The sequence below is a fragment of the Synchiropus splendidus genome, chromosome 3, assembly GCF_027744825.2.
Source record: "Synchiropus splendidus isolate RoL2022-P1 chromosome 3, RoL_Sspl_1.0, whole genome shotgun sequence".
Classification (NCBI taxonomy): domain Eukaryota; kingdom Metazoa; phylum Chordata; class Actinopteri; order Syngnathiformes; family Callionymidae; genus Synchiropus; species Synchiropus splendidus.
The window spans coordinates 29,406,205-29,478,293 of record NC_071336.1 but is presented as its reverse complement, the minus strand read 5'-3'; the positions used below and the strand labels follow the sequence as shown (position 1 = coordinate 29,478,293).

The 72,089-nt window shown below is 42.9% G+C and overlaps 1 protein-coding gene across 5 annotated transcripts; it reads left to right on the top strand.

The window, feature by feature from the left end:
* The first annotated feature begins 17,972 nt into the window (after positions 1-17,972).
* Positions 17,973-61,797, top strand: eya1 (EYA transcriptional coactivator and phosphatase 1). 5 transcript variants are annotated; one of them, XM_053860528.1, is made up of 18 exons: positions 22,659-23,057; positions 24,030-24,157; positions 25,246-25,311; positions 26,570-26,647; positions 28,193-28,259; positions 28,570-28,715; positions 30,200-30,322; positions 34,491-34,573; positions 34,964-35,150; positions 36,749-36,891; positions 37,514-37,597; positions 42,713-42,802; positions 54,708-54,766; positions 54,828-54,988; positions 55,148-55,262; positions 56,269-56,390; positions 56,976-57,076; positions 60,182-61,797. In XM_053860528.1, the coding sequence occupies exons 2-18, from the start codon at positions 24,034-24,036 to the stop codon at positions 60,260-60,262; spliced, it is 1,830 nt and encodes a 609-aa protein (XP_053716503.1). In that variant the 5' UTR covers positions 22,659-23,057; positions 24,030-24,033; the 3' UTR covers positions 60,263-61,797. The 5 variants fall into 5 exon arrangements, with proteins under 5 accessions (XP_053716507.1, XP_053716503.1, XP_053716504.1 ...); XM_053860529.1 differs by having other exon boundaries at positions 30,212-30,322; positions 60,182-61,796; XM_053860530.1 differs by lacking the exon at positions 25,246-25,311 and having other exon boundaries at positions 30,185-30,322; positions 60,182-61,796.
* Positions 61,798-72,089: the final 10,292 nt, after the last annotated feature.

Here is a 72,089-nt window from a genome sequence, read left to right as displayed (position 1 = left end):
TTTGTTTTATTTTTATTTTACAGGAGATATTCTGATTTATGGTTTATGGTTTTGCACAGTTGTCACTACTTCAACGTTTAGTATATTATTATATAGAAAACCCTCATCATCCCAGCCTTTGTCATGAAGGCACCAAAATAGATGGTCAAGACTCCACCGCTAAATCGTAAATGAAGACTTAACTCGACTGTTTTTGAATGAAAAATTAAGAAAATGTTGGGAAATGCTGGTCTGGCCTGGTCTGAAGTAATACAGACAAAGGCCAGCGAAGTGCCGGCCTCTTAGCACGACTCAGTCCCGGAAAAAGAGATGCAAAAAAGGAAGGATTTCAAAAAGGACGTTTTTGACAGCTTTGATGCTTATGTGCTTCACTTCTGCCTTTAAGAGCAAGATGTGTGATATAAGGCATATGTCATAGGCCTTTAAAGGCAGAAGTGAAAGACATAAGCATCAGAATACTACAAGATTCCCTGCAATTTTTATAGGTGGCAGTTGCGAAATAATTTCTCAGACCTGTCGCACAACTCAGCAGTTTGAGTTTTTCGTTGACACTGAGGACTGAAAAAAAAAATCTACCGGACAATGAATATGTTGGCCTCATGGCGCGAAGAGTCCCAGAAAAAGAGCTCCACGGCCCGAATAAACCCTGAATAATAAGGAAGGGGAGTCTGCGATACTGGCATCTACGATCTGAACCAACAACTGTAGAACTGGAGAAATTGATAGAATCAGAAATGAATGATAAAAGGAAGGATTTCAACATGCAATACTTTTTTTTATTAACATTGCAGAACTTGAAAGCTAGAGTGAAAGAAAACACAGTAAAATGGGGCAGATATACGCATCAGATTCTATCGTCTCCCTCCCTTCCCTTCCAGTCCCTGATATGGCATGAAAACTGAGTTCATGTGTCTATGCTATAAACTGGGATTGAAATGAACTACCCCCACCAAAACCCCAGCACACAGCATAAACACTGAGGTCTGCTTTTGCACAATTGTACTTCAATGTTTTTGTAGTTATGTTACGACTTCAATGTTTTGTAGGTACATATATAGTTAGTAACATAACTATATATATATATATATATATATATATATATATATATATATATATATATATATATATATATATATATATATATATATATATATATATATATATATATGAATCTAAGAATCCAGTTTCATGAAGTCTATTAACTGACTGACTGACGTGTGCCTTTATTTAGTGTCGACCAAGCTGCACCATAAATCCATGCACCATCACTTGACTCCTCCTTGCTGCGGTAAAACTGCCTAATGTGATCAAGTCTTTAAGGTGCAACACTTTCCACTCTCTTGCTGAAACTTTCAATGTCCTGGTCGACTTCCGTCTCCGAGTCCCAAACCTACCGAGATCTCGAATGAAGGCTTTACCTTGCAGGCAAGTAGATTTCTCCAAATGACAGTAATTTACATATGATGCATTTAGAGGAGAGGGGGGCAGGCTAATTCCATTTGGAGATTTCCCTTTGTTTTAGGAGTCATTAGCAGCTGGCGCAAATCTAATTTTACAATTTCATCAGGCCATCTTGGAGAGCCTCTGTGAGCTCATCAGAGAGGAGCATTTATTGCTAAGTGTTCTCTATTGCATTAGCACACAATAAAGTGGCCGGGGACTGCTACAGACGTTTATGTGGAATCTAGTTAACACTCCGCCAATTCCTTTTTTATTGGGACACAATCAATTTTTATTCATTTTAAAGCCAGAATGCGTTCTTTCATTGTGTGCCCACTCCAGCTTATTATGCCCTAAACTAATTACTCGGTTGTTTGCACAAAATGCAAATGTTTATGTTGGAGCTGTCCTTATTGAAATGCAGTGCGAGGTGTGCGGGAGGCGCTGCACTCAAGTGTCAAGGTGGATGTTGTTTATGATACCGATGGTTGATGCTTTTATCTTGTATCAAACAGTTTTGATGCTTATGTGTTTCACTTCTGCCTTTGAGGGCAAAACATGTGTGATATAAGGCATATGTCATGGACCTATAAAGGCAGAAATGAAAGACATAAGCATCAGAATACAACAATGTTCCCTTCCCTTTTTGTAGGTGGCAGCTATGTAATAATGTCTCAGACCTGTCGCACAACACAGCGGTTTGATTTTGAGGGACACTGAGGACTGAAAAAAACCTGTTTACAATGAATATGTTGGACAAAGAATGTTATGGGCAAAAGGAGAGGAAGACAACCAGAGAGGTGAAGATGGTTGTGATGTGGGAGGACACACAAGATGGGCAAACTACATTTTTAAGTGAATAGTCCAACCCCCTTTCCCAGAAGATAGAACATGACAGTGAGCTTCAACAACGAATATGATTGTTTCAAGTTATATTTACGCCAAAACTGGACTCTTCATTTCTTATTTTGATACCTGTTCTAAGTAGATTGGGCTGAACTGGGAGAGCAGAGAGACATGGAGAGACATGGCGGGGCAGATTGTTCCTGACTTCAATAAACACATCACCATCCATTTATTTTGATGGTCCAATGAAATTATATTGAAGTGTTTTTTTTATTATTTTTAATTCTCTCCATTCCACTGTGACTTATTATTTTGAGTTAGAGTGGTTGCAACCTGGGTGTGACGGCACTGTCTTTAACTGTTGCAGTGCTTTTTAATTTTTGGTTGGTATATTGCTTGCTTTGCGTATGTAAAACACCCACAAGTTCGACATGCCAGTGCAGAAGGTTTAAGTTAGAAGACTGGTTCAGTATGGTCCAGTATGGCTGCTGAACACCATGAGATTATGAAAGTAAGAGTCACCTAGTGTCGACTGCATCAATGCGCAGCCCTGGAGAGAGTAAACTCAAAAGCAACTTTCAAGCTTTAGACTCCTGAAACAAACAAAACGTCCAAAATACACCTTACAGTTTGATGACACATTAAAATGGGAACATTTCATTTAAAACAACTTGTCCTTCTATGGTATTGTGATGAAGCTGTTTAACTTTATCAGTGTCACAATATTCGTCCTGAGCACGTGAGTGAAAACTTTTTGACTCTGGAGCGACCAGCCGAAGCAGATCTGTGCGGAAGCTTCTCCGTGTCAACTCGATGGGCGCCTCTTCAATGTGCCGCGACAAATGCAGCGCTTAAGTGCTCCTGGATTCAAGACAAGCCCAGATACCCTCTTTCCTCTTCCTCTCCACCTCTAAGTAGCGCTTTAATGGCTCCTATTTAAATGTGATATCATGCATTGTTTGGTGTCAGTTCACCTGGTACCCTTCAGAATTTTGCACCAGCAGCCACAGACCTGTTGTGCTGCTTAACCTCCAAATCTTTGTCAGTCAAAGACAGTGTCAGGTTTCGCCAACACGCAATCGATAATTTTGAATGTTCTATTGGTGACATGGATAATCTCCATCTCAGCGCAGATGTATTTCTCCTCCGGCTTCTGACTTCCACCGCCTCGGATCCTCTCAAGTCCTTGACAAGATGACAAGTTAGCATTGATCCATCTTTACTTAGTGGGATGCTTTCAATAATATATGGGCCTCGGTGCATTAACAGTGCACTCCGCTGTCCTCTGCCTATTAGAGGTGGAGGGCATTGGGCCCCTGTGGCTCCGGGCCCTCTGAGCTCCTCTGGGTTTCAATTAATTAAATTATCCCATAATGAAAACGCCATAATGGGATTAATTTTAATTATTAACCAGCGGCCGATTTGAGATGGAGACAGCGTGCATTATGTATAACCAGGGCGGAGCATTTTTCACTTTTCCTTAGGGTGCAATTTCCTCCAGGCAGCACTAAATAGACAACAAGACGCGGCATTGACAAATGCAGTTTTAAAAAAAAGTGCGTGATCATTTAAGGTTGACTCAAACAATTGTTTTAATGTGTGACTCTTGACCTCCACAGAACTGCCTTTTAAGAGCATCTCGCAAACGTGTGTTCTGCTCTCCCGTATTAGCAGACAGACACAGCGCATCGATAGTTCAGTACTGTTCACTTCCAAGTCAGACATGAGACAATGTGAACGGTTGATCTCAACCTTCATTCCTCACCAAGTTTGTTGCCACATTTCTCCATTTTAATACAGAACCGTTTTAGTTTGCTGTGAAACCGAGTGATAGAAATCTGCTCGGAGGTGACGTCCCACCAAAACATTCTCTAAACTAGAAAAATGTTTTTCCTGATTGATTTTATATTTATATCTACAGGCGCAGCCCTAATCAGGTTTAGCTGCTAATTCTCCTCTGATGTTTGCGTATCTGCAGCAGGTTGGCACCTTCATTCCTCTTGTGTGTTTCCATTAGAAGCGTTTGGTTGCAGGCCAGTAGAATCGGGGAGGATTGTCGGCGCAGCATGCCGACGTAACTAGCTGGAGTTCATCCAAGTGTTTGTTCAAAATGATCATTGTTTTTTTTTATGTTTACTGAGGTCAGGGTTATAGCAAAATGGAAGTGGTCAGGGGGCGAGAATGTCACCGCGATGGTGAGCAGAGTACATTTATCTGGCTTCATCAATAGACGATTAATAATTCAGGCCCAGTCTGGGGCTTCTTTGGGGCAGGGTTTCAGCAAGCTTGTAATTTTGTAAATTGCATTGTCATCATGCGATGGATGGGCTGCACTCCTTCGGAGTCATGGCTATTTTCATTCGGTCTCTGGGGTAATAATGCAGTTTGCTGCGAGGAACACAGTGTAGGAACGTGTCGTTTTAACTGTCATCTGCACAAACCGTCCCTCATTGTTGTAGTCGGTCCAATTCTGGCTTTAAAAAAAGCAAGAGCTGTGCGGTTATTGTTCAATATTGTAATAAAGCTTGCCCCAAACTTTTAGCAAACATTCAGTCTACATCAGAGGTGGGCAGTTGAATTTTCTAAGGGGCCAAGTTGTATGTTGTGACCATTGAGTGGGGCCACACATCATGTGTGACTATGAAATTACACTTTGGAAATGCACAGAAAATGGTGGTTTGTTGTGTTTCATTTAATTGAAACCACATTTCCATTTAAAGATTCTCAATGTGTCTCATACATTTCGAAATCTACTTTCAATTCTCATGCATTCTAAGGGACAAGAAATACTAAAATGACAGCGGAAAAGACGAACAACTAAGAAAAATGATCAAACAAGAAAGTTATGTTTCAGTTGCATCATAATGAACAAAAGAACAATGCACAAGACAAAAATGTCAGAGACAACAACTATGTCAGGTTTATAGTTTTGGTATGACTCCAGACACATACATACATTTGATTCTTTGAAATTCATTCAGATGTTTTAAGTTGTTCATAAGTTCATAAGTTAAGTTGTCTCTTTGAATTAAAAAAAACACACAAAAAAACAAGTCACCAAATCGCAGACAGCGACTCACATTCACCCCCTTGTTTTCCACAGGATGCTAATGTCAGATCTGACTGCTTTTATTGCATGATGATAATACTCTTCGACAGGCTCGCAGAACTTTTAGTATTTCACAGTATATTCCACAGTATATGCAGTGTTGAATAATAATGGTAATGGTAATATGGTACATTTCACTCTTTTCTATTTAGGGCCCCATCATGTAGTGTTTTTTTTTTTTTTTGACTCCTACAGTATTCAAATCTCACGTTTTGACATAATAACCTGGCTTAAAATAAAAATTGAACCGTTTACAAAATGGCCGCCTCACATGAAACAGGACGATTTACGTCGACTGTGCGAGAAAGACTACAAAAATGGCCAGTGAGCGACTCTGTTCCGGTTTCAACTGATCAAATACAGTAGATTCACCTCTAAAGCACTGAAACAAACCCGTTCGTAATAAGAAAATTGACTCACGTGTCATCTTAGCAGTTGGAAACTGATCCAAAGTGGCTGTTTTGGGGCTGCTGAGGTACATTACAGAAAGAGAGCAGAAACTGTAGTCTTCTATGAGGGGTTACCACAGCAAGTCAGCGTGTGCCACCTCAACCTCGCTTGAGCATCCGCCCCAGTCAAACCTGCATGTCCTGCTTTATCATGTATCACATAAACCTGAAAGGCTGTTGCCAAGACAAAAACTTAAGCTGAGCATTTCACACAGTGCTTTACCATCCAAAATTGTTCACAATTCAGTACATTTTTTCTCGTCTCTGTGTCTTCACCAAATGTCACAACGGCTGGAAAATGGGAAAAAAAAGGACTTGGCATAAGTGAGTCACTCAGAAGAGACAAAGAGGGATTCACCCCGGCTCTTGTTTTCCCACTGTCTTCTCCCTCTCTCCACGCAGGAGCGGATCCTTGTAACAAAGTGTTTATTTTGGATTCAGAGGCGATGCCCTGGATGACTGGAATTTCTTTGTTGTGGTTTCCTGTCCGTTTTCTGCAAAGATGAGCAGAGCTGCTGGTATTGATGAATCATATGTTCATCATCAGAGGTCCTCCGCGGTTCACCGCCTCGACTTTCACAGCCGTTTCCTTTATCTGAGGGGTTAATCACCGCATCTTCTTCAGCTCGGTGATCATTTATCTCAGAGGTGAGAAAATGTATTATTCATCAAGAAGTGTCAGGAGGAGTTCACAAGGAAATTTCCCTTCAGGCATTTGGCAGAAGGTACAAAGGCTTAAAGACAAAGTCAAAATTCTTTTTATCTTCAGAATATCTCTTAAAGAAAACTCTTCTATATTAAACACTGAACTTTCTTGTCTGATGAACCAGTATTTTTTCCCCCGTTTCTATATGTCAATATCTGTGTAGGGACTTGCTGAACAAAACAATATTTTCTTTGAACCTCAAGTTCAGTTTAGCCTACTGAACTAAACTTACTTTTGTTTGCTTCTTGTTTGCATTAATACGTAGCCAGTTTTGGATTTTCTTTGGATGTGACATGCAGATAACTGTTATCTCAGATAACTGTTATAAGAAAAATAAACACATGCATGTCACTTCCAGGGTTCCGTACATTAAGGCCACATAGTTTTGGTTAAACTTAGGAATGAAACATCTTAGAGATAAACCTTTTAATATATCTAAACAAAATCTGTCTGTTCATGACTGGGTTAAAGATGTATTCATTTCTTTATTATTTTATTTATTAAAGTATGTTTATATAGTGCAGTATGTTAGTCTTTTTTTATACGTTGATTTTACTGAGTGAGCTGTGAGCTATGTTATTTGGTACAAGTCGACATTCTTGATGTCAAAGGTCTAACTCTGTAAATAGGAGTTTTGTTTTGTTTTGTTTTTTGCACTGAACTGATGTATATTGTTTTATTAAAATCTTGAACTTCATGGTATTGAGATTTTTTTTTCTTTAATATGTGTGTGGTAAAAACCCACCAGATTCAAAAAGTTTAAAGCCAAGGCAAAAACAAACGCCTTGAGGGAGAGACAGTGGTTTGATGCCAGGAGTTAGACCAGAATCAAGACTGGCTCGACCAAAACTAAACTAAAACTAAAACTAAAACAAGACCAGCTGATCAGTCAATGGAGACCAAAGCTCAGACTATGATGACACCACAATTTGACTAATAAAGCGAAGAATTCTGCCACTATTTATCAAGTATTATGGAGGAGCCTATGGTGTAGAACGCGATGAAACTATTGTCCTTCAACAAAATACAGTGCTTTTCTTGTTTGTTTCTCAGACAACATAAAATAGGACATTCAAAATAAGTGTTCTCCACGCGTCTGTGGTCTGGGCCTGTGGTGAAATGTGGTTCTTGTCCACCGCCTCTGACACAAGTCCATGACAAGTCTCAGAGTGTTAATGGTTTCGAGAGCTTTTTTGGACTTTCTCAAGACCTCCAGCGACAGTTCAGCAAATATGGCTTCAATCAAATTACACACTGTCAATGGCATGAAATGAAAATGTCTTTGTCAAAGATAGAATTGAAGAAGCCACTAGACGAGTTTCTTTTTTACACAGGTACAAAGAAGAAGTCAGAAAAAAGGGTTTGGAACTCATTCCAAATTCCACTTCCTCAGTGAGGAAGTCAATTTTCTCAGTTTCCCCGCTGCTCTGAAAACATGGCACATATATATGAACATGAACGTTCATCACTCACTTGGGTTATTGTGCTTGCTAATGTTTTTTCATTTAAGGCTGCGACGTTTTCGATTCCAATCACAGCTGTTTGCAAATAATGGTTTCAGGTTCACATCCAGCCAATTACCTTCATATTACGGGCTTCCTCCTGATCACTCGGCGACTTCTGTCTTTGCTTGTTATTACGCATTCTTTGCTTTCGTAGCATGAAGAATCAATTAGACAGCTCTTCCTGTGCAGCAGTATTGTCCTAGTAAAACAATAAACTGAGCGCTGTCTCCTTCCTACAGGCTGAGCTCAGTGACAAACACCAGACTCCTGTTGAAGTCACCACACATTATAATGCGAGATGTGACTGCCCTCAGCTGAGAGTGCTGCACTCAGATTATCCTGCTGGCTATTTTGGAGGCGTCTCAAGTCCCCGTGCCACCAGCAGTGTTTCGCAGGCCGTGGCTAGTTCTCCACGCTTTGAAGGCCGAATTGAAATCTTGTGTGTTTGCTGTAAAGTTATGATTTAAAAAAAGAGGGGCAGAAAACTGAATTTGATGACAGAATAGTTGAGTTATCGTTGGCTGACTCACTAGAGATCATAATACCTTTTAGCAGCACAAGCGGTGCGTCCAACAGTGTTAAATAAGGGATCTAGTACAAGGTTTGAAAAGTCTACCGTCACTGTAAATATGTATAGCATCAGTTTGAGTAGACATTTACTAAATATTATCTTGACTTTCAACCCTCTGAGAGTTTTATTCACTGCCCTCTTGAGCCATTTAAGATGAGACCAACCACTTCATATGGCATGTAAATAGCCACTTTATTTCCCCATTTTAAAAATGATAATTCCTCTTGTGCTAGTTTGAGGATTTAAGCCCTGAAATGACCATACAATTCCATACCATATATATTAATAAAGCACTTAAAAAGCAAAACAAGATCATCACTGAGTGCTGTACAATTGTAAAATCTGGATAAAACAAACATAGAGAACAGTAAATGCATACAATTAAAACATGGCAGATACACCAAGAATTACGAAAAAGATCAGTTGTGCGGTTGAATAAAAGCCAAAGAGTAAAAGTGTTTTAAGAAGTGTTTTAAAAGTTGTCAAATGTGTTTCCAAAAAAACATTCCTAAGAGACTTTCCAACCTATTGAATTTATTTTTTGATATAATATCACTCTCATGTTAATAACTACTGTATTTGCTCCATTAACAGCAAAATAAACATATTAAAAAGCTCCCCCTAATGTTCATTTATTTACTTAGTATATGTTAGAATCACTTGACTGACTGACCATAGTGAAATGTACAAAACCCTTGAATAGTCTGTTTTTAATTGTTATTATTAAAAGTGGCGTTTTTGTTTGTGTGTACACATCTCTCTTAGATCCTTAAGGACTCAAAAGGCTCCACATGACTGTAAAAATCTAAATATTTCCTGTGTTAATCTTTGCATCAACCCCGATCCATATTATACTGTAATTATTCAGTCATAATTAAGTTACTCAAGAGTTTGGCATGGTTACTTTGTTATTATTGTAAGAAAGAACAATAAAAAACATACAAAAAACAAGTTTTTCCCCACAAAGCAACATTTGATGGGCAGAAGGATTGTACCCCACCCCAAAAATGTTTATTTTTTTAAATGGGACTATGCCACTTAATTTTTCTGAAGCCTCAGATTCAACCAAAATCCCGACTCAAACTTCATCAGCGGAACAAAACGTCCCCTCCCCTCAACTGTACTTCTTCACTAGGCAGAATGGCACTGACCCAAACTAAGTGGCTTTCATCCGGCCAACTCAAACAGACGTTTGACCCCAGACATTTGCCTAATGTGTTTTTCTTGCGTAGACTGCCGGCTTCACAAATGTCTCCGTGGCTGGCATTGTGGGGGTTTAGGCACTGCAGTGTGGATGATCGGGATACAGAAGGCGGACGGAGGGGGGTAGGTGGTCGATGCACTGGGGCCGCCGAGCCCCCACGGCTCTTCTGACCTGGACCCAACTGGACGGGCAGCTGTGTGCGAGACAGGGAGTGCCACATTTCTGACCGCCTGTCTTGCACAAATCAGAGGCCGGACTCAGACAGTTGGAGCAGTCCGGACAAATGCTGCCATTAGAGCAGTGCTGACAATTTATTACCAAACATATAGGTATTTTAGGGTGCAGCTGATTTAGATTTAGGGGCGAAGCTTGTTGAGACTCCGTTATTAGACCTGGATTCCAAACCGTGCGTACTTTGACGCTTACAGTGTCACCCTGTCCCTGCTCGGCCAACAAACGTCACGCAGGAGTCGTAAATTCACCGTAACGTTACGAGGAACGCTACATGAAACTTCTGGATGACAGATTGGAAATGGCGTTTGCATCGTGTTAAACTGAAATGGGCAAAGAGAGAGCGCATTATGGGACATGACCTGAACCTGCGGGAAGACTTGTAGTCCTGAACTAAATTCAAAAGAGACGTATGCATATTCAGTCCAACTCCATAATGTTTTTATTCGTATAAATCAAGTGGACTTTAAAGATCCTGACTGAGCATGTTTGTTCTTCTCTTTTAACAGGCCATATATCCTCAGTATAATGCCCGCACTGGTACGTCCAGTCGCACAGATGTCTCATTCTGACTAATAGGTCTCTTAAGTGTGCTTGTTTAGCCTCCGCGGGGCCAATGGAGAGCTGTAAAGCACCAGGATGTTTTGGGTCTTCCCCAGGTGCGCCTTGCTGGTCATAAATTGAAACTTGTCCCATAGTAGTGTGGCCCGCCAGTGACATCATGTTAGCATACGGAGCTGACCAAATGAAAACACAAGATGGATATATTCAGTTTGGATCTTTCTGTTTGTTTGGAACATTGTTTGGTTTGGGCTGTGGGACTTCCACTTAACCCGGTGCTCAGCTGCACACTGGCCGCAGAGGAACAGCTCTGGCGTTTGTTTGGTAGCGTTGAGCGTAGCTCGTGTGTTTACTGTGATCGCTGCTCGCTGTCAGGACGGCCGACTGATGTTTACCTTCTGTCTTCACTCAGAACTTTCATTCACCACTTGAAAGCTCTTGACTTGCTACTAATTTACCTTCAGCGACTTTAAAATGATCTGTCTGCACTGTCGGAGGCTTTGTGTGTGTGTGTGGGTGTGTGTGTGCGCGTGGTGGAAGCTATTCATTAAATATCCTCATTGAACTTTAATGACAGAATAGACGAGCGAATGTTATGCTGCATTCCTCAGCAGCTGCTGATGAGGCATCACTGTCGTCAGTGTGGATCCCTGCTCATGAGGTACGAAATCCACACACAGGCCCGATGGATATAAGACTTTAAAAATGTCCTGAGTGTCTCACAGTTGCAGTCCACATGAATTCTAGTGACGTAAATAAAGCTGTAAAGTCTAGAAGTCAATGTCGATAAAACAGGCTTCCTAAGTGTTTGTTGTTCTCAAATTTAGCTAAGAATTCATTGGCCAGGCGCCTGTCCCAGCTACAAAGGGCGACATGCTGGAGACACCCAGGACAGGTTGGTCAATTCAGACTGAGTCTTATGCCAAATTATATCAGCATGTTCCCGCACTGTAGGAGGAAATTGGAGTGCCACATACAGGATGACTCAACGTAAAATAAACACACGCTGCCTCAAGTTTGATTCACACCTGTGTGAGCTCCTCACTAATACACCACTGAATGGATCGATTCGGTTTCCTTCTTGTTGTCGTCACTCCTCAGGACAGAAATAAACAAATAATCTTCCTTTGTGATTCACTGGTCAGGGTCAGTACTTGTTCGCATACTTCTCAGTTGATTTTAAAAAAAAGTACACTCTCAAAGCAGCAGGCCGCACAAAACATTTATAAATATAAAAGCTATTTTAAGTATATACTGTAAGTTATTCATATTATTGATGTAAAACGGTTTATATATCACTTACAACAGGAATGAGTCTGGACCCAATGCGATATCAGATCCTGCTCACAGTAATGGAGTCTAATTTTGGCACACATCGCCTCTGCTGTTGACCTATAGGTCTCAAACCCGCGGCCCGTGGGCCCTTTGCAGCCTTCGGGATGCAGTTCTGTGGCCCGTCACTGTGTTGTAGCATCGGTGTGACCCTCACGGGGCAACTCCTCTTTGTCCAATGTGATACTGAAAACACTGTGTAGATGAGTTTTACCTTGATAAAAGAAGTTTGGGGATGTAGCTCACTGATCCAACACACTATAACCCAATACACTGTGACACCATGTGAAAACTTGTGTGGATGAGTTGTTGTCATGCAACACGTGGTATTTGAAGCAACTCTTGATGTTATGCATAATCTGGAGCTGGTGATCTTTCCTCCAGGAGCTTCGTCTATTGGTCCCCAAATGGCTCAATGAATACATGCTGCCTCTACAAGCCAGTCTCTCCAAGACTTTGCTTTTAGTGGCCCCTAGGAAAATTGCGTTTGGGACACCTGCAGTAGACAGAATAGTCATCCCACTTTCTTTCAACCACATTATCATAGTTGACACTTAGAATCTTAACTCTTGAACTCTGCTTTGTACCTGATCAAGCATACTACAAATTTAATCAGATTTTTTGTTGCATATGCTTTTTAACGGTACAGTGGGCCACGAAAATGGCTTGGTGGGCTAGATTCGGCCCCGGGGCCTTGAGTTTGACCCATGTGTACAGCAATTATGTTCAGCGAAAGTGAAGTGAGCGGCAGGGACGTTTGTATTTTCCTCCCCAGTTAAGAGGCGTCTACTTCACCTACTAACGCCTGTGAAAATATATAAAAACTGTTATTGTACCCCAAGTTGTCCCAGGTTAGGTTTCCTCAAGTCAAACAAGAAACTTGCCCCCACCTCCTGCCCCACCCCCGATGTGTGACACTGTATAAACATGGTTGTAGTTTAAACCAAACAAATTTGCAGCATATACATAAGAAAACATTGCAACTGTGTCACCAGGGTGTGAGCGTTTCGTTTCATCTCCCCCCTCTTGATCCCCCACCGTCACACCATCTCAGCTCCTTTCTCACGTGTTTATGTGATCTGTCAAGATAAGCAAACTCTGGATTGTCTGTGCGGAACAACAGGCGCGGAGTTTATGATTTAAAAGTTTCCACATACTAAGATTCCAGTTCGATGTAGACCGGCCCTTGTTATCTTAAACTGGAATGAGCCATTTAGGAGCGGGTCTATTTTCATGTGTGCGAGAGTCCGAGCGGATAACCTGTTGGCAGCGGAGGACGCGGCAGATCTCTCCTCACTCTAAATTGCAGGCAGGCATCCCTGCCACCCCACATGGAGAGCATCGAGTCCCATCAAGATAATCCTTAATAAAGAACGGCTTCGCAGTTAATCTTAGCTCTCTTCTCAAATTTCTCACTTGATATAGTTTTTGGCAAGTGCCATTTTAGCGCTGATGTCAGTTGCACAGTATCAGTGTATCTTTTGTTGCGCTTCCATTTGGCACTTGGCGTTGCTGTAAAAGCTTGAGTTTTATTAGGCGGAGTTGATTATTTTTAGACAAATTTGTTGTTTTCGCGACAGTGTTTCAGAGCCATTGACGATTTATGACAAACACGGAGCTAACAGACAAATATTCAACCGATAAACAATGTCTAAAGGTGAAAGATTCCTCAGCAATATGCCAGAATACATGAACAAAATAAGTATTTTCAAATATTACACCATCATAGAAGAAAAAGTGAGAGGTTGTAAGAGAGAAAAAAGCGTATCACTGCAAAAACTTTTGAACATACTGTAATATAAAACAGAGGAATTCAAGACATTTTATCGCAACGCCCGAACACAGTCTTGTCCATTTGGCGAGAAGCTAACTGGGTCTGCTCCATGGTACACAGGTAATTACACTGCAATTGAGAAAGAGGCTTTGCTCTATCTGTCACTTGTGAGTCATCTCTTAGTGACTGGCTTCACGAGGGCCCATTTATTGTGGCGAGTATGTCAGGGCCAGATACTGAAACCCGAGCTCACAGCTTTACCTGCAAGCGCTGAATCATAAACACTTGTATTTCCAGGCTGCTGGCATCATCGCTTAAGTTCAGCCGAGGCTGAGCAGCTCCGCTCCTCGCGGGTCGCGTCCCTTCACTTTCACTTGCTAACTGGCTCCAACTGAAAAAAATGCATTTCACTCATCTCATGCCATGAGAAACAACAATGAAAATTCTATTAGGTTTGATAAAGAAAATGCCTTTTTATCAGAATTCGTCACTTACTGGCGACACATGGGCAGCGTCTTCTGTTTCATGTCCATTGTCTTTGGGCTGTCAGCGGCTCTTCACAGCCTGTCTGTTTTGTTTTGACAGTTCATATGGAGACTATTCTGTGTTGCTTAGTTCCACGCATTGGACTTTCAATTTTGCATAGGAAAGTCATGGAAAGGAGTTTTCATTTCATGCATACTTTTTTTTTATTCAGGAAAAATTAAAGATCAAGAAGTGTTGATAATGTACCTTTTGCACAAAAGATGAAAGAGAGGTAAATATATCGCGACTGGTGGACGGAGAAATTCCGCTTTATGTTACGTCTTCTACGTGTCTCTTGAGAGCTACATATGAAGTAGTAGCAGCAACACTGAACCCAAGGTTTCTGGTGGTATTGCTCTTGGTCTCTAAACTTTGTGGAAATACGGACGAAATGAATGCGGACAGAAAGCTCCATCCATATCTGGATTGGTATGTAACGTAAAACATTAGATGGCCTTTATTGGTCCCACAGTTGCCTTAAAGAGCATCCAGGCAGCTCCACGAGGTTGTTGTCATCTGCTCAGTTTTCAGGTGCAAAGGCCACTGTCCGTTCCACATGAAACAATCATTAAAGTCGCAACACACATAATGATAATGATATTTTGCTCCATCCCAACCAAGGATGGTAAACACCCAATTTTTCTCGCTCATATCTTCACATAGGAGAATCCTTGTCTGGGAAAAGTAAAGCGTGAATGTGGCCATGTATTTGGATCTGAAAATGGTCTTGGGCGACAGTCATGATTGTTGAACATGTTCAATGTATACAATCCAAAACATTTATGTTTGGGCAGCGCCGATCGCTCCCAACTTGAACTGTGATGTAGAACGGAATGTAGCGTGACATTTATTGAATTCATGACAATGAAGATGCTAGCTACCTATCACGAGAAGCAGATCTCACTCCGATCTGTAGCCATCCTCACCCAGTACTTCAGGTGTTCGTGCGCCAAACTTTGGTTCCACGAGCAGCAGATGTTGCACCATAACCACGTCCACTTCCATGTTGCAAGAGCTTCTTGAGCAGTGTATCAGGCACAGACGTAATGTAACGTAATAGCAGATTTCTTTTCATGCAAGGGGGTCGCTGAGATTTTGAAAATCCTTATGTGTGTGACCATGTCCCAATGTCCCAAAAGCCTTAAAACCACGGGCGAACGAGTGCTACGACCTGCTGAGTCTGTACTCGCCGCCATGTTGAACAAAGACAGTGTGTTTACATGTTCTACGCTTGCACTTTCTCTGTTTTTAAGCCCATCTTTGTCATCTGGCAGCCAAGAGGGAAACAAAACCTTATCGAGGCTCCAAGACTTTTGGAATCCAAAGTGAGTCAACCTGCTGCACAGTGTGACCAAGACTTCAACCCTCATGTCATTTTTAGAAACTTCACCAACGATCAGCTCATTCTCAACCAACGCAGTTGTGCTGGATGAAAAAGCCGGCTCCTTTCCACTCGCGAGGCTTCTACAACGTCTGCAACAAAGTACCGACCCAACGTCTGCAGCTGAAAAGCTGATGAGCATTAATGATCTCATCAATCAGGAGGATCTTGTTCAGCTGATTTTAATAACTCTCATCAGCTTCAAATCCGTCCGCCGTGTGCAGGCGTGCGTCCGCTTGATAAAACTCCCTGCAGTTTTGGGCTGCGAGAGTTTTGGCAATGTTGTTACGGTCAAGGTCCAGAAGTCACGAAAAGATAGTGTTTCTTCAGAGCCAGGACAAGGACGACCAAAGCTCTCTTTACTTCAGTGTTTTCTTTGTTTGGATGCCCACATTGTCTTGTCTTTTGGAATGTTCCCGCAACATCACATGTCTCTAATACACGCAACACAGCTAATACACAGTGTAGCTCATCGTTCTTTTTATTTACACACTGCATCACCATTTTTTAAAACTTTTGATCTCAGAGGTTTTGACAAGTTCTGGCCGATGGATATAATCAGAGATGTTTCTCAGCTGAGTGTTGTTGGACTCTTCCTTGGAGTCTTGGCACACTCGTACGGTATAAAGTACTTTTCTGAAGTACATAAATGGAAGACAATACTTTAGAATGTGTAGGTAGTTAAGAGGACTGTTCTTAGCAGGTTTGAATTGAAAATCCTGGAGGTATCTGCCAATGTTGTCTGCAGGAGGAATGGAGCTATAAAATATCTCGTGTTAAGACAGAGCTGGGCACTGTGATGGGGCCACGTGAGGGTGTTTGGTCGCCTCAGTCCAGCCCCTATGAGCGCAGTGCTGAAATGAGAATGATATTAACTACGTACAGCGATGAGTTTTCATGTAATACTGGTAAAAAAAAAAAAGTTCTCAAGAGTTTGTCATGCATTCCTTTGGACTGACTCCTTGAACTTTTTAAAATACATCATTTAGATGTTTCTATCATTAAAAAACAGGGATGGAACCATACTGGTATCAGTCTGATACTGGGATTGAGTACTTATACTTGTACTCATAGAATACCTTTTGAATGTCAGTTTATGACATTTTACAAAACACACATTTTGTAAAATGTGTGTTTGTACTGCGGTGAAACTTGTGACGTCACCCGTATTCAAGAAAAACATTCTGAGCATTGTTGTTCAAATAACCATAAGTATGGGAAAAAAAGTAACTTTTTTGTATAATGTCGTAAGTATTCAGTATCGGAATTGGTGAGTACTCAGATTCAAAGTAATCATACACTACTTGTTTTTGGGGGAAAAAAACAACTGGTGTTGGTGATTCCCTAATAAAAAATGATCGTTTTTACCTTGCGTTTTTCAACTTGTGCTTTAGTTTGGTTGTTAATCATGTTGAATATTTTGTGTATCTACTGTGCATTCATAGCCAAACAAAACTACATATTGATGCTCATTAAACTGTTTTGTCTTGTCGCTTGTCGTGTCAAGCTTTACTCCTGTATATCTCTTGTTGTTGCTGCTGTTGGTCAACACTGGTCAGGGAGCCAGTCCAGCACATGGCGCATGCAAAGTGATTGTTTATTTCCATCCTTCTTTCTTGTTTGAGTAGCTAGTGTTCACCAACATGTGAACTGAGACCACCTCCTTATTGTTTATATATCTATGCCTGTCTGTGCTACCTGTCTATGTTTGTGGCTGTTGAGAGATGCCACCAGCTTCATGCCTTCAACAGCAGCGATGCTTCATGTAGCGGCGCCTCACAGTTGAAATAATGACATGGAGCCGACAGAAGTCAGTCATTAACGTGCACACAGACGCGGTGCGTGTGTGTTGACAGAAGACTTCCACGATGACTTCAGTCGCTCTGCCCTTGCAGGCCGTCCATCAGCCGTCGAGAAGTTCAACTCTTCTTTACCTCCCTCAGTCACTCTCTTTGACCCGCAGTCACACAAGGGAAGCACAAGATGTGGTTTGTGGTGAAAAAGTTTCGAGCACAAAAACAAGAAAGCAGAGGGTCGAAGGCCCTGAGGGCGTCTTGGTTGTGTGATCTGCTGCTTCATTGTCTCTGCTGATACAATCTGTTGCCAGGATTGTTTAAAGCTGTGACTGAAGGACACATCAGAAAGCAGTGTGAAGCACTGCCTCCTCCAGAACCAAAACCCTTCCTGTGAGAGCAACTTTTCTGCTTTTTCAAACCGTCTCCCTCTCCCTCCCTCAGTCAGTCACTGACTTTCCCTCCCTCGCTCCCTCCCTCGCTCCGGCTCTCTCACTCTCTCTCCTTTTTTTCCCTCTTCCTCAGACACACACTGGTCACAGCCTGAAGCAGTAACCGGACAACTCTCTTTCTCACTCGGACCGGGGTCTCTTGAGATAGCGTGCCCGGCTCAATGGGTTCCACCACATAAAATGAAAAAGAAGAATAGTTTTGGTTGGCTGTGCGAAAGAGTCTTCCACCCGTGAAGACGACTTTGAGAGAGTTTGCTGTCCACTTGGTTGGGCTGCATCTGTGTGAAGAAGACACTTTTTTTAGAAGATAAAAGCCGGGATAAACACAAGGGAATTCAACCGTTATTGTAGTGAGTATGACTTTTTATTTTTGAATGGGATGTTTGCTGTGTGAAAATGCATCTTGTGTTTTAGCGTGTGTGTCTTTGCAATTGTAAAAGTGAAAACAACTTTATGATAATAATGTCATAGTACATGCATATTAGGAATATTCTTTCAAAAAGTGTATGAAGCAAAATAATAGTTATTTTGCTTCATACACTTTCATTCTGTTGAAAGTGTAATTTCTTAACATCTTACCTTAATCGCTAGCCAAATGTAGAGAAATATAGTCATCACCGTATAATATTTCTAAAGCTTGTAACACTGTAAAAACATATAATTATTTGTATGAAAACATTTATTTTCCTTATTTTACGTGTGTATATACATACATATAATATATATATATATATATATATATATATATATATATATATATATATATATATATATATATATATATATATATATATATTTCTAGTTGCTAAAAACTGATTCCACTATTATTCTGTTTGCCGATTTAAAGTGTAATTATATTTTCTAACATTGACGTCTTCTTAATTTTATATATATATATTATTTTTTTTTACTTTTCACTATAAGAAATAAGTAAAAGCCTACAAATGAAAATTATACTGTGTCTGTAATTGCTAAAAGACAGCTAAGCGTTTCCTTTTATTTTGCCATCACTTTCATTTAATTCATCTATTTCATTTTACTAATTTGTACTTACAATATACGGGAATTAACTTTATTTTAAATGGATATGAATGAATAATTAAATGCATGAGAAATTTTTGTTGAAATTTAAATAAAAATAAATAAGAAATTTAAAAAAAGGTACAAAGCTACAGACATCACAGTTGTTTAAATGTCAATGTTGAATAAGTAAAAAACATGGTTCATTCATTCAGACTTTCAGAAGGTTATTGACTTGATAGTTGCAGGAGCTGCTCTTCTACTGACAGAACAAACAAAAACAGTTAAAGCAGTTGACGTCTCGTGCCATCTGCTGCGGTCAGGAATGCTGCGAGCAGACTTGAGACTCCCTGGCTGAGACGACAGGCCGTGCTGCCGGACCCTGAGCGTCTCCACCGCTTCACATGCGGCGAAGATGAACGGCTCCCTGTAATTCGGTCCTCTTTAATATCCCCCGGTGTGATGCATGCAGACGGGCATCACACCTGCGAGGGACAAGTATTTCATCCTGCTGTCGCTGTCCATTCCAAACACGGTTGTCTTGGTTCACAGCGGAGATAAAAGCCAGGGAATAAAGAGGGGAAAGGCAGAGCAGCCTCGGCTCCGTGGACAAACACCGGAGTGTGTGTGATCGCCTGCTGCAACTATTCACTCACACAATAACCGTATTTATCCAATTAACAGATAATGCAGAGCCATTTGAGGTTGTTTGCCTGCTTTATTTGCCTGGCGCAGGGAGAAAAACCCTCTTTGGCCGCAGTGTACAAGGAGCGATGGCTGCATTGTTTGCCTAAGGCCTGACGCCTGGTGTGAGGATGTGAGCCTCTTCTCTTCTGGCGGAAAGACACACTGCTAACTGATCCAGCCTCAGTCAGCTATTTGTTCAGCAAAATAGGGAGACGGAAACGGGGGACCCGCGCTGAAGTGGGCCGGGGGTGTTTACTAAATACCACCGGCTGTTATTTTGTTAACACATCAGTGTTAGTGGTAGATTTGTGACTGAGGGAGCAGGAAATGAGCTTTCTTCAGATTGTCATCACGATCTCTGTTTGTTTGTAAATAGGAGCGTGCAGAGACGTACGTTCGAACGCAGTCACATCTCAGATAAATTCAATTTTTAAAATCAATTTTTTTTTAAAAGGACTCGGTTTGATCTTGGTGACCTACGAGCCTGTGTGGTGGTCACGGCGGGTGGCAGGTCGTGGTTAAACCTGCTCCTTAAATCTCGCGCGACGCTTCCTCCTCGAGCGGCCGAGGCTTCTGGGAATAATTGTGGAGGTTGAAGAGCACCGTATTAACAGATTTAATGTAGCTGTTGAGTGACTCGCTGGATTATCATGTCAGTGGGAGCAAAACCTGGGAGACAAATTGCACTTTGACAAACATCTGTTCATGATGAAACTTTTAATTGCAGATCAATGTAGGAGGCTTCTGCAACAGTCAGATTTCATTGGTGGCAATTTTAATATCGTTTTATATGCTGTAAACATCAGAATCATCAGTATCATTCAGAAGAATGAAGGCAGCAGCATGTTCTGCAGAGTCACTCGCGTCCATCGCCGCCTTCTCTGCGAGCATGTCGTCGGACACAAGTGGAGTATTTTGTAAACTCTTCCTAATTCCACTCACATCTGCGTCCAATTGTTGTCTGTATCTGCATTCTTTAGGAGTGGATTTATTTTTCCTGGGCCACCATGTGGATTCAGCTGACCAGTTTGGGTGAGGATCAGTTATTTTAAAGTTAAATTGTAATTAAGACATACTGCTTTCTGACAAAGCAAGGAGGATATATATATATATATATTGGAACACTGTTCTCAATGATTATTTGAGTGTATTTCTAAAGTAAAATAAACTATCAGTTTACTTTTGACAGTTAAAAACTTGAGTCACAAAAAGCTAAAAGCGCCTCTTCACCTCAGAGTCTGACTTCAAACGTGTGATGTGTTGCCTTAAAACACATTTTAAAGCAGCTTAAAAGGGAAATATTTGCTCTCAAACCCCCCCTCCTTTCTCCACCTGGTTGGTTTCACCTGCTGGCGATGGCGGTGTTGTTTGTGGTTTCAGGGAGAACGGCTACCTAAAACACCCCTCCATTCTCACCATGGCAGGGAAACAGAACAATGATGAATTAAATAATGCTGAAGCAGCAAAGCAATGCACGACGGTGAAGAAATAAAATGACTTTTAAATGGGAGTGTAATTTGAGTCGCCACCGCTTTGGCCACCAGATAACTGGACATTTGTGTAATATGGAGCTTAACTGTGATATTTAATCCCTCACCATCACTGACATAAGAGCGGGCTAAATTTAGCACCTCCAGTGGCTTTTCGAATAAGCAGAGCGCAAAAATGACTTCCACGTCATATTTTTTGTTGTGTATTTCAGCCACAGTCTTTCACTGTGCAGCCACACAAGGAATGATGAAAATATTGACAAAAAAACATCTGTATTTTTCTATTTTTTTCTGAAAAGGCGCCCATTAAAGCTTCTATACTCGGTAAGTTTCACTAATGTTCTTGCAAATGGAATATATTTTTAATTAAATTATTAATTCTATTATTTTTTTTAACAGAATTTTGAATGGTATATTCCATATTAAAGGGGTAAAAGCAGCTAGAAGAAAAAAAGAGGGGAAGGACATCACTTTTTTTTTTTCTTGTTTCACTCACTCAATTGTACTTCATTTGTTTGGAAAAAAAATACGGCATTAGCAAGTGAGCTACCGCTATCACCCAACACATTACAAGTAGACTCACACGCACACACTGCCACACTAGCATCGCATCTACGTTCTTAAATTAATTCCACCACAAACCCTGACTTACTCTTCTGTCTCCTCATGCATTTCTGTTCATTGTTGGTAACGCGCAGTGCTGGTCGGCTGTGTACGTTGGCAGCCGTGCTGTTTTGTTTTGGTGCGAAGAGCAAAGCCTTCTGCAGCAGCTCAGGTTACCGTGCTCCATGTAAACAGTCGGCCATTAAAGGACAGCGTCTTGCTGATATTCAAATGCTGCTCAGATATGCTCCCTCCATGACTTTATAGTAGAGGATAGTTGCTGGTGTCGTGGTGGTGAGATGTGCAGAGCAGAGTACGACGGTCAGCTACAGAGAGTAATAGAGGCATTCGCAGCGTCATAGGAAACATATGTGGCTCCATATGCTCTCTGTGTTCTTGTTCCTTCATTGTCTCCGATGCACCACTGATCTGGGGGCCTCTATAGTGCCCCGTCTGCGTGTGTGTGTGTGTGAGTGCTTTTGCGCCGCAGATCTAGGGGCCTCTGAAAAGGCCTCCGTGTGCAGCTATACACGCATGACTTATATGTGCTGCAGAAAGAGTTTGTGATGCCTCAGAGGAGGAACATTTCCGTGTGTGGGTGTGTGTGTGTTGTTCTCCCTCCGAGTCCTTGCTACACTGTGTTTGGCTTTGAAGTCCTGCGTCTGTGTGCCGCGCCGCGGCCTCAGGCTGGGGCAGGCCCGCGGGAAGCTGCCCTGGCGGTCATTAGGAGCTGTCAGTGGGTCGAGCAGGGGAGTGCTGATAAATTTCAGATAGTGTCAATTGCACATGAAAGATCTACTGAAGATGCTAGGGGTGTCACGCTTGACTCGCTGCCACTCAACAAGTCCCATCTTCCTTCCAGCAGCAGGCTCCCTCAAGCAGGAAGAGTGGTGGATGGCGTTCCCACCCTTCACTGCCCCCCTCACACCCCACAAAGACCCAACCCCTCTGCCTACCTTGGCTCCTGCACCCCCTCCACAACCCCCATTCCTGCTTACCTTGGCTAAACAGCTTTGCATGTTGATTGGGGGAGGGCTAATCCAGTTTGCAGCTGTCGTAGACCAATGATGAATCACCTTTCCGTCATTTGGCAGCGGCTCCTCTTAGCTCTGGCAGGAGGGAGGACCTGGAGGAGAAAACAACGGCGGAGCGCAGCGGCAACTGGGACAGAGACAATGTGGACCTCTGTTCGCTTTTTGCGATCCCACTCTTCCCATTCTGCTCCAGAAAAACAATAATGTTGTGTGGTGGATGGCTCCGGACTGTGGCGGCCAGCGGCAATAACAAGGAGTGACATTGTTTTCTCGTGGGGCAGGTGGAGGCAGAATAACGGAGGGAGTGTGAGAGTTTGAGAGGACTGAGAGCCAGACAGGTTCAGGTAAGAGCCGACTTGTTGCACCTCTTCTTACCTAGAAGAGCCATGCTTCCTGCACGCATGTTAGGTTTTCCAATCTCTTAGTCGTAGTGGTTGCATGTGCACTTTTGTTTTCTTGAAATAGACCTTTCATGCAAAAGTGAAACCCGAATAATAACATTTCCCTGTTTTATTTGAGAGGCCTTTTTAAAGATTATTTTCAGAGACAACAGAAATAACCTTAAAAAGTAAGGGAGTTTAAAAAAAAACGTGAGTGCCGAAAAATAGATAAAATATAGATATGGAAAATCAAAGCTTTTAAGAGGTTAGATTGGGTGATATTGTTTATGTTCTGTCTCGTGTGGAAAGGCATCGATAAAAAGGGCTGCAGTGTTATGTAAAAACTTCAGCTCGGATAGCAAATAGATGCGTCTGGTGAACTGGTTTGTGTGATGCACGACCCTTTGTTTGTGTATTCTGACTTGAGTCTCCACACTCGGATCAAATCCCTCTGAGCGACTCCAATGAGCAGCAAGAATAATGTTTTCAGTGGCTTGGTCTTTTTGTATAAACACAGAAACAATTAAGGAGCCTGCCAGAGCAAACACATGCCTCGTGAGCTTCTCATCTGCCCGTCACCGAGCCATAATCAAGCCGAGCGCTGCACTTTTAACAGACACATTAACTGTTGCCTCAAACCAGCGCACACATCTGCTAACAGTCTTGGATGCTGCGCCGCTCGATATACACTTCAGGCCATTTATCCTCCAAGATACAGCAGAGCAAATTGGCAGTAAAAGTTTGTGTAAATTATGGAGTAAGATGGTGGGAATAATTGAAGGCGGAATTGTATCAACGTGATGTTTACACTAACTTTACTGCTGTTTATCTGCAGAGATACAAGCATGTTTAAGAAAGTCAGTCAGGCGTCACTCTGATTCACTGTTTAGTTGTGTACATCGCGCCACAGACACGTGATTTTTGGTCTCTCCTCAGGTCTATGGAAATGCAGGATCTAGCGAGTCCTCACAGCCGAGTTAGTGGAAGCAGTGAATCTCCGAATGGTCCCAGCCTTGACAACTCTCACATCAATAACAATTCCATGACACCCAATGGCACTGAAGGTATGTGCGTGCTGTTTTCCTGCTGCTTGCTCCGTCCTGTAAGTTCCAGGAAACTTGAGAAATAAATTTATGGGGCTGAAGGAACAACATGTTATTGCTATTTAACTTGGAAGATGTGTCGTACAGGTGGTCCTCACCAATGACCAACACCTTAAGGCTGTAGATCAACGGCAAAGTGATTCAGGGCTGCATCAGTAGCTCTTTAACACACAATGGCAAAGATAGGCGGTAAAACAAGAGTGCTCGCTCTGATGGAAGCAACGTCACTTTAAAGCAGGAAGATGTTTCTTTTAATATAATATAATATTCTTTGAAAATACTGCCTTTCTTCTTCCAGCAAGCTCCGTTTTTATTGAGTTGTCGAAGTTAAAGTTAGTAATCACTTATGAGTTTCTATATATCCTGCACGTCTATTTTGGTTGAACAATAAATTGTTTGATACAAGTATAGCCTCATAGACAAATCAGTTCCGCTGACACTGATGGTGAGTTTTTATGAATAACCATTTCACCAAAACCCACATCCATTATGACATGAAAAAGTACAGAGCTCCATATATGGGGTGTGAGGCTTCTCCTTCACACATGATTTGAGCAAGTTTAATTCCGGTTTTTAAATAAAGCTTTCAATAACACAGCTTGTTTAAGTGATGCCAAGCCGTTTTCACCAGATTTAGCTGGCACAACTTAGCGTTCGCATTATTTCTAACTCAACATAAACGGTAAACAACTTCCCGCCACCTTTGCTTCCTTCAAATTCTTCTGAACCTTGTACTTTCCGCTGAAGTCAGAGCTTTGAGTGAGCTATTAGCTGTTTATTCAACAAGCCATGTAATTATTCAAAACCCACGACATGGAAATGACTTTGTTTTGCATGATGTTTCTACAGTGCGTTGTTATTTACTCAGGTGATTCACCTGCCAGTGCAGTGCACCTTTGTTTGGTGAAGCAACCCTGCAGGAGTTATTAAAACAATCATCCATTCACACTCAATCTTTCAGTTGATCTGCGCACAGCCCTTTATTTTCTTTGGACCGGCCTGGCACTGACTGAGACTCTCTTTTTGTAATGGTTCTCTCTCCCTCGTAGGTGATAACATCACAATGCTTACCACTGCAGACTGGTTGTTAGGTTCTAACTCACAGTCGGCTGCAGGTTTGTTGTTTATCTTGGTGACACAATGAAAGGACAATACTTGGCGTTCTTGTTCTACTTGAGGAAATGTTGTTGGCAAATGTTGCCAAGGCAACACAAATACCAGCCTCTGTTGCTTCAACTATTGTGCCTTTCATTCACTCTCATGTTAGTGTTGTGGTGTGCTACGCATGGTTTGACAGTGAATGAAGATTTGTCTTCTGTTGCTCAGACTATTGTGCGATCTTTTTTGGTTCCATTTTTAAAAGCATCGAGTATTGTGCGTACCGTGCTTAAGTGTGTGCTTGTTTGTGCATGCACCTACCGAGTGTTTCGCGTGTGTGTTGGTCGGCGGATTTGCCCCCATGTCAGCATATGTTTCAGCGCTGGCTGAGAGCAGCGGAAACATGTAAAACATGACAGCGAATGGCTTCTTTAAACCGTGCAGGACTCCACTGAGCATGACTCCCTTTGCCCACATTGTCATTTTGCCTTGCCAAAAAGAAGAAAAAGTGTATGCCTGAAGTGAAGTGGATTGATTTCAAAGACCCAGAGCTGTCAGAAAGCTGTGAAATTGTCTTTGTGGATCTCTTGTTGAGCTACATGATGGAGGCAGGGTCAAACAGCGTTCGCTACTCTCCACCACTATTTTGTCAGCAGATGCTTCTCTAGCTTCTCAGCTATCATAATGCAAAATGATACGCTGATTTAAATATTACAGTGTTGATGACGTTTAACTTAATTTTACTACCATGTTCTTTTACTTATTGAGTGTTAAAACGGTCCTAAAATTAGCATTTGCTGAATGTCTGAAAGCTGGTTGACCTCTCCACTGGCATCCATCATTTGTTCATTCAGTACTTCATCCATAAACTTGGTCAGAAATCTTCCTTTGTTTGACATTTAAAATCTTAAAAATTCAATCAGAAATGGTTTTAAATTTAGATGCTAATTTTGAGTTGAAACTTTCCAGTTGTGCTATAAATGCTAATGCTAATGTTGGTAACAACTTTGCAGAGGGATAAAATCATTTTTAAATTAATCCCACAACTAAAATATGCATTCAGTCATGTAGTTTCACTAGTCACCAGATGCCAAGCCACTGAAGTATGTTTTGTTTAAAATAGCAAAATGAAATATAAAAATTGGTATACAGGTTTACAAAATATCTTGGACACCAACATGAAATGGAATGAACAAATGACCCATTCTTGCCCTGCGACCATTAAAAATATGTGTACTTTTTTCTGAATTTCTGAAGGGTTTTTTTTTTCCACAGTTAAAACCGAGCCAATGAGCAGCAGCGAAATCATCTCCTCAGTTGCAGACACTTCTCTAGATAGCTTCACAGGATCAGGTAAGGTGGGAGGACTGGTTTTATTGACTCACACACACACGCAGATGAGCCCAGACTGATAAACTCAGGACCTGCAGCTAAAACACCAGAGCTGTGTAATATGTGTGTGTGTGTGTGTGTGAGTTTATGTGTGTGAAACTGGCTGCACCTCACCTTTGTCAGCATGTCCATATGCTGTGGATGCTGACGTGTGTGTATATGTGCGTGTTTACTCGGCTGGTTCCCATGCCAGTGAGCTATGACCCGTACTTGCTCTAAGCCTGTCGGCCCACTGGAATGACAAGGTGTCCCGGTGCCCCCTCCCCAGCCGCCCTGTCACCCTGTCAGGGCCATGCTTTTCACACCGCCGTTCAGACTTAGCATCACACACACACACAGAGAGAGTAAATATAACCACAAAGTCTTGAGCGCATGAAGTCAAAATAACGTGATAATTATTATCTCATTCCTCTTCAATTTCCCACAAGCTCATTGTTTATCACCACGTGATTCTACTACGCATGGAATTACCCCGCCATTATTTCCTTAACGGCGTATATGATACTTCAACGCGAGAAGCTCACAAATCACTCCGGTAACTTTTGTGTCTGACAGCATTAATGAAATGTAGTAATTGTACACCCCACATCCTCCGCGGGGGAAACCCGGAGGAGCAGCTTTTGTTCGGTGGCAGTTGCTGCCGATGTGGGAAAAAAGTCTTCAATATTAATAACGTGTGCGCGAGACGGAGAGTTCATGGCGTTTGGTTACATACAGTTGTCGGTGCTCCGCCATTTTTTTAACGTCTCAAACAATTAGGCAGATGTTGCTAAAACAGTGGCACTCACGCCGGGGCAACAGTGCTCAGGACAGTTGTTACTTTTATCACCTATAAAAATGTTTACTGGTAGTTTTCGGATGATTGAACATTATTTTTATTGAGCACTGATGCAATATGTCCAGTGTGTTCCGTTACCTGTGATCTAAAAACCATGACTCAGCATTACAGTGATTCAGTGACATGTTTGTGATGAACTTACAGTTAGAAAGAAGTTAGCTACACGCTAAATAATTCAATATGCAATATGTGAGCAAAGATGGAGGACGGACAATGCAAGCACTCGACTTATTTTTAAATGATTTTTTAACTTAAACCACGATAAGCATTTCTTTCTTTTGCAACATTCATTCAAAACACTTGCTGTACAATTTAGCCTTTACTTTGATGTTACACTGTGGAAGACGTGGATGTAAATGTGACGTGAAGGCAAAGGTCCAATTTAACAGGGAAACAAAATGAGTCAGCAGAGTTTCGTTGGCTCGGCATCCCATAATTACCTGAAAGGCACCAACATGTGAGTCAGCCGTAAAACACAATGTTCTCACCTGATTATTGACTTCCATTACGGCTCTCGGCATGAATTAAAGTTGGCGAAATAAATAGAGTATCGCGATGTAATGACTGTCTCCTTGGACTCCAGCAGGTCTGTTGGCAAAAGATAATATTGACCTTACTTCTTAGTGTTTAACTATGTGCTTGCCTCTTTTCTTCTTAACTCTCCTCAGCTATTGGAACCAGTGGCTTCAGCCCAAGACAAACTCACCAGTTCTCTCCACAGATTTACCCTTCCAAGTAAGGCTTCTTTTATTTTTCTTTGAAAAATAAGCAGCATCCAACTTCATTCTGTCCTTTTAATGAGATCCGTCTGCCAGATTGCGAGTGGCTTTGTTTGCTTGAATGTCTGCAGCTTGTGTACTCTGAAATCTGTTGTCATTATCATCTCTGCCATTTATTGTTCTTCCACCGCGTATATGAGCCGTGATGTTATCTCCAGAGCAGCTTGGCTCTGAAATGAAGCAGCACTGTCAGAGACGTGTCTCGTGGTCTTCGCTCTTCCTGTTCGGCTTTCTCACTCGTGCCTTTTGTCTTGTTTCCCCAACAGCAGAACATATCCGCATATCCTCCCTACCCCTTCATCCCAAAATATGGCTGCCTATGGGCAGACGCAGTACACCACAGGAATGCAGCAGGCCGCAGCTTATGCCAGCTACCCCCAGCCTGGACAGCCCTACGGCATCCCAGCATACGGTACGTTCTTTTCTCCCCGGATGACCAGTCATTCATCAGCACGTGTGCATTAGCTGAAAACCAGGATGTTCCACGAAAATGTTGGCTACTTTAAAATCATTTTGTTGTCAAACCTCAGCCCCACAAACCCGCCTCCAAAACAAGAGCAGATTTGCTGTGTTATTATTTAGTGGTAGCATTTATTCCTGCTCACAGTCAAACGTTCTTGATGTGTCTCATACATTTCAAAATCTTCTTTCAATTCTCATGTATTTTAAAGGACAAAAATACTGTTAAAATAGACAGAAAAGATGAATAATTGAGAAAAATAGTCAAAAGAGAAAGTTGTGTTTCAGTTGCATCATAATGAAGAAAAACAACGCACAAGACAAAAATGTTACAACAATGTGAGTTTTATAGTTTTACTCTGACTCCAGGAGGGCCACATAAATACTGTCAATCGGCCGCATTTGGCCCCAGGCCGCACTTTGACCAGGTCTATGGCATCAGTATTTGCCGCAGAAGGCGGAACGTGCTTCAATTTAAAGGGTGAGGCATCAACGTGCAACAATGACGGCTGCCTTTGACATCAAAATGTAACGCAAAGGTCCACTTTCAATATTCCATATATTACAGCATAGAAGAGAGGATGTGTTGCAACAGCACACAGAGAGCACAGACAGCTTATGTCAGTTATGATATCATCCAACGATAGTCGTTTCATCCACATAATTCAATGTGTTTTTTAGCTCATGAAACATAAATCATATCATCAACAGTTGTATTTGAAAAAGTCGATCGGGACAACGGGTGGCGGGAGGGATTCCAGAACTCACACAAGTTGGAGCTTTTGTTGGAAAAGATTTTTTTCTAATTAATCCTGGACTCAGATGGGAATCCAAAACGCCACAGAACTTTAATCTTCTGTGACAACAATCAACACTTCCTGAGAACAGATGAAATCTATTCATCCATGTCCGAGTTGGTTTGCTGACAGATAAACATCATTACCAAACCTCAGTAGAGTTAAAACATTTTACTTTGCGGTACTTTTGGTTACTCAGCATTTATTTTCCGCACACAGGGAATATGTTTTATTTTGTCTTGGTGAGCATGTAATGATCATTCAAGACTGTTGTAAGTTCCATTGTGTCCAGACAAATGGCAAACTTCATGTTACAAACTATCCGTCCTTCATTCCATTTTCTTCCATTGTGTAATGACACTACAGCGGCATAAAAGTTGGGAAATGGTTCGAGATACAAGAGGGTGAAAGTTGCATGACACTTCGGTGGGACAGCTTTTGTTATACAGGTTTTTAGCAGAATGAAGAAAACTTTTCAACCTCTCTGATGATAGGAAATCTTTGCTAGCAGTAAAAAACTGATTGGGTTTAGTCCTTTCTTGCAGAGTATTCAGGTCCTTGTTTCAACTTGTGTTCTGGCTGCAGTTTGTGCATCAAACCGATCTGGTGTCACTAACTGATTTAGGTCCATTGTGGGCAGGCATCAAGACAGAAGGGGGCCTGAGTCAGTCCCAGTCTCCGGGACAGACGGGCTTCTTGAGCTACAGCTCTGGCTTCACCACGCCGCAGACGGGCCAAGCTCCATACAGCTACCAGATGCAGGGTGAGAATGCCTTCCTCATTCAGCAGCTCTGAATCTATCGCCCGACATGTTGAGATGGTTAGAGCTGAAGAGCAACACTGAAAGGTTTTTTCAAGGTTTTTCTTCATACAACAGACAAGTGTCCATCCGCCCTTCTCCATGGAGTCTATTTGATTTCTGAACTTGGAGGTGGGGCGTCTACTTTTCTGACTTAGGCCCCAAGTTTGTCGTTTGAAAAGCCTCAAGATTGGACTCAAGAATATCCACTGAGCTCTGTTTCACTAGCACCCAAACAAAGTGCAGCGTCAGGTCACATGCTTGCCTGACAATTCAGCACCTCCAAAGACTTCTCTCTATATTTAATCCAGGATTAGTCGCCACATAAACTTGACAAACTTTCTCAAACCGTTAGCTTCAGTCACATTAGTTCAAATAAATCTCCACATAAAATGTGGCTGCAAATAACCACTGTCATCCCACGAAATAGTGCCAATAGTACCGATCAAATTCAGGTTAGCATCACGAGCTACTATGGTCCTGCTGCAAATCCAAAGGGTTACAGTGTGTTGGTACATTGTGAATTAAATGTTTGACTGTCTTTTTGAAGTGCCCGATTTGGACTTTTTTTCCGCTGATACAAGCAATGTGTGGACGTAGCTCGAGTACAGATGCAGCCTGCTACACTGATTATGTAGCCGAAATCACTCATCACATTCTCATCTGTTCCCAGTATTTTAGCCACATGTTCTCAATACTTGCCTGACCTAATTGAGGTTAATTTACTCTATTTAAGGTCCCTGGTTTAATACCAAGCCAAACCGACTCACAACACGGCTCCAGATGAGCAGGCATTTGTTCGGTAAAAAAAAAAAATGGCACCTTGGAGGCAGCAGTTTTGTCGCTCCCAACTCCCCAGTCTTTGTTTTCTCTCTCCCTGTGATCATATTTGCGTTAGTTTAAGGGGCTGGAACCGCAGAGATTTACGGCCTCGAAGGCGATAAAGATGAGTTGCTGTGCCTTCACTCGCTCCTTTTTTTTGTTGCCCAGTCATCGCGGCGGTTTCAAAGTAGCTCCTTTTGAATGTTTCTATTACCCGTCCTTTTGAAAAATTCTCTGCATCACCTATGGACATGAGGCTGTAATGTATGACAGTGGAAACATCTCCACATGTTGCCGAAAAGCCTCCAGAACATTTCACAATAAATAACAGCAGCTCAGCGGCAGATGTGGCACGAGGAAGCCCCTTTTCCACGGCTCTTAACCAAATACAGAGTTCTGCAGCATGCGGCCGTAGTTTAGTCAGCGAGAACAAGGGGGGTGGTGGAAGAAAGAGGCCGAGACCATGAGAAGCCGAGTGCTGCTATCCTGCCCTCTGTGGTTTAACTCATGATGACAGTATTATGTGCCCATTCATCTTCAGAGTATTACGCTTTTACAGTGTTTTTCGCTTTACCTCTGTTGGGTTCTGCGGCTCGCACCGGTCGGTGGATTCCACCCAACGCTCCACGAGCCTTGGTCGATGGCAGACTGACCTCCATTCGAGCCTCTGGTGCGCTGGCTCTTAGCCACGCCCACTGCCATTAGAATTATTGATTTGCCCGTGTGAGATGCCTCAGGCCGGAGTGTCCCGACTAGACTTTTTCTTCTTAAACTGATACCCCCTCCTCGACGGTGGAAGTCAGCGCCACCAGCTTGTGTCCAGCTGCCAGCGGATGATTCCTTTAATGTTTTTAGCCTCCCGCTTTCATGCAATCCTTCGCGATAGGCTAAGAGTTTACAAGAACAGTTGCGTCCTTTTACCTGATACACAACTGGGAGACGGCGGGACAAACCGGGAGACAGCGCTCGGAGCAGGACGGAGCAGATGCCAATTAGCTGAATAATTGGATTCCAGCGTTCTGTCTCAGAGGTTGCGTGAGCCACAGGCTGAAGCCTCCGTTGGCTTTTAAAAAGTGGAGCCCATCTGGACTTGATAGCCTATTCCCATGTGGGGCATCCAAACTTCTGCTACAAATATTGTGCACTGATGATAGACATAGCCCATGGCGGGTGGACTGATCAAGCAAAGCAAATGGACTTCCAATTGTGGAGCCAGAAGGCATGAGGGACCGTGGGGAGGCAGGAGGGCTGATGTCTGGTCTTGAGTGAGTGAACTAACTGGGGCAAAACAGGGGGAGGGAGAGAAAACATGCCCCTCAGGGAACCACAGGTTGACCCCCCCCCCTCCACCGTCCCCTTTTTCGCCCTTCTCCAGACCAGCTCCGGCACAGCTAACATTGCGGCCAGCGTCTCATTCCGCTAGCGGGGAGCCTGAAGCTTTTATGTGGCCTGCTCTCCACAGAGAAACCCTCAACTGTGTCAGCGAGAACTTTTATGACGGCTTGAACTCCATTTTCGGGTAATTTGTTGTGCTTTACTGGCGTGCTCATCCTTTTGAGCCTCATTGTTCTGTCAGGCTTTACCTCTGAACGCAACAGTCGCTCGGCTCCCTCCACGTATTGACACGTCATTCAAAAACGGTTGAAATATGCGGTGCCTGCGCTGCTGCATGCAACTGCTGGAAACAGATGGCGAGGAACTGAGTGGATCCCAGTGATCTTTGAGGCATTTGTTTCTCCTCTTCAGCCACAGTCCCGCGCACTTATCTAGCTGACAAACCCAAACAGTCAAGTAAGTCGTCTCTGCTCCCCGCGCCCCTCCGTCAACGGCCCACCGCTTCCCCTTTTTGAGCAAAACCTGCTTCAAGTTTGTCACGGTGTGGGAGGGCCCTCCTGAAGGGGCCGACGGCCGGAGGATGAAAGAAACCTGCTGTTTGTCTTTCAGAACAAAGGTGTAATTAGGCCTCCATTTAGAAACACGACATTTGTCTTTCTTTCATTTCTCTCTGGAGTTTGTGGCTTTCGAAGAATTACCTTGGACGCATGTTATAAAGATAGAACTGTATGAAAAGGAGAGTGTCAACATTTTAAATTAGAGGCATTTCAAAAAGTACAATTCATTCATTACAATGAATCCTATTCATTTTTTTCAGATTATTTTACCACTTAAAACTCAAGTTATGATAAAACAAAATACACTAACTAATAATGACTGAGTTATGGTCTAATTTAAAAAAAACTAAAAACAAAATACTAGAATACAGCTATACTATAGACTACTATAAATACTACCAATAGTTTCTGTCACAGGTCAATGCACAGATAATAACTCAAAATGAGTGTTTTTCTTTCCCCTACACATTTATGGTGACATTTTTCTTTATATTCTTCATTGATCATTATTAAAAGGAATCAACAGAGTATATCACTGTGTCCATCTTAATATGACAAAAAAACTTTTTGCACTATAATAGAAAAAGATAAGGGATGAATTGGAAACAGACAAATTATTTTTTTTAAATCTATTTTATCAAAGTTGATATTTTGCCAGCAAAAACTGAAATGTCAATATGATATGCCAAAATAAGGATGAACACTTTTTTTCATTAACATTTTTTTATAATGTGTGTGTCAAACTATAAGTATAAGGGAGCTCACAATGTCTGAGTCTTCATAGTATAAAAAGTCATTCATGAAATAAAGTCAAAATCATCTTCAGCTTTTGCTCAGTTTCTGTTTAAAGTCAGGCTATTTCCTCTCCAGCCAAGGGTGAGGCACAGTGGGATTGGGGCTGAGGACAGAAGCCATGTGCCCCGTCGCGGCCCTCGGCTGTTCTCCTCAATAACTCATGTCATGTATATTATTAAGCCATTAGATGCTATCAGTCCCACTGAATGACTAAATTACCCAGGAGGAAGAGGCCGTGAGCAAGTGAAAAGAGCAGTATACATATTCATTCAGCCTGTTGGGGAGAGGCACCCAGGCCTCCCCTCCTCCTCCCCCTCCCCACCCCACTTCAGCGGCCCTCACACAACAGCCTCTTGTGTTGTTGTGTAACTTTGGTTCTGCCTTTGTTGCCTCGCTCCCTCGCTCCTACCTGCTTGTCACTCACCGAGCCTGATCCAATCACAGATAAGGGAGGAAGAGGAGAGAGATAAGGTCACTGATGGGGGGGCTTTCCCTCAGGCCTCACCTCTAATTGTTGCTCCACAAAAGGACTAATCTTGATCTCATCTGAGTAATGCCAAATGCGTTGTCGAAAATTCCAGGTGAAATATCCAACGACAACGTTCGATTATTCTCTCTTCAAGGTGGAAGTTTCACGACAACGTCCGGTTTGTACGCTGGCAACAACTCGCTGACCAACTCCACGGGGTTCAACAGCACACAGCAGGTACGGTCACACCAGCTCCTCCCGTCTCTTATCGGCCCATTTCATCAAAGGCTGGAAACCCTTAAGAAGCATGTCTATCCAATATGTTACATTTCATCCATGACACATCCCGGCATAAATCAGGCGGGATGTTAAACGCTGTGTACGCACTGTATCTCCCCCAACACTTTTATATATTTTGCCATGGAGGGAAGAGGAGGACGTGGGAGGGGCTCCAGATGGAGAACAGAAAGGACATATGTTTGCATTTACATTTTGGAATCTGTACTGTAAAGTAGCAACACTGGTGAAGGCTGTATCTCACATTTCTGCGTGCCAAAGCAGACATCTCTTTTATCTATAACGCTGCTTATTTCTGACCCTCAAAAGTAACCCCCATTCTCCTAACAGGAGTACCCCAGTTATCCAGCCTTTGGCCAGGGTCAGTATGCGCAGTATTACAACAGTTCACCCTATACGTCACCCTACATGACAAGTAACAACACCAGCCCCAGCACGCCGTCCACCACCACCACCTACACCCTCCAGGAGCCACCTGCTGCCATCACTAGCCAGGCGCTCACAGAAAACCCCGCAGGTAGGAACCGAGCCCAGCACAGTCGGACTTTCCTTCGAGCGATGTTAATCTCCGGCGCTTGCACTGAAACAGCCGCTGCTCATTATACACACATGCGCTACTAAAGAATCAATCACGTTTACGATGTAGGAAGAACTGCAATCTTATTTTCTGCTCCATCTCACAAATATTTAATACCTGTGCTTTAAAGAGCCGTTCTTTCATTCAGCGTTTTCTTTGCCCAGAAGCGTAAATGTTTGAAATTCAGCTGTCGTAAATCTGAATCGGTTGTTTCTACTAAAGAAAATGTGTTGCATTTACCATGCACCATTTGGAAGCTCCAAGTCCAGCACTGTTTTTAAACCGTTTCTTGAAATATGGATGAATCTATCTATTCTATATCATATTTTGTGTTTTTTGTGTTGTATCTCATGTATGTACTTAAATCTTTCAGCTAGAAATTTAGATGAAACTGCGCATTTCCCAAGACAATACACTGTTTTCAAAGTATCAACAAGTTGTACAGCTGAAGGGGATGTTGATAAAATTATTCCACAAACATTGAGCATTTCAGTAGATTTTTTTTTATGTGAGATGTGATGTAACATGGCACCAACAAATCACAGTTCTCCGTAGTCTTCCGTAGAGACTGAGGTTAAGATATTTGACCCAATATCAGAATTTGATGGAATAAAAATACGTGTGCGACAGTTAAAACACATGAAAATATTATAGATTATAATTCTTTCTTGAGAAATCGTATTTTTCTGAAATATTTATCACATGACATCGAAGAGACTGTTGAAATTTCTTTTTTTAAGTTTGCTATAACTTTATCCTCAACAGCTAATCCTTTTATTGTTCTGATGTTAAATGCTATGTTGCAGGCCATTTACAATTATGTTCATGGCTGGATATCTTCTTTGCGTTTTTACCTACACTTTTACTAAATTTCATTTTTTTTCATTCCTAAAAAGTTGTTCTAGTCTTGTGTATTAAAAAAAAAGTTATCTATGTGCAAGTAAGTTGACTGGCTTTAGTTCAGCACCCGCAAAAATCAATGGAGAAAATAGAAAAGCAATAAGAAGTAGTTCCCTTTTTTAAGTGTTTAGTCAACTTGAATAAGCTGAATGGATGAGCGGTTGGCAGTCGCATGAGCCAGAAAGTCATTCTCACTCGTGATACAGCGTGAGTCTACAGGATGCGTATGGTAATCCAGAGAAAACACCAAAATGAAATCATCATCCGCTCCTCTTCCTGTGCTCAACGTTTCCTGAAAATTCTGTTTGAGTCCATGTGTAGCATTTTGGGTTCTTCTGCTGTCTAACAGACACCTTCTTGGAGTCGGTCACGTCTATCCTTCGATTATTGCAGGGGTTACGTTGCGTAATCCTTTAACCCTATTTGTAATGTTCCTGTGCATGTGTGAATAAAAGATTATCTTGTAAGGTTATGTAGCCTCCCAGTCAGAACGTTTGGCCGCGTGTTGACTATGCTGTTTAACAGTATATTGTGGCGACATTTTAAAAAAAATGACATTTATGGCTTCAAAATTCAAGCACTGACATAAAAGCTTCTTCATTTTTCTCCGACCGTTCACCTCAGACTCTTTCTTCCAGGAGAGTACAGTACAATCCACAGTCCATCAACCCCTATTAAAGATTCAGATTCGGATCGATTGCGCCGAGCCTCGGATGGAAAGTCACGTGGCCGGGGGAGACGGAACAACAACCCATCACCGCCGCCCGACTCCGACCTTGAGGTAGGGTGAGCTGGCTACCTTGGCGACAGACGGCCTCGCCCTGTCTGAGGTGCGCCGGCGCTAATCCACTTATTATAGATGCCACTCCGGCTTAAACACTTGATGAGCATTAATTTTTGAACGGTTTGATTCCATAACCCGCCGAGTGCATTATTAATGAACGGCGTGAAGGTGACACCATGAGCTTAAACTTAAAGCTCCCAAGTGAACCCTTCAGAGGTCCGCCAATATATTTCAGCCTTTTGATCGACGCATTACGATGTTATCGTCCTGACTTGAGCCGGGTGCGGAAATAAAACCTAACAGTCTCTTCATGAATATATGAGTCGGGTTATGACACCGGTCATTTCTCTGACATCATGCTATGTTAACGTATCTACTCAATTAGTTTGTCACTATTGATTAGACTAATGTAAAGGGCAGAAAGTGGAAGTGTGTGTGGTGGAGGCACCAACTCTGTCAAATGCATCCTTGTCCCTGCGGTGAACAATACACGCTCCGGGGCTATTGACCAGCAGGATCACCTTGCAACCCTGCAGAGTGCACCATTGATTTTGCCTTATTTTTTCCCCCCTCTCTCCTTTTCTTCATGCCTCCAACGCCCTGGTCCACTATCTCTCAGCGAGTATTCATCTGGGACCTGGATGAAACAATCATCGTTTTCCATTCCTTGCTCACGGGTTCTTACGCCAACAGATATGGACGGGTGAGTGACGTCACACGGCGGCAGCTCTGATCCTGAACCTCAGACTTGTTTTCCACTGAGCTTGTTAACAATGCTTGCAATGACAATCCATGTGTTGGGGAATCAAACTCAATCGCTGCCTTGAAAGTGGCTTTGCCAAACAGAAACAAGAGTGGACGTTGCTACTGAAGATTGGAAGTTGGGGCTCCAACTTTCAACTCTCAGAGGGAGCCAAAACTGAAAATACATACAAGTTAGGGGCCCGAAAAGAACTGTTTTCCAGCATCAGTGTTGCAAGAAAGAGCCAGCTTGTGAGAATTTCACTCGTGTAAACATTAACACTTTACACATGTATAAAAATTAAAGTTACTTGCTTATTTAGAGTTAGTAATAAGTAAAAATGGAGCCGTTCAGTGTAAACTTTGGGTGACCATTCCAGGGTAATATACAATGTAGACTGGCTTAACAATGCAGTACTTATAATATATATATATATATATATATATATATATATATATATATATATATATATATATATATATATATATATATATATATATATATATATATATATATGTATAATGAATCACAGGATTTTAAGCTGCTAATGCTCATATGAATAAGTAGTTTCTTCACGTTAATATATGAGTAACCTTGCCATCTATACAAACTTCAGCGCTCAGCACCGACACAATTTGAAATGTCCTTTTTCAGTTGACTTAATGTCACAGCCATTACTGACTATTAACACCAATGCTTTTTGAAGACGATTATAGGTGTCAGCTGTTATTGTTACAAATCTTTCTCCTGCAATTCTAACCACCAAAAACTATTTAAAAAGGTCAGCCATTTTCATTCGCATCACAAAAATGCGCTGCCGACGCCAGAAAGCACATATATTCACCAGTAGAAGAGGATTCCTGTGGAGGGAATTGGCATTGTGTTGGGTGTAGATTTCACTGTGACCGTTTGAGACAATCGAGCTGGGCTACAGATAATTGTTTCTTTTTTTTAATAGGTCCAACGAGGCCTGGCAAAGTATGTGGCTGTGCTCTGCAGCTGTTGAGCCCGTGCAGTGTTGGTCATGGGCTCAGCTGTAGGGGCTTACACGAGTGGCACTTCTTAAGTCTCAGGCAGAAATGCCTCATTGTTGGTCTAATGAAGTGCTTCTCAAAACGTCTTCAGCATGGGGCGGGAGGTGGAGGGGGGTCTCCTGGGAGGGTTTCACAGGAGGATCAGTCTTTTAAATAGTGTTGGGGTTACTACACAAAAACAAAACCTTCCTCTATTGAGCGCTAGATTGAGCAACACACTGAATTAGTCCACCATGATCAGCCATTTAAGTTTAGAGTCGCGATGAATTTGAGTTTAGAGCCGCGATTAATGCTGTTTTTAACCCCACTTTTAAAGCTGTTTGACACAAACCTTATTTCACTCCATTTCTCTTTCCGCTCCTTGACCAGCGTCCATACCGCGCTTCATAAATGTCAACTATTGTTTATAAACAGAACGTGTTTTTACAGAGGAAGAACCTTTACTCATAAGTAGAGACGTTTACTTTTCCAGGCTTTTCTATTTGTTGTCCCATGTAAATTGCGTCTCTAAATTTAAACTTTCAAAACAAACTATTTGGGAAATCATACAGCATCCTATTCTCATGGATTGTTGAGGTCACTTTTCTTTTTAGGATAGGACCTGTTTTTCCCATTGTGCCATTCATATGGGAATGTTAGACGATCATTTTTATTCTGTTTTGTCTGAGTACCTCCCGATCGCTGCTTGCTTTCACTGTGCAAGTCTGGTTTTGAAGTCCAAAATGACATATAGGTGCTCGTGTGTCAGAGAACTTAGCATTGCAGCCCATGTTCTGCTCCTTTGTTCTGGAATGAGGGGGTGTTTGATGGGGGCAGTGTTTTGTTTTTGGGGTGAAGGAGGGCTGCCCCGCGACCCTTCACTGTTTATTTACTTTATTCCCGGCTCTGCATGCTGGGTAAAGAGCGAGCGAGAGGCTTAGCCCTTGGAGCTGAGGCTCAGTGAGGAGCGAGGCTGCAACCACACACACAGTCAGGCTCTCCAGTTCAGTCCTCCGAAACAGGAAACGCTCCTGACTCCATAAGCGGCTGTTTCTTCAGACCTCATATGGGATGTGACAGCAGCTTGAGTCACTCCCTCTGCGCTTTTCCTTCTGCTCCGTCTTTTCCTTTTAATCTGCTGATTTCAGAGGTTTTTTTTCTTTTCCCCCCAAAATGGGGGATTTTCTTTTTTTCTTTTTTTGCCTTTTAAACATGATCACATGTATGGGTTTTCTCAGCTAAACTTTGACGTACATTCTGATCTTAAAACACAGGAGAGAGAAAGTAAAGTGGGTATGAAAACACCCTCGTCCTCCATATTTGTTCCCGCCAAAGAGGTAATGCAGGAGAGCTGTCTGTTAGCGAACCAAAAATTGATGTGCAGATTTCAATGTATTTGACAGGAGATGTTGATAAAGATTCATCTCCCTATGTTCTGCTAGCGTGTTACCAAACCGTACTGCCACTACTATCCCATTGAGGTCATTGCGATCAACAATAATTCAATGATAAAAGTCAGCCAACTGATGTGGATGAAATAAAAACAGGGCAATAATATTGGGTTTTAAAAATGAGGAGCATAAACTGGCTCAGTGGAGCTTTGCACTCTAGTGCTTTTTGAGTTAATAATGCTTCATAAATAAGTACCGTACCTCGTGGCTGCGTCAGAATCATTGGGTCTCTGTTCCACCTCATGTGTCTACCATCCCACTGCAGAACCAGGGTCTTATTTCACCTTTGTAATGGATTATTTATATGCTGCGTCCCAGAAAAAAAATGCAGTTACGAATGGCGGCAGGTTTTCGTATGGTAGTATGAAGGAGGCTCTCTGCTTTTGTTTGTCCTTTTAAATTGTTTTTTTCTTTGGTTCACATGGCTGCAGTTATAAATGGACGTTATATTCAGCGACTTGTGTTTGTAAGCCCGCTGCAAGGGGAAGTGAAGGGAGCATCGCATCCATTCCATCACTCATGGTGTCATCGACGTCTCAAAACAGTTTCCCTCATGTTGTTCACAACTTGCTATAAATAAACCTGTATCTCATGGAGTACGCGTCCACATTTTTCGGACGGGCTCTGACCTCCCACCCACTCTCCCCTCTCTTTACCTCTCCACCTCCCTCTCCCATGCACACACATAAACACACTGCTGTTCTTATCAGCTCTTTTAATTGGCATCAAGGCAGCTCGCCCCCATAAAGCTGATGGCTAAAGCCAGCTGTGCTGCCATTGGGCTGGCTCAGGCTGGAGCTTAACATGGGTGGGGACGGAGGCCCTTTGAGAGGAGGGGGAGGCTTGGCGCCCAAGTGGATGGCACTGACATCTCGAGACAGGTGGTGCCGGAGCAGCACTTTGGCCTTCTGGCCCGCTTGTATTCTTAACTCCTCCACTGACTGATTGTTTAGATTTAATTGGAGACGGATTCACTTGTGCCCTTTTCCCACCGAACCCGCGCAACGTTCGCTCTGCCAGCAGTGTCGGGGAGGCGGATCGCTGTATGTGCGAGGCTAATTATATTTGAGGGATTCTGACTGGGAGGTTAAGACAAAGGACAAAGCCAGTGGAAGTGGGGCTTGAGCTCTTCTTGTGTGGTTTGACTTGTGTCGTCTCAGTGAAAGAATGAGCATTGTGGGGTGTGACAGGTAATCAGCCAAGAGCTCAGGTGGGTCTTCAGGTGGTTTAACCCAGTAATCCCTGCTCCTGGTCCGCTCTCTGAATGTGCTCCGCCAGCTGCAGCTCCTGCTTTTCGTGCAGTCTGTCCTCAGCCGCGGCGAACTGAAGTGCAGGTTTATGCAATCATGTTCTTGTCCCGACTTACCGGGGTCGCTGGTGTAGAAGGGATGTCGGTGATCCTGGTGCCAAAGAGACAAACCACACACTCGGAGTCTAAACAAGTCTGGGTCGTCATGTTTAAAACATTCATACGTGCTGCAAGATCCGAAGAAACGGTTTGGAAGTCATTTAAAGGGCACTTTCAGTAGACAAGCAGCATGAACTCAATGGGAACCACTGTCTTGCTTTTTAGACATGTAAATTAACACTTTCTGAGCAAACGTTCTGACAACTAACCAGATGTTCAGCCGTGCTGCTACACCAAAAAACTTACTTTAAGATATCTAGCAGTTTGACTTGACACATAGATTCAAGTTGACAGTTTTGCCAACATTTCATTCACCACCAGGTTTCAATGTATGCAGTTGTTTTAACAATAATATGGCAAAAAGTTAGGAGAATTTTCTTTTTAGGTGAAGTTTCTTCACGGAAGGATTTGTGTGAATATCCAGGAAAAAAAAACATTACTGAGCTTGAGACATTGATTCAGCATACGGAATGAATGAACATTGGTCATGCTTTTTATGATCAGCATTGAAACGTCCAAACTTCCACCAATTCAATTCCTGTTGTAGAAATAGTTGAAATGTTAAAAAACAAATGTTGTTTCATCTTCCTTTTTGTTATCCGGTTAGCTACAGTGAATCCACAGTGTGTCACCTATAAGTAGATGCAGGCAGTAAAACAGGATTAAAAAAAACATAAACATCAGGCAGCAAACTGGGAGCAATTGTCGTTTATTATCGTAGACTTATGAACTATTGACAATGGAATTTGCTGTTCATGTTTTATTTGGCACCCAACATTCAAACATGTCCGCATAGCAAAACGTGTCCAACATTTATGAGGAAAATTAAGATTTTCCCAACATGGTGGTCTGAAACAATATTCCAACAAATTACAATAAATGCAGCGTATGACCTGCAGAGCCATCAGATGACCCTCCGGCAGAACTATGTGAAGAATGGGCTATTTACGATGAGCAAGTGACCCCCATGTCTTCTCAGTCGACCACCCCTCTGAGCAGTGCGGCTTTTAACTGCGTTCACAAAGCCGTTTTCTGATGACTATTCTGGTCCTTTCACTCGGCCGTAAAGGCTGCAACTTTCAAGTGAAGCCCAATGTCTGCTTTTATTGGCTTTCTGAGGAATCCCAGTTAAATGACTCGCTCTCTGCTACTTTTATTTTCATGATAAAAGTGCTTCGATTTGACTGTTCTTATTGTGTTTTAGGACCCGCCCACATCTGTGTCGCTAGGTCTGAGGATGGAAGAAATGATCTTCAATTTGGCCGACACGCATTTATTCTTCAACGACTTAGAGGTAAGTCAGCCGTTTGTTTGACGCTCACGCAATGTTCCTAGTTGCTTAAGGTACCATGAGCTATGTGCATCAGTCCCTCTGTCCTGTGGGCTCTTGCACCGTCGCACCTCCCCTCTGCAGGTCACATTTGTCAAGTTGCAGGGCGCGTGTAGCTCATCTGCCCATCTGCTTGTATTTTACCAAACACATCCTGGTGTCACTGTCCTGCTAGATCAGACCAGGGTCCTGCAGAAGCTGCTTTTCTTTGCCCACTATTTTGTCCTGAATCAGTGTAACAAGTCAAATGAATGCAAAAGTGTGTTGAATAATGCATTGTGAGAGATATTTCCACAAAAAATATGTGTGAGATGGATTGTTTCACAGTACAAAACACTATTAAAAACTTCCAATTAAAATATTCCATGACTATAATATACATGAAAATACAATACTTAACTTAAAGGTTCACAATGTTTTTATTTAAACAGAAAAAAAAGTTGCTTAGCCTGGTTATACTTAAGTGTTCCTCATAAATGTGCTTTTAATGGCAAGATATAGAAGTAAATATGAGTATTCCTTGTTTAAAAGAAATAAAGATCAAACTGAAAATAAAAGGAAAAGGTTAATAAATGAAACACGAAACACTAGAATTCAAGCAGACTCACAGTAAAACAAGCACTTTAGTGTACACAGATAGTATTTTCCGACTCCAACATATTTTTTTGTTGATGTTTTGATACTTTTCATCTCCCAGTACTTTCCATTCATCCGCTCTCTCCTGGTGAATGTGATCCCACCGGCCCAGCGTTTCCCCTCAGTGTCCCGCTTCACGCTGACCTCACAGGAGAGGAAATGTTTTGTTTGATACTTAAGTGTGAAGAGATCTGCGGCCCGTCTGCCAAGTCTCATTACTCACCAGCATGTTCGGCTGTGTTACCTGAAGCTTCCCTCAGACTCTGGGGGGGAAAAAAAAAAAGAGTCGGAGAAAGACAAGAAAACGTTCCTCCAGACAGACGGGTGACTGAGATTCAAAATGTAGCCGTCGTGATCAAAGTTAATTGGCTGCAATTGGCTGCTTAAATCTTTCCGTATGGCCCGGCCGTGTAGAATCCCTTGTAGCTCCACTTTATTTAATAGACGTGCCCCAATCGTTCGAAAAAAAAAAAAAAAAAAAACGTCAGCGCAGTGACAACACTTAAATGTGGTTTTGCTCAACATCTGTCCCGTGTTTTGATTTCTTTTCATGTGTCATGAAAGCATTCGCAGCCCAACTGGCAGCTCAGACGTCTTGTAAAATTATTGAAAAATTCTTCTGCTTTATCTCACTAACCAACTTATTCGATTTTCTTTTGACACTTGAAAGCTTTTTTTTCTTTCCTCCTCCTGCTTCAGCCAGAGCTGCTCTAAGACTAAAATAGCTGTCTGTGGTGCGATGGTGGAATCCAACATAAATATCTCGCTCCAGACGTCGCACCAATAATCATACCAGAGGAAGGAGTGAAATTCTGCTGAAGACGTATTGATCTCTGCTCTTAAATCGGGCCGGGCCAGGCTGAGTGTTAAGTGCCAGTTCTCAGCAATGCCTCGCCAGTTGTGCTTCCTCTCTGCTGATTTACAGTGGTCCATCCAAGATCAAGCCAAATGGAGTCCGACTATAAATACCGCGGCCAACGGCAGTTATGTATTTAAGCATGTGCAGAAATGCATATGGTCCATCTAATTTAATCTAAGCCATAAAGGGGGACCCCAGAGGCTGCGCAGAAACACAGGTGCAGAGTTAGAGGCCTAACAGTGTGTGTCAGGCGTCCATCTAAGTCTTAGCACTGGTGTCCTGCCAGCGAGTGGACCAGAACCTTAAATATGGACTTGGTCAGTGCGGTCCCCCGTGATTCCAGCTCTGCAAATGTTCCGCAGAGAGGCTGAATAACAAGCATATATACGTGCAATTGGATGGGACGGTGCGTGTGGTGCGTGTCAATGAGGCCTGGACCACGTTGATAGAGCTGCTGAGTGACGATTCAGAGGAAAGTCATAAAAAGAAAGGGGGCATGCCAAAGAGGTCAACAGGGATCAGTTTCACTCTGACGTCTATCTCTCTCCTCTGCTCCTTTGCTTTTCTCTGCATATCAGCGCTCTTCACTTTCTTCATCGAGGGAGGGTTCAGTTTGATTTTGGGTGGCGTCTGATATTTCTTTCAAACTTACGGTTACGATTCAGTGCGTTGACATCATTTCACCAAACTTTTTCAGCCCAATTTCGACAGAAATCGAAATCAAAGTTGGCACAAAGTTGGCACAAAGTTGGCACAAAGTTGGCACAAAGTTGGCGGCGTAAACTGTGAGAATTAGATATCTTCAACTGCAGATGGGACGTCTTCCCGAGAATAGACATCACCGATAAGATAAGAGTCAACGCTATATCTATTTTCTCTCTGTGCCGCCCTTGTTTCAGAAGACTTGGGGGAAATTACTTATTTACATATTTTTTACAACGCAGTTTATAGCATTATTTCTTAAAGTGGATTCTTGTCGTCCGCTCAAACATACTGGGTGAATTATTTCATCGGTTAAAATAACAAAAAAGCAGCAAAAAATAAAGTTCAAATTGAAAAAATACATTGAAAAGAAGATGTATTATTAAAAAATACATGACTCACTGCATGACTTGGCAAAAATACTATTACAAAAACTGCACATTAAAGACCTCCATTCATTTTGCACACGAAATTCAGATCAACATTTAAAATTGTATGCTAAATGCAGTGTAATAGCAGAAAATGAAAGGATTCGACTAAAGAGTTTCATTTTCAGTCATGAATTAACGTTTGAAATATTACAGTTATCATGTGTTTAAATAGTTCTGATGTTTGCCAACAATATTTTGACAAGAGTCAAGATATCGTTTCCCCTCTCACCTTAAACATATTCCGGGTGCTGTAATTTAACTAATTCTAGATCCTGTTCTATTTGAAATGAGCCAACTCTGCACATTTATTTTGGACCAAATGTGAGTTTACTGCAGCACTGAGACACCAAGTCAAGTTAATTGATGGTCTAAACTGATGTGACAAGACTGACAGCTCTGCAGCGACTCGGGGTGTGAGTTTACTGTAGGTGCGCTGCAGTGGACTGAGCGCTAACACCGAGTGCTATGTGGGAACCAGGGGCCTCTTTCTCGCTGGCCGAAACCCCCCGCGCTCTGTACGCAGTGGGGTACGGGGGCTGCCGTCTCACCCCTCCTTGGGTGAGAAAACAACTCCCCCAGTCTGTAGGATAGAGGGCACGAGGGCAAACCACTCACGGGGCGGGAGAGTGAGAGACGGGGCCGGAGGGGTCTCTAAAGGTAAGAACATTTTAAATTAGCCCACTGATGCCTCCACGCCACGTCCGACACTCTCTAAACGCACACTTTTCACACACTCACAGTACTGTATCTGTGGATCAACCCGGTGACACGGCGAGCTTTTTATAGCTCCCAGTCTGTAGTCACGGGCTGAAACCTCCTCTGTCACTCTCACCCGGGGGCGGCCGCTTAATAAGAGATGCTGTGAAACGCACTGTTGCCTTCTGCAAGAGCCTCCGAGGGCCCTCCAGAGTCTCTCAGCTTGGAACCCTTGTGTTGGTTTTATGTCTCGCTGCAGATTGTCGGATTGAGCGCTTGTGATTTGATTGGTGGCTTTATGGTGCTTTCTGGATTTTTATTTTCCAAGTTAGTGACTTGGCTATTCATTGCTGGAATGTGAGCGAGAGCACAGGCAACACTAAAACACAGATGAACATTTAATCCACCCACTATGTAACTGATATTATGTTATCAAGGCCGGGGCCTTGTGGTTGTTGTGAGGGGTTGCCAAACCTACAAAAACCCTTAATACGTTGGGAAAACTTTAGAAATGTATGCCTCAGTAACAAGGAAGAAATGGGAAGAAGAGATTATGGGCTATCAAGTAGTATAATTATGTCATTACATGTTAGAAATGCTTCCTTTTACATGCATTTTATTTAGTTGCAGATCATAAAAGAAGTATGGACAAAACATCCCAGTGTTCTAAAATGGCATTTTATGTCTAAATACAAGTAACAACCCGACGACGACCGGGAATGGTTCCGACTAACCGGTCGTAAGTCAGATGCTATTGCCAAATGGCATCTGACTTACTTGTCAAGTGCCTTTCAAAATGGCTGATGCGAGGGTAATAGGTACTACTGTAGTGGTGGATCACTGTGTGAGAGTGAGATGCTGGGATACTGTGATGTCGTAACTGTTGTTCGCGATGCCGGGCTGCTACGTGCTTCGGTGCCAGACGTTGAATAAAAAAAAAAAAGCTGCTGGCCGTGGTCGTAAGTACAGGGGGATGTAAGTCGAGCAGGTCGTAAGTTGGATGTTACTTGCACATTCAAAATTTCCATTCAATATGTATTGACCAAAAAGAAAAATGGCAAACGAAAACAAGGGAAAAATATATATATTTAGTGGAGAACAAGTTCTACTTACAGTTGGACTAGTATTGATTTTAAAATCTGTATAAAAATGACAGGTAGTTGTCAAACATTGCTAGGACATCAGTCTTGTAGTTTTACTCATGAGGACCATATTAATGGAGTCGAAGGACCTCACATGGCCCCCCGCCCCCACTTTGCCCTGACTGTGTTTCACTATACTTCACAGAGCTATAAGACGAAGGGGTGAAAACATCACCGTCTTGTTCGTCAGTTCTACAGTTTCACATTTCAACTACTGATGCAACAAATCTCAACAACAAATTAGCTTGTAATGAAACTGTAGTGCCAACAGCAAAACTTGATCCATTATTTGTGATAAGAGTACACATTTCTTTACTTAATACTAACTCAATTGCATGGCTTTTTTTGTACCCAAGAAATTCTTTCATGAAATGTACAGTTTTGTTATAAATGCAAGATGTTATTGGAATTATTTGACAAAACAATGTAAGGACTGGGTTTTGTGGTTTGGTAACAAGAGATAAGAGAGCATAACTTTTTTCCTTCAAAAGGGGAGAAACACAACACTTGCATTCCTCTTTTTGTCATTTAAACGGCGACATGAATAGATTAAACTGGTCGTAAAAAGAACCCCCTATATGGCGCAGCTCCTGACCACATTGTGAATTAAATTTAAATAAAAGAAAAGTTGTATTAAGTGTGTTAGGGATTGGCATCATGAGATTTGCCCTGGCTGGTGTGGTATTTCATCATTCGGCTGGCTGCTAATGCAGCACTTCTGTCATGCTCCCAAACAGAGGTCCATCAAGTCGAGGCGGGACAACTGATGTGTTTTGGAAAGACTACAGAGAGAAATTTGAGGTTTGCGAAAACCAGCCTGTCAGTCTTCCCTCCAGCACCTTCCCTGCCCTCCACCCACTGTCCCAACACAAGCTCTTCATGCATCAGTAGGGGCTGTGGTCGCTGAGAAAATATAACATGGCTGTCTGGTGACAAATGATGTCTCAAAGAAAAGACCTCTTGTCTTCCCCAAAAAGACAGACATGGCACCTGCCCAGCCTGGTAGGTGTAAGGAGACCACAGAAACAAGCTGTCGCACTTATTGATGGGAAAACGCTGCCTGTGATTTCATTTAAAGAAAGTGCGGAGAAGCACTTTATCCATCACCCTCAGCTCATTTTTAATCCTTCTCACCGACGGCCCTTCTGATTCAAGTGGTCCAAACAAAGTTACAACAAACACCTCTCTGTTTAAGGCCTCAGCAAAACCAGCATGGAATTTTCTATACCAGGACTTTGTTTGGCGCCGCTGTTTAAATTCCGTAACTGTTCATGCACAAATTGTGGATCGGAATGAAGTGGGTTCGAAGAACTATTTCTTTGTTACCCACATCCTGTGTTTGACCCCCAGGTAATCACAGGCCCCCTCCTCCTGCTGCACTTTTCCACGCAGACAGAGGTACCTCTGGTGGGAACGGAGTAGGAAGCTGCTGGGGGTCACAGAGTGGGAAGGGGAGGGAGAGGGGGGGGTGGAGGGGTGACAGCCTCTACCTGCAGAGTGCAGGTATTGAGAACCTGCGAACCATGGATGGGCTTTTTTCACATGGCATTAGTCTGGAGAGGGTCACCAGGAATTCTGCGATGACGGCTGCTATCACCCACACCGGGGCTCCCCCCAACCCCCACACCGTCCCCATCTGAACACAGCCTTCTGAGCACTGAGATAAACAGCATCACCGTAGGAAGTGAAGCAGAGCGTCAGTGGTGAATTTAACAGTTGACTGCTGTCAGTCATCTGATGCCCTGCTCTTGCTTTGACTGCCAAACTTGGCCCTGTGCTTGAATTGCTCAAGAGTGAGGTGCACTGTTTTGTCACAACCTGAAATATTTGGAAGCAGTTTATCTCCCAGCAAGAGGTGTGTTTTTATGAATGCTTGACGTCTTGACTGAAACATTGTGATCTAGAAACGCACTCAGAGAGTGCAGACCTCCACCAAGCCGCTCATTTTCATCCATATAGTGAGGTTGTTTTCTTTTTCCCCCAATATGTTGCCAACTTATTTGGCATTTCTCTCAATCCAGCGGTAGCAGTAGTGTCATGGAACCCACTCACACAACGTACGCAGTATGAGTTCTTTTTTTTAAATCCCATTTTGTCTTTTATTACCTGTTGTTTTTTTTTTTTGCCTGGCGGCAATGGTCTGACATACATTTTCAACTTGTGTGGACAGTACTGGAGGAGATAGTAGGAGTCCAAACTCAGCAGCTATTGTATTGGCACTGAGCGCATAAAAGCAATTTAGCAAGGGGTCGGAAGGATGTACTTTATTAATCCCAAACTCACAGATTACTCGGTTGAGACACACAGGGGAGTTTGTGTTCAGCTGAATTCTGCGGACGGCTCCTTTTGCGTTTCAGTCTAGACTAAACTTTCAGTCCTGCTTTAAACATTAGTGTTCAAAAGCAGTCCAAAACGGAGTGGTCATCTCTTTGTTTTGGGAACATGTGCTGCTGAGTTTTCATCTCTACTCATCTGACTGCTCCAGTCACCACTCGGAGCTGTTTCCAGGCTGCAGGAAGACTCCGGCCGTCACTGCTGATTGCTCAATGACAGATGCCGAGCAAACAAAGGAGGCTCTGAGAGCTTCACCCGCTGAAAAGTTTTCAGTCAGCATGAGGGCGAAAAAAAAAGGACAGGAAGAGACGAGGTTGATGTTGAGATGCACTCATTAAAAGCATAAACATCCTGTCAAAATTCATTCTGCTCCCATTGCCATTTCATTAAAGGGTGGCCACATCTTTAATTCACTGGCTGAACCACATTTTTTATGATAAAATTCACTTAAATATTACTGCTTTTCTGGAACATCATCATGTATTCTTGTCTAACCATTATAACGAACTTGGCATAAACCTTTTAACTTCCTGCAGGAACTCAGGATTGGAGTTGTTGATGTTGGATGAAAAAAAAAATGTTGATGAATTCAGCTGAAAGTGTTTGAATTGGGACGACCTTTGGTGGAGGTTCCTCTCTTCTGCATACAGTAGGAACATCTGGTCCAAGTTAGCAGTGATTGTAGGTTTTAGAAGGACCACTGTTTGCTTGCTGAGGGGGAACAGGGGCGTACGGTGGAGAAGAGATGCTCCAAAGGTTCAGAGAAATTCTCAAGACACAAGCCTGATCACTCCAGTTGCACTGCAAGACAGTTGAGCTCCCACTCAATGCTGAAAAACAAATGTGCAAACAACAAGCTAAAACACTGCAGCCTTCTCCAACAGTATGCCACAGGTAGCTGGGAAACATAGAAAAAGCAGGTCTGAGCAGATCAGGGTGAAGTTTCACTTCATAGGACTTGCATTGAGAGTGATGGGAGTGTTTTGAGCAGCAAAATTGACATGCTACATCAGGGGTGGCCGACCAGTCAGAGGCTAAGAGCCACCACATTGTTTTACTGTGTTGCTGGTCATGTGACTTAGCGGCAGCATAGCGTTTAAAGCACATCCCTGTGTGTCACTAGGTTGCTGGTTCACGTCCAGCGTATGTCTCTTGTGCATGTATTTTTAAAATTCATACATTTTACCGTGATCCTCCTGGAAATATCAAGCGGCGTAGATAGAAACGTGCGCGCCATTTATTTTACTTCTATATTTTTTTACGTTTCTCATGCCACCGATAACGTGGCCCCGGTCTGTGTGTGTGTGTTAGAGATGCTGCAGACTGGAGCGGCTAATCTTCACTCCACTGAAATGGTGTTGAAAATGACATTTTGCCTGAATAGCTCTCACTTTTTCGTCTTATCTCCTGAATAAATCTCAACAGCAACTTAACCAAAATGGCAGCCAGTTCAGAGCCGCATGAAACCGGGGAAAGAGCCATGTTGCATTATCTCAAAACGCTGTTTCTGGTTTTGAAAAACATCATTTTCATGGCCAGCGCTTTGGACCCGGCGACTCTGCAAGTCTGGAGTCAATAACTGTGAGCTCATTATTTTCCACTTTAATTCCTGCGATTGTCACTTATTAAGCCAGTTAGTAAAGTTCGCACTTTTCTCTTCATCTCATCCGTTTCGACTATACGACTGCGCTTAAGTGACTTGAACCTGCAGCAGCCATGGCTGCATGGTGTTTACGAGCTCTTCTGAAGCGGATCCTAATGAGTGTGTGTGTGTGTGTGTCAGGGTTACAGTGCGGCGTTACCCACCACCACCTCCACCAGTGGCTCCCCGCTCCGCCCAGGGAGCCGGTGCAGAGGTTCATGCCAACACCAGCTGGGAGCACTAACAGTGCAGTCTGCACTTTCTTCCAAAATCCACTGCTCCCTCTATTCAGTTTACACACACACACACACTCACACACACAGTACGCTTCAAGCTCTTAATTAAGTGTTGCAGTACCCGCAAATTCTAAAAGCTGTCAAAACAGAATGCTTCCAATTTCCCAATTTGAATGTTGACAGGGCCCCAAAACCGCGGCATTTTCAGGACTCTTTCCATTTTAAAACATTACATTTGTTTAAATGTGATTCATGGCTTTTTGCTCTTTTGACAATTTCATGATTCAGACACAAAATTATATTGAGCTTCACTGTTTATGTTTCCAAATAAACTGTTAGAAGTCAGATTTTCTGCACCAATCTGATCGTTGAGGTTCATAAAACATGTCAGAGGGAGTTCAGAACAGACCTCAGTGTTGCTTATATAAGTGAATACAAGTAAATAACATTGCATTTTGCGATGCAATGGTTCGGCTGATGGAAGATTTTGCTCTTGTTCTTTAGCTTTTTTTCAGATTCATAACAGTTTGTGAGCCTTTGTGTCAGGCGACATACTCAATGACAGTCATCATCAATTGATACATTTGATTTTAAACACGTTTATTATACCATTGTTTTTTAAGAACGTCATGCAGAAGTCAGGATATTCAAGCATCACGATACATTACTTTGAGCATGCGTGTGTCAGACTTGACGCCCAGGGGCCAAATCCAGTGCACAAAGTCACTTCATGTGGCCCAGAAGAACTTGAAATGCGCATAGTTTGTTCAAAACTACATCAAGAATTTTCAACCTGTTTGGCTGGTCTGTGAGTCAGATTGTAGATATTTGCAAGGTCAGCAGGAATAAAGACAAGGCGCGGCGATTGCTGGACAATTGAAGGATTCCATCGACTCAGTCGAATTGGACGCGTCTGAACCAGAGCGTCGGAGAAACTTAACCTGTTTCCTAAACAAACCAACATGGCCTCTCTTCTGAAGGAATTGAGCTCTAAAACTTGTGGCTTGTGTTTCTTCTGAAGTCATTTTGGGGCTAATTTGTGAACATAAATTACACGAGATGTCCAGCAGCAAATCCTGAAACGGCCTCTAATTGGAGCTTTCTTCGAGTATTAACCAGCGACGAGGAACAGATTAGTGGAGGACCCCTGCCTGCTCCGTCATCTGGAAGTTTCTCGTGAGGTCAGGCTGGAACATCTTCGTGAATTGGCCATCACCACCTTTCTGCAGCTCCTTCCCGTTGTCAGGGTGCTGGAGCCCAGAGAGGAGGGAAAAGGGTCACGGGGTCAAAGTCTTTTCCTCTTTGGATCCCGGCGCTTGCTGGGAGAGGCTTGGCGAGAGGCTGGCGGTATTAGAGCAGAGGTTGGGGGTCAAGATTTTAATTCTGTTTAAGAACAGCTGGTTTGAGTTTCTCCTCACGCCGCTCTCCCCTCCTTCTCCCCACAAATCCACGGAGATGAAAAATTTGTTCAGAGGGGAACCAGTAAAATAAAAAAAAAAAGGTTTACAGTCCAAAGCCTTTACCCTTGCCCTGCTTCAGCATTAGAGAGGAATGCAATAACGTCAGAGTTTGGCCTCGCGTACATCGACTTAAAACAAGGAAGTGCTTGCTGTGTTTTGGTGTCTTAACCGCCGGATGAAATTTAATTAAAAAGCTTTAAAAATGGGAAAGGGCGTTCTTAAACCTGATCCCGGGAAAAATTCCCTCCGTTTCGATCTGAATTTATTATTTTTCACTTAAGCAGGTGAGACTAATATTTTGGCAGCGAGAGAGCAAATATAAAAGCTGCATCCTTCCAGTTTTATTTCGACGGCGGTGCTTCCTGTTGGCCGTGTTTCACTAACTCTTATTTTTAAAAGCTAAAATGTCATTCCTGTGCGTTGTGTAAATATGCCAAAGCTGGACTCCCCCGTAAGCCGGCTGAGGAGGGGCGGAGGGGGGAGGCTTGGAGCGCTCCTATAAATGGAAAACTAATAACAGATTTTCAGTCTGCTTTCCCCTGCTCTCTTTTGCCGGCTGGCTGACTCGCCCCGGGGCTGTGTTGGTGTGTGGCGCGGCAGCAATCAGAGGTCATAATTTCATTGGCGGTTAGCATCAGGTTCAATTTTTCTAGTAGGTTACATTTACCAGAAAGTCTGGATTGTGTTAGCGTGTACCGGCGGAATCAGTGCGGAGCGGTAGAATCCCTCAACTCTCATAACAAGAGCCCGGCAACCTTCAGGGAACAAGGCTGCACACATGTTGATGTTCGCCTACAGAACATCTCTGCTCTTATAAACACTTATGTATTCTGCAGCGCTCTCCGCCAGCCTACTTTTTTCCCTACAGGTGTGGAGTGCACTTCCAGATCTGAACCAAGTAGCCAAAAATATGTCCGTCCAAGAAAAGCATGTGCTTGGCAGGATCTTAAAAACCTCAGAAAGTCGAACAATTACCCCACCTGAGTATGAAAACTTCTATTTACCCCTCCGATAATTGAATAAACTCCAAAATTCCAGGCTGGAAAGTACTGACCATAAATGTCATTACACAAGTGGACGTAAAATATGGGGTGATGAAGCCAATTCATTGTATTATTCACTTCATAACACACGTGAATTCGATACAAAAACAGCATGATTCTGCTGTAATTTATTTATTTGTGCTTTTGTTCCAGCGAGTGCACCTCTTTTGTTAAGTTTAATACCTCTCAAAAGTCAGAAAGAGAGGGGTGATATTTCATGTTTTTGGTGAGTTTAATGACAATAAAACATCTATGTAGCACCTGGTTTGCAAAACAGCGAACCTGTCTTCATGATATCCACTTTTCATTTTCACCAGTAAACAACAACTCTTTATGGTCGATAAAACCTCCCAGAAAAGTTGGGGTTCTGTAAGATACTTGCAAGTTTGTAGAAGAATACTATTGTGTTTCATGGTGGTCTTTACTGCAGTGCTCTCGTCTTCTCTTGGCCGTTTCTTTTGATACACGCATCCCTGTCTCCACCTGACGTGATCGCAACACATCCTGGTGGTAGATTCTGACTCAGTTTGACATTTTGCGGGAGCTGAGGGAGAGAACAACGTGGTGATGCTAATTCATGCTGAAAAGTAAAGTGCAACTGAATGTTTCCCAAGATTAAAGCACCTCAATACAACACGCTTCCAATCTGTTTCTGTCACATTTGACTCTTGTTGTGTTCCCCTTGCAGGAATGTGACCAGGTGCATATCGACGACGTGTCGTCTGATGACAACGGTCAGGATCTAAGGTGAGCTTTAACATTGTCAGCTGGAAAACAGCGGCGGCTCACTCTCGCTCTCTGTCCTCAGTACGTACAACTTCGGTGCTGACGGTTTCCACGCGGCAGCCACCAGTGCCAACTTGTGTTTGGCCACAGGTGTGCGGGGAGGAGTGGACTGGATGAGAAAGCTGGCTTTCCGCTACAGACGAGTAAAAGAAATCTACACCACCTACAAAAATAACGTCGGAGGTAATCCCCCGCCTCGCATCTCTCTAGATATTTCTGAGACGTGTAGTCTTGTGTAGTCGTTCCCCTGCTCAGAAAAGTGCTCCTCACATATTTGGGGTGCATTTTATTCAGGAGAAATCCAATGGTATCCAATCCAAACATTGTTGCCCTGCACTTTAGGTCTTCTGGGCCCGGCCAAGAGGGAAGCCTGGTTGCAATTGAGAGCAGAAATTGAAGCCTTGACGGACTCCTGGTTAACACTGGCACTGAAAGCACTAACATTAATCCACTCAAGGTAGGACCCCACCAAGGAAAATTGTATCCAGTCCCTCACCACATGTGGTGTAAATAAGTCAACTGTCCGCTCATACAGCTATTAAAGAAAACATCAACGTTCTCGAGAAGAAGAAAAAAAAACATTCTCATTCTTTTTTAAAAGAGTAGGTTACTATTTTTGGTCATCAGATCGGTGGCCCAAAATAGTAGAGGGTTTAAAATCATCATGAAAACTTTCAATCTAGTCACCACTTATTTAAAAATGTATTTTGATGATTAGAATTTTATTACAGCAGTATTAACATCAGCACAGCTGTTACCTTATAAAACATGAAAACGTAGAAATTGTGTGGAGTAATTTCAAATTTTAGTGTATCAGTCTTGACAGTGATCGTCAGACTAAACAGTAAGGAGTAAAATATCTGATTTTAATTGTTTTGTTTTTTCTAAAAGGTATACAGTGAAATAACATGAGATAAAGAACAAAAAACTATATTTGTTGAAGCAACCACCAGGTGCACTTGTTGCTCAACAACATGAAATTAAACCATCAATTTATCTTGATCAGTATTTCCCTGAATAATATTGCTCTTTTTTTGCTCTTTTATTAAATTAAAAGATGATCAAATGGCTGGAAAAAAGATTAAAAAGAAAAAGTTATGATGTTTTAGACTTGCATCACTTGATCACCTAAATACTGATATATACAGAGTTTAAAATCATTGTTCCTTTTTTTTATCAATTACAATTCCATGAATTGACCCCCGTATTGTTGTGAGGTTTTTTTTGACAATGCACCAAAATGCATGCAGTGACAAGTGAAATACCAGCTAACAGTAAGAACTAAGATGCTACACACAATACAATGTACTGTAAAGTATTACAATGTAGCATTAAAAGTTTCGTTCAAATTTTTTTGTTCTCATTCAGATTTCATTCAAAGCCCACGGTCACTTGTGAACATAAAGTGTTTACGAACACTGGTGACAACTGTGGAGTGACGTGACCTTTGCTTCTGTCCTCAGGTCAAACTGTGTGAATATCCTGGTGACCACCACGCAGCTCATCCCTGCGCTGGCTAAAGTCCTCCTCTACGGCCTCGGCATCGTGTTTCCCATCGAGAACATATACAGTGCAACCAAAATAGGTAAAACATCAACATCAAGTTCTTATGTGTTTTAGAGGTACTGACTGGTCCCAGTTCAACTATGGGAGAGTTTGAAGAAAGTGTAGATGCTGCTAAGTCTCAGCATATGAAACCACTTGTACATGTATGTCATTCCTCAGCCACAGCGCCCCTCTTCTCCTTCCTCCACTTTCATTCGCGTTTCAAATACAAAATAAACATCCAGCTCCACTGCTGTGCCGTTTTCAAGTCCATCAGGGCTAGAATCAGCACGGTTTAAGCTCGGGGTTCTTCGAGGCATTAGGCCCGCTGGTTCTTCTAAACAGGTCCATGCAAGAGTGATTTGAAGACTTAAGTCCATTTGTCCCAGGTTAGAAGAGCCGAGTGGCTCGGTTAATGCTTTTCAGACCGTCTTTATTTGAAGGCCGATCTTATCGCGCCTCTCGGCAGAACTCAAAAGTGTTTACACTCCGGCCTCTCTTTGTGGTGGGCTGTTTTTAGAGGGGCTCTTGTCACCTTGTGGTTCTGAATCAACTTGATGGTGTTCAGCGTGTGTTTGCGCCGGCGTTACGACCCACTTATGTTTTTCAATCAACTCCTCCGCAGGGAAAGAAAGCTGCTTTGAGAGAGTGATTCAAAGGTTCGGGAGGAAAGTTGTTTACATTGTCGTCGGCGACGGCGTGGAAGAGGAACAAGGCTCTAAAAAGGTAAGGCTTGATATGTGAGATGGCACCTGCTGCTTCTTGCTTGTGAGGTTTTTACTGCTCCAGAAATGCTTTAATGGGGACCTCTGTTTCTTTTTTTTCTACAAACAGTGTAATAGAATAGAGTTTATCAAGTTATACTTCAACTTCACAAATATGGCAGCCTCTTGACAAAGTAGCTTTTGACTGAAGTGATCCATCTTACATTGTTTTATTTATCACATCTATTGTTCCAAAGTTGTGTCCTGCCTTAAATGTCATGTAATAGATCAAAAGGCTGTGCGGGAAAGTATTATTTCTTACTAATAAGGAGTCATGCAAACATTTTTCATGTTTGTCGTGACAGTACAGTTACAATTTAGCCCTTATTACAATGGCTTCCAAAGCATGAGGACAGTGTTTGGGGATTTTTATGGAGGTTGATGGGACCCTACCAAGCACTGGTCAAATAGGCCGAGCGACAAAGAACAACAAAAATGGTTGTGAGGAAAAAAGGCAAAAATGTGAGGTATTTTTAAGATTATATTTGGTCAGTTAAAATGAAATAAAATAAAGACTTGGGCTCTATTTTCTGAAGTTGCTCTAAGCCAAATGAGCTGTCACCTCCTATAAATTTTATCTGCGTGTTATCTGAGTGTTTACACAGGGTTTATATGGAGTTATAACAGATAAGAGCGGCGATGATCATGAAATCACCAGTGAGTCGTGGTGTGGCTGAAGCCTGAAGGTCGTGAGTTCACTCTGAATGCCTTGGAACAACAAAACAAAGCCTGTGTTGCATTCCAACAAACTGAATCAGCGCCCTTTCTAACTTGATCCTCTTACATCCAAGTACAAGAGAGCGAAAGTCTGTGGTTTGTAATCAGCATCTTCTGCCAACATCTCAGGTTTACAGAGGCGGAGGGGCAGCGTGGCATAATTACATATTCCTCCTCGCCGTGAATGCAAGGAGTGAAACGCTAGACAAGGCCTTTCAGGCGAGATGAAGGAGCAGCACGAATGGAGAGCAAGCGGCGAGTCGTTGTTGTCAATATTCGAATGTTTCCCGCTGATGTTCTCCTGTCAGGAACGCATGTTGGCGGCAGTTTGGCTCAAGCTTCAGAGCAAAAGCGACAAATATGAATTTGTATTTCAATCGCCTGAGGCGAGGTTGTCCGACAGTAATGGGGATCCTCGCACTGTGTTTCTTTTGAACAGCCTCCAGCTTCTTTCTCACCTGCTCTCGGTAAACACGGTCCGATGAATAGACAGAAATCTGGACGGAGTAGCAACGTGAAAATCAACAGCCCAGTGTTATGAAAAGCGAACAAGTCGTGGGAATACGGTCTTGAGGGATGATTGTGGAAAAAGATGCAAATATTTTTACTCGGGTCTTCAGATGTCCGAGTGTGACATTGATGGGGGAGTTGGGTGTTTTCTTCACGCCTGACTGATGTGAGTCCCAGGAGAGGCAGAGCGGTAAAAGGTTTCTGTGTCAACATCAGAGAGTGTGTGAAATAACACAACAATTTCCATGTCAGGAGCCGCACATCAGACGTGACACTGCGAGCAACTACAAAAGTCATTCTCTCACTTCGACTTCACGACCTGAGAAACTTCTGTCTGGAACGATTCGGACTCCAGCATTATACTGAGGTCTGAGAGAGAGACAGGGAACGATAACATCGCTGAGCTTTAAAGTCAAAAGCAAAGACAATTTACTAAACAAAAAGCAAAAGGCTTTTAAGGGTCAGTGCTGGCGTCTCTAAGCGGAACATACGCCTGGGAGAGGCCATACCTTTGGACTGGGCGGGGGGAGATTGGGGGTGACGCCACCTGACAAGCTCCTTTCATTGTTTCCGACTCAGGTTTCTCTTCCGCCCTGTTTTTTTTTTTTTTTTGCACTTTGCTGAGAATAGTTGGTTGGTTGAACCGAACAACCCCCCGTTTCTATCAGGCCAGGTTGACTTGGAAAACACCAGCGTGAAGACTGTGAAGACATGAGGTCTCTTGTGAAGCTCCACTGAAACGACGTTTCACATTTATACTCACTCAACTCTTGCTGACAAAGAATTTGCGGATTTGTCTTAAGCAATAAATGAAGTATTTGTGGGTTGATCCTTAGATGGAAGCCAAACCAGAATTGTGTGAAACAAGAAGCAGTAATGACTGAAACTATGCTACAGAGCACTGATGTCAAACTCAAGGCCCAGGGGTCAAAGCTGGCGAGCCAAGTTGTCTGTGTGGCCCGCAAGATGACAACTAGATTCAATAACAATTTAAAGTGCTCATGACATGTTGACATTTTTTTAATATCTTGTAAAGCAAAAAGTCATGCTTTTGGATATGTGCAATATTTGGAAAATGTATCTGGGCTGGGTGCTGAGAAAGGCTGGAAGTATGGAAGGCCGTTTGGTCATAAATTCAACAGGGGTGATATCAACCTTGTTTTACAAGTACCTTATTTTTGAGTACCAGTATTTGGTTTTGTTTGAATAGTGCACAAGAACACCTTACTAGTAAAGCAAAGGGAGTCATGTGTACTACTGGTAGAGCTAAACAATGTTCACTAGAAGCACTAATAGACATACTTGTTTACTATAAAAAAAGTAGTAACAGGTGGGGAAAAGTGAAGTCTGACTTCGTATTGGCTACTGAAAATGTTTGAACCAATCAGAGAGCAGAGTTTGACTACAATTTCCGCCCATTTGCATGAGGTCTATTAGTACTACTTAGTGCAGGTTAAGGTTTTAGTAGTGCTTGTAAACCAAAAACTGTTTACTCGCCCGACTAGTGATTTTTTTTTTTTCAGCAAACATAAAATATTTTTACTAGTGAAGTTACTAGTATGTGATGAAATGATACAAGTAAAACAGTGTTCTAGTAGATAGTTTTGAGTTGCTTGTAGTACTAGTGAACTTTGAAAAGGTATGGTTTAGGTATGGTTTAGGTTTGGAGTCGTGATTCAAATCCTGCTCTGTACTTGTCGCTGTCATAGCGGCCTCATATGATCAAATGGTGGCTTGTACTGTGTTTGACGTTTTGTCCGCTTGTATGATTCAGCTTTGGCATCTGGGATCCTCATGTTTATCCCAGTCGATGACCTCCCTTTTCTTTCATCCTCTGCAGCACAACATGCCCTTCTGGAGGATCTCCAGCCATTCGGACCTCATGGCTCTGCACCATGCCCTCGACCTGGAGTACTTGTAGCACCGCGGCCCCGTAGCAAAGCCTGCTTCGCCACAGCACATCCTGCGATCTTTCTCCTTTGCCCTCCAGCGCAACCAAGACACCAGAGACAACCTGCCCTGTGCTACCTGGCATCTGTCTTCCAGGAGAGAACGGAGGGAGAAAGGCTCAGCAGAAGTGCGGCCACACATTTTGTCTTAACTCAAAACTTTATTTTCTTGAAGCGAAGACGGACAATGAATATCCCGCAGCTGCTCGCCAGGTTACTGTGAATTGGCTGCTTTTTTTCTGAGCTGTCAAGGCGTTTGAGGGCCCTGAGCTGGTGCTGGAGCTCGTGTCAGGGTTCACGCCTGGGAGGAGCGCAGAGCTCCCGGACTCCACTCACGACTACTGGCGGTGACTCTTCAGCGACCTCGCTCCTCAATTGTCCGGCTTCCTTCTCGTCTCTGGTCCGTGATGCGACGACCCCCCACCCCCCTCGATGCTTGTTGTTGTCTCCTACTTTTCTTATTTAAAAAGACTTTGTGAGTGCTGCGGCACTATAAGAAGGTACCTCAGCGATAAAGACTTGTGCCTTTACAAAGTGATTTCCACCAAGCGAGACGTTTATGGAATAAACAAAACAGTGGGATTTTCTAATAATTTAAGGAAATACAAAACTTTATATACAATACTTAGACAATCATGTACAGAGGAGATTTTTGTGTGTGTAAGTTTGTAATCACTGGACTATTCCTATATTCATTAAGGTCAATTCTCTCAACAGCAGCATTTTTGGTGGAGCAAAAGAAAAACACATGGCTTTGTGTGACGCCCTCAAGTGTTCTGTTCAGTGAACGTGTAGATAACTGTTTCTGTCAAGACCAAAAGCATGGATGTCACGTGTCAATGAGCTTTCATTTCACCAGCTCGCACTCGTGCCCCCCACAGAACTCTCCGAGTTAAAGCAGTCCAAATGGCCAGTTATGCGACGCAGACAAGCTCGCCTCTTGTACAGCAACATTTTGTATAATAGCGTTTCTGTCGGCCCAACACCCCATTTTGTTTATTTATTAGATAGTTGAAACACATGAAGGCCTTCTCGTGGTGTGTCTCCATTTGTGGATGGGGAAACCATGATTGCTGGTGAGAGAAAAGCCACTAACAACACAGGATTTGTGAACATACAGGACATGTGCTATCGACTGTGAATTTCTTAAACAGAAACCAAATGGTGTTTCTGATTTTCCCTCTCACACATGTCAGCCTTTTACATTTCAATGGCCCCCGCGGCCCCTCCTCAGCCGTCCCTGTCTCCTACCATAGTGTGTGATCTTAACCCCACATCTCCCCCCTGCTCACCGGAGTATCTGCGTACTGCTGCTAGATCAAGGTAGGCAAATAGGACAATTTTTTTATAGATTCATACGGCAAGCTTTTTTTTTTTTATGTCGCGTTCATACATGCAAACTGGAAATACTTTACATTACGCGGGCCTCATTGTGAAACAGATTGTTGTGTCTACAAAATATGTGTACAGATGTTTTTGACAATATTATTTGATTGTGTTTAAATTAATAAAAATAATTTGTGAAGTAGTACATGATGCTCTCAGGTGTATTTATTATCTTCTGTTTGTTTGTCAGTGCAGCAGCCTCACAGCAACAACAAGTTCATGTCAAACTTGAGGTAACTGAGCAAACCTATTCTGTCCCCATCTTACCCCAACTAGCTGGGATGGACTCCAGCTCACCACAACCGCAGCAGGTGGATGAACGGAACAGAACGAATGAATGTCAATTCGAAAAACACCCCCGATGCTGCTTCAAAATGTCAAGAGATTGTTAATGTAGGATTGGGATTCAGGGAACATTTCACCACAAGATAACTTCTTGTCTCATTGTTACAAGTTAGTGTTTCTCATATTGAGGGGTGATGGAGAAAGGAGTGTTGGTCTGATGGAGATGATGTATATTTTACTGCATTGTATCACGCGTCTATGTCTTCAAACAGTCATGTCTGTGCATTTGAACTAAATAGCACTAGCACTGAAATCATTCCCAAGTTTTAAAAGGGGATTTCTGGGTTTTAAAAGGAATCTACAGCATTTATTTATTTATTTTTATGTTAAACATTAGTATTTTCCATTCCATTTTCCATTTTCCAAATCACAAACACAAGCATAAAATCATTTAGATTATCAAGAGAATTAAATTTGGTCCATGAAGCCAACATATTACACCTTCAGACGCTTGAAAAATAATAGAGATTTGCACTCTATTAATAATTTTATGCAGCAGTTATGACAGAAATGGGGAACAAGAGGACAAATCCATCAAATTGCCAGCATCGGAATACTGAACTCACTGTCAATCGTGTGCTGACAGTTCCATTGAATGCATGATGCCTCTACGTTTAAGAGCCTCTGCTGCTTGTTATTGACAGTCCTGAAAACCACCTGTGGCTTTATTCCTCCTTCTGCCATCACCAGTAGCCTGATTCTGAGACACCGGTGTCACTTGCCTGCTAATCCAACCTGGAAGCAGACAGTAACTAGATCAGGAGCTTGTCTAGACCAAACAACATGGCATACACCAACAAAGTCATTGTTTAGAAATCCACACGGAAGAGAGGATGGCTTTGAATGACAGCTATTTAGAAGGAAAGGGGAAAGAACGGAGCATTTATTTTGTTAAAGTCAGAAACATAACTATTTATCGCCTCATATGGAACAATGTTATGCTTAATTGCCATAAAACCTCTGTTGCTTGAGTAAAACAAATATTTAAAAGGTGGGTTTATAAGGAGGATGCAGCAAAGACAGAAACATAAAGCCAGACTGTTTGGCCTCAGTAACCACACCGCGCAAGCTAGCATTCGTGGAATTTTATTCTGAGCCACAGGGGCCGTTAAATATCCGAATCAGTTATGTTTGTAGGCAGAATAGAACTAATGGCAGAGGTGAGGCTAGTGAGTCCACCAGACTGGACAAAGCAGTCAGCCTCAACCACTGGAATGCAAGAGCAGAATCACAGCTCCATGTCCCGCTTCGAAACAGCTGAACGTCTGAGCAGCGTCTCGCGACCCGGCCGGTCGCTGTTGTTCTCTGCAGCACAGAATAGGAGTCTGTTCTCTTTGATAAGTTTTCCTGATGCTCAGAGAGTCAGACACAAGCAGACCAGACATGTCGCGGGAGAGAAAGGTGGGTGTTGCTGCCCGTCGGCCAACTGCTCTGGTTTCTACTCCGAGCTGAGCGAAGGGATAAAATCGGGAGATTGATGTGGTCTTGGAATGAAAAAAAAAAAAAAAAAAGTAAGTCTCAGGCTCAATGAGAAAACAAAAAAAATGATACTCATCCCAGTAAACGTGTTACAACTATGACATGATTGAATGAAACTCCTCAAAACCAGCATTAAAAGCACAACAAAAAGCCGACAGAGTAACAAGTGTTTCCACACTCTGCTCTGGAGTATAAATCTAACGCACTGTTGGCGTGTGTCTCATTAATAACATGTCATGACACTTCATGATGGAGAATCTACCAACTCTAGCATGAAAAATGATTTCCACAAAACATACTCACATAGTACAATATGATGTATACATAGTTTTAGCATTGCTTTCCCGAGGAAACCCACTAGTTTTCATCAGTTAGACTTAACTTGGGGGAGAGTTAAAGGAAGTCTGTAGAAAGCGTTTAATAGTGAAGAACAAAACGTTGCGTTTGTGGACCTGTGATGTTGGTTACTTTTGGGGCTTTGCTTTTGCGTCACTGTTGCTTTTTTTCTCAGGGCTAGACTCATCATCAGGCTTTCCACCTCAAATGCAAAAAGGATTTTTTTCCCCAAAAAGTCTTGTTCGATCAGATTCTCGATCCAAAATTGTTTATTTCTGTATTTCCTTATTTTCAACAGACCCATCAGTGTCCCTCCTGAAGAGAATGGATTTATGCAAAGAGTGTGGAACGGGTAGAGACGACTGACAGGGGTGATCTGTGAGAGTGACATTACGGCTAGAGAGACAGAGAACCCTCACAGGACAGTAGCTATCATGACGGTTTGTTTATAGACAAGATGAGAGGAAGCCAATTCAGAATTTGAGGATGCTCAGGTTGCTCACTTCTTCCATTGTTTCCAAATCTTATAAACAAAAAACAAACTGGAAAATATGAGATGTATATGTCAGAACCATATTAACTTTTAAAACCAATGACTATTGTAAATAAATTATACTTTGAATTGTCCCTTTTTGCTTCATTTATTATCTTTTAGAAGAAAAGGATCAAAGATTACCACTCAAAGAAAAGCTTTTTTTTCTCCTCTTTCTTCTAATCCAGGGTTTGTACTTTGGCTGAAAATGTGTTATGGCCTCTTCAAGAGGCTCTGACGTTTCGTGAGCACATCAGTGGGACGTGAAGTTCCGTTGCTTTAATCAGGCCTCACAGTAACTCGGCCGGATCTTCGCCAAACACCCAGCAAGCCTCTTTGAAAATAAAGGGGCCACTACCAAGCAGCAGGTCCTTTGCTGGGCATTCCTCACCAGGACGCCCCAGCAAGGTCCTCGCCCTCCCTCCATAAAACTGTACTGCAATAATAAACAACTCCATCTGTGATTTACAGCCCGACCCAGACAGTGATTTCATGCAGATTTCCATAGAAGGGGCCTCTGACAGTGCATCACAATTGAACTAATATTGTATTACATGCATATCAAACCCCCCAAAAAACCTGATCCGCCACATCTCTCTTTACGAGCAGGAAGCCTATTAATAGGCCTGTGTTCTCCTGCTGGTGGCTAGTGTGTCTCAAGGAAGGGGATTTTGTCTCTGTTGCCAGCAGATGTCCAAAGATTGAGACACGACGGAGACATTTGAGGGAGGGCAGGAGACAGACGCGAGCCAAGGCTTCAGTGTTGTCACATGCAACAGCACCCGACTTCGATTCTTGGGGACACATAACCTGTGCATAACCCCAGTGAGGCTGATCCAAGATGGTTCCTTTACCCTCGGAAATGTGAAAAATGTTAACACCACAATCACACTGTCACCATCTTTTCGCTGCAATAAGTCTTTGGCTTTTTGTTAAAACTGGCAGTGCAACCACTGTAAATGATATCAGAGCAACACACGGCAGGTACGGAACACCCAGCGTCCAGGAGTGGAGTCGTAGTGGATGAGCGTCATTCGATATATATATCAAAATCAACCCATTCTCACTCCCATGGTGTCATTTATTTACATCTTGAAGTGGACTTCTGTGCGCAAAAGAAGGCAGCCCTTCGTGTTGCATGTAGGTCAAAGCCATTTTCCTTCCTGTATAGATTCCTGGTGGGGGGGGGATGATATATTATGGCATGCAGCCATGGGAACGTGTTGCAACCGACCCAAAATATTGCATTCCTTTTGCACCACCACTTTGTGTCCAGAGTGACTATGAACTTCAACAGTTGCAAAAATTGACTGTCAATACAGAGATTGCGGAACAAAAAAGTCCAAACCCTGACCTGAAGCCAACTACATGTTGACTTGGACAAGAGTACCAGGTAGTGTGCAGTCGAGGACTAGATAGTGCCCCTGAAAATTAGCTTTAGTTAAGCAGAAGGAGGGGAAGAATCATTGTTGACGATTCAGGTGTTGGACTTGGTCAGACTGTCGCATCAATTGTCCTAAACAGGAGCTTGGCAAAGTCGTGTGGCGAAGTCGTGTCTCTAAATGTGATGAACCAGCAACCTGTCCATCGCCTCTCTCTCTCAGTGGTAAGTTTTGTTTAACACACAAAGGATTGTTTTTTGTTCATGTTGAAAGAGAAGGAGTCACGTAAAACCTTGAATCATGTGTTACCTGACATGGTTATCACACAGTATTTTTCTGTGTGTGAAACTCAGTGGGTACTGGAGAGATAAGTCGTACTATAGGACACAAGTCTTGCCCTGCAGTTTAGCGTATTTTGCCTGTGATTCAGAAAGGTTGTGTCATGCTTTGTCAGCATGATACGATCACTCCCGTCACTCCTGACGGCACTAGTCTTGACACTGATTGCGAAAGTGCGAACTCTCCTCTGGCAGCCCGTCCAAGTGGCAGACTTGTTGTCATGCTGCGGCAGGTCGACGGTGCTAAACTAGGCTCTTTGTTTATCGTTTGTTTATTCCTCGGTTACTTGGATGTGACAGACATGTCGGGCACCAGTGGGGCAGGGACAGCTGGTAAGCAGGAAGCTGGAGATGCCAGGGAACACTGCCAAGTGTCGGCGGGTCGGGCACACACTTGACTGTGCCAGTCACACGTCACCATGTGGACTTAAACGTACGGGTCCTTTTCAGGAAGCCAGTTCAACTGTCCAGTTGTGAGCTATCAGATTCAGTTTTCAGTCTCAGATCTAGGGTTAATGGTTAGTTCAAGAAGTCCTGAGTGAATGGAATAGACCATTCACCATGGAAACACTTGAAACACACCGCTAGTTCTCTCACTTTGCCCTGGTGGAGATGAAAATATTAACCACAGTATCTGCAGGAAGAGGGAACAGTTTTAAAAAACAATGTTGACTGAGTCAACGCCTCTGTGTTAGTTAGGGAATGAGGGTTTCAACTCACCCAACAGGCACAAAATAGACTTGGAACTAAATAAAGTTGGAATATAACAACAAGTACTTCTGTCATGGTCAGCCTGTTTCCCCACCCCTCAACAGCTGAATACCATGTGTGAGACAGAGTTTCAGTTATTATAGCATGTTTTCTGGAATACGCAGTAACACTGTAACATGTTCCTCGGGGGATGATGCGACGTCCAATTGGGGTGATCATCATCTTCCAGCGTTTCAATCCACCTGCTTTGCAAAACCGAAAACAAAAGAGTTTCCCGCACTTCAGGGAAAACTAACTAAGGTGTTCAGCAAACCTTGTTTCTGAACTGGGACCAGGAAAGGCTCATGTGGAGAAGTTCAGAGACAAGGTTAGGAAGGTCAGACTCAGATGAGAGTGTGAGAGTGAGCATGTTGGAGATGGAGGAAGCATGGTAAAGGAAGAAGAGGAAGACAACCTTTGGGGTTCATGGATAAGTTTGCAGGTGACGCAGTGCATCGCCGATGAAGCAGAGAAGATGAAGGAGGTGGTCATAGGAGATCAGTTCCTTCATCACGTATCTCGGTACACACCTCTGCGGAACTCTCACATCGCATAACAGAAAAGCTGAGAAAGCCTCCTGACGTTATGTGATCCTCTTTTTTTTCCAGGGGATTTGACACCGCAGTTAAAGGGTGAAAGGTGGGGGACACCAGTCCATCGAAGGAAAACAGTCAGTCCACACCTACTGTATGAACTTAAACTGGACTGGACGGCCATCTGGTAACTCCAGGGTTTCCTTGAACAGGGACCTGATATTTGAGTGTCAAAATAGATTAGAAAAGGAAGTATGCTTCAGTGTATTCACAGTAGATTTTTCCCCACATACTTACCACTGCGAATATAGTATTTTTTTCTGGGAAACATGCTGCCCTCAACCGTAAAATAATGGTGAGATAGACGTGATTAAGCAAAGGACAATGGCAGCCTTTTCTTGACAACTGAAACGTTCTGATTCTGACAACAAAATCTCTGAGCAAAAAAATATGATCATCTTATTGTCGCATTTATTGTTTGTATCAATGACCACGCGGTCGGACAAACAAGCAAGTATTATACTGTGAATGCTGGTCAGCGAGATCATTCGGGCGACAAGAGAGTTTCACATTTTTGTCAGTCTCATTCTTGGTCTTATCTTGGGACTGGTTTTGAGTCTATATCCTGGGTGACTCTGCTCTTCTGGGGGATTACAAAGGCTTTAACAGGCGGATGAAGGAGAGCAAAGTGGTAAGTGACATTTCTGGTCTGGGAATACGGCAATCAGCAGCGTGGAGCCGCGCCAAGACTCCCGGCCTGGCTAGAAAATGCTAAAAAGGCTTTCACAGAATGTAAACAAACGCGGCGCTGGCTAGCAATGTCGGAGGAGGATGGAGGAGAGGGGAGCCGTCCAGTGGGACAGATCTGTTAACCATCAGTGGCCCTGTTTCATCCTGCCGCCCCTCTCCGAACTTTTCAAGAGAGGCTTTGTGTACCTGCTCCGCAGACAGGAGCTGGGAATTTGGGGAACAGGAAACTAAGGCTTTTCCCTCCTTCCCACCAACACCACCACCACCACCACCGCCGCCACCCACCCCCTCCCCTGTGCCCCCAGCTGCCCCCAGCACAGACTCTCACACACACACACACACACACACACACCCTGTAATGCCCATCTCTCCACTGCTCACCACTCCGCCTCATGCCTCCATCCTGAATAGACATGTTGTACAGTGAAAGCACTTCCGTGCGCGCGGGGCGCACAGGCATACGCACACTCAGCTATTGCCTCTCACCAAAGATGGAACCTTAATGGACGCTTGAAAAACCTGATAGACCCAAGAACGCTCATGCTAATCATCAAGTCACACGTCCATTAAATGGTCAACTTAAATTTGTGACTTTTGTTCAAGCCATTGCTAAATATTCTGTGACGGACATAGACGATACTCATACATTAGTTTCTTAGTTTTATTGGTGGCTTTCATTGTTCTTTTTGGATTTGCCCCGTTTTGGTGCCATGTCCCAAGTGCACCACAGACTGCATTCATAATGTAGATACATATCACTTGGTCACTTGGCTGGAAAGGTGAGAAATATGGCGAGTGTGGCCTGACAAAAGCCTCTTTTCAGAGAGTTTTACGCCGGTTACAAGGGACTTGGCAGCCCTGTGCTAACATGTTACTGCTCTCTGCTAACCACTGCTCAGTATAGCTTTGGAGGATTGTAGCTACAGGAATAACAGTCTGTGCGATGGATGGTGCTCCTTGGCTGTCAAACTGCAGTTGGGTAGTTGGGTATTGGTTATTTAATCCAGCTCCCACAGCTTATCTCACCTGATCTGCACATTGGTCTGTGATAACGCAGGCTCTCAATTTCTGAAACATTTAAGCCCCCAAAATATTACAAAAAAACAAAGCAGGGCTTTGTCTGAACTCATTTCTTCAGTTAGTATATATACACACAAGTATATAACGTTTGATTTCTTTTACTGTAGATAAAAAATTTGAATCATCTTTCAGGGCGCCATGTTTTGAAGCGGGTTTTTACTTTCTGAGGGTGATGTTGAAGTCAGCGAGTCAAAATCAGTGAGTGAACTTCTCTCTTCCTCCTCATTGCGACACGGCCAGGGGCATCCTGTGTGTGATGCTTTAATCAGGGAACAGACTCATCCCTGGCACGGAGTCGACACGGATCATAAAGACTTCATTGTAGCCGCTGACTTGTCTGCCTGTATGCTAAATTAAAAAATGGATGTAACTGAACACGGGAGCATCGATAAGATCAGGAGTCTGACCGTGTCCCTGCAGGCCCTTCTCCTCCTCTCTCCTCCACGAGGGAGGCCGGTTCAGTGACAGGACGAGACCAGGAAGCAGCAGAAAACACAGCGCTTGATCAGAGGATGATATTTTCATGCCAAACCAAGTCATTCCTGAAACTCCAATTACATTTTTACCTCACAAATGTTCTGTAGCTCCGGGCATTGTTTGTGGAAAAGGGAAGTCTTAGGTGTTTATTAGCCGAGTGCGTGTATGTGTGTGTGTGTGTGTGTGAGTGAGAGATAGAGAGGTGGACTCACTCTGCTGCACCATGACAACAGTAGGACTGTCTGATCCTCTCTCTCTAATTGTCTGTGACCTCGTAATCGGAGACGGACTCTGCAGGCAGGAGGAGGTCCTTTCACACGGCAATCACTTTTGGATTTGTCGTGCAACCCGTGAATACCACCACCAGAATGAAAAGTGTGTGTGTGTGTGTTCATATACGCAGGTGTGGCCTCGTCTTTAAAATTGGCTTCAGAGCAAAACAATGTGTTTTCAGTCTCTATCATCTAATGCTTTGAAGACTACGTTTGGAGATACTTTAATAATTTATTTAAACCCTAAGAAACTAAATCATTTCTTTTTAATATTTCTGAATCTTTTCCAATAAGTAACTCAGGATTATGCGTTCTGCTGACAATCGTCACGGTGTGAACGTGATGGAGACCCTGGAAAGCTGGCCAGCTGGCCACTTCCTCACGCATGCACTGTAAACTGTGTCTTAAAAAAAGAATTTCAAAACAAACTTTATTGAACTATATTATTATCCTGATAAATACATTTTCATCCTATTCCATGTGTTGGACACACTGCAGTCTGTCTTGAAACGGTAGTTTATTTGTGTGTTTTGTGAATTTTGTATCCAACATCACTATTTGTTTATGTTTAAATATAACAGTTAACCAAGTGTAGAGATGAGAAATTCAGTGTTTCACGTCTCTGGTAGAAGCCGCTGGTGTCTGACAGACTGTTCTGCCAGCTTTATTCAGGGGTTAAATTGAGCTGCTGTATCTCATGTCTCTGAACAGTTGACTTGAACTATGGACCAGTCTGGACACATTTCCTAGATGCTATTGAAGAAATATGAGAAATCATGTGAATAAATGATCATTTAGTCACATTCTATTCTCCAAATTGTTATACAAACTGTCAGTCCTTTGACTCGTGTGATGAAAAACCTTTTCACAATTCTCTTTACTTAAATGGTTGTTTTTCATTTCCTCATTGAAGATGTCACTAATACTTTGAGTGCTTTAGAATTTGTTGATGGTCCCTAACTGATGCCGGGTCGTAGCATTTGCGCTGCCTGTGAGAGCGTGTCCGCGATCAGTGAACCCTAATGGGGACGCGGAAGAGGACGCCGCCGCCAATACAGGAGCAGAGCTCCGTCCAGTTTTCACCACGGTGTTTCACCGAGGCACCAGCGCAGCAGGAGACCTGCATGTGTTGATGTGAACCAAGGCAGACGACCGCGTCAGAGAACCTATGAGGACCATTCCATCTAATAAAATAAACACTGATCCAGAGACTCAGAGTCAACCAGTGTCAGTGTCAAAGGTTCCCTGTATTAAAAACAAGTGTAAAACTATGATCGTGAACCAAAGTCCACCACACTCTCCACAACTGACACACCAGTGTCTGCTGTCAAACGCCGCAGAGCCTGGGAGCACCACGGTCTCATCATGATCACGTGTACAGGTCCAATGCAGCGAGTGAGCTGTGTGTTTATCGACTTTATCGTGAGATGCAGAATTGCCATAGTGGAGACTGTGTTTGGCGGTATATCATGTACCCTAAGTTATCACCCATCCCAAGTGAGAACCATCTTGCTGCTTGGGTGCAACATTCCCTACTGAACCACCTTGTTGCCTTGATATTCCCTTCTCTTCAAACCCAAAGTATCTGTCCTGTGCATCACTCAGACATACACATTACTGTGCTATTACAGACTCTAACAACCAAAATGGCGACTGGCGCTCTGACACCTCTGTCATCTCCAGCCACGGTGGGGCCTCAGCAATGGCTCCTGTCACACACACAAGGTATTAAGAACTTAAGCTTGTCTCGCCCTCCTTCTCCCCTGCTTTCTCTCCATTGCCAGCTGGGCCTGGGGAATAATTTGATTTGGTACTTTCAGGCTGGAAAGAGCCATTCTTCCCAGGCCGCACTTGGCTTCCGCCCGGCTCTGCAGCCCCCTGAAAGACTTGACATGACATTAACACATTTCAGAGAGCATTACGGCTTGAAAAGAGATTTGTCCGGACAAAGACACGGTTTATTTGTAGTTAGAGCTTCATTTCCTGCCCGTTCCTTCTCTCTCTCGGCACCTTCACCCCCCACACCCGCTCCTCACCTCTCACACAATGCTTGGCGTCCTGACAGGTAAGAGGATTTCAATTAGTTTACCTCCGAACGGGCCTTCGGAAACGTGATTAATGAAAGCAATTAGTCTCTGT

Bases quoted from the DNA above. Each gene is read 5' to 3' on its own strand.
- eya1 (XM_053860528.1), top strand. From the start codon at position 24,034: ATGGAAATGCAGGATCTAGCGAGTCCTCACAGCCGAGTTAGTGGAAGC. The intron at 54,767-54,827 runs GTGAGCTTTAAC...CTCTGTCCTCAG, and splicing joins GACAACGGTCAGGATCTAAG to TACGTACAACTTCGGTGCTG. The intron at 57,077-60,181 runs GTAAGGCTTGAT...CATCCTCTGCAG, and splicing joins AGGAACAAGGCTCTAAAAAG to CACAACATGCCCTTCTGGAG.